We start from the raw sequence: 72,089 nt of genomic DNA, 5'->3' as shown, positions 1-72,089 counted from the left end.
AGAGATAACTCTATGAGGATATATAGCCGTTATGATTTTGAAATTTCTAGCGTTTAAAAGATGTCACGTGGAACAAATAAGACCGTTAAGATCTTGCTGGAGATTAATACACCCCCAAGTAAGTTAGTACTCCCATTAGAAGCCATGTTGTTAATGTTTCAAGTTTTTAGCACGAGCCCTAAAACAATTTGGCATTCGCATATGACTAGATCCAAAAGCAAAGCTAAAAATTGCGGTTCACAACATCATGGGTTCGGGTTTTCCCAGGTGGGGTGCAGCAGCGTTGTATATGAAACCTATTTCCTTCTGTGACTAGCTTATTTAGAAATCCGTTGTGGCAAATGAAATAGGGTCGCCTAAATTTTCTCAAGGTATGTTTATGCGCAAGAATTCTTATTTTAACTGATCAAGAATAGTATACTTTTTGTGCTTCCCTTGATGAATTCAATTGCATTTGCACGTCTCAGTGTGGCTTGTTATTTACAAATTGCTAGTCCTTTTTGGGGCATTTAAAGTTGAGGGAGGAGCACTTTTATTTTTTCACCATTTCACACGTTTGATACTAATTTGTTCATTTTTTATGGATATGTAGAGCCCTCTAAGACGAGCATATTCCCAATATGTTAGCTTTAAATATGTTATCATATACTCCCTCCATCCCAAATTAGTTGAGTCATTTATAATTTACACAATTATTAAGGCAAGAACAGAAGGGGGTAATTTTTTTACAAGTATGCCCTTATGGATAATAACTTGTAAAACTTCGAAATGATTTATTTTTTAAAGTATACAACAGTTTTTCGAAAACTTATACCGTTGAAAAGAATTTTAAAACACCCACGTAAAGAATATAAACATGACTATCAAATTATACATATTTCTTATAGTAACAATAATCAATTAAAAGGGTAGTTTTAGAAATATCCCGTTGATTAGTTAAATAGTTCTCTATTTGTGGGATAAAATTTAAAACCAATTGGCTCGAATAATTTAGGAGGAGGGAGTAAGTTTTATTAAGAGAAATGTCGTCAAAAGTGTGAGATAGTGTAAATTTAAGAGTATGAGGGAATCCTCCCTCCTTAAAGTTTGAACTGTTTATTGATGTTAATGTCATGGCGATTTTTTTCCACATTTATTATGTTTTATTTTTTTAATCATCAAAGATAAGAATTATCATTAAAACGGCTTACATGATAAGTAAGCAAAAGAAACAAGGGGAAACATCCAAGTTGGGACAGACCAGGAAAACCTTGAGCTAAAAGACTCCGCCAAAATAAACACAAGACAAACAAATAAAAGCGACACAATAAAAAAGCTTCCCAATTGATTTTAATATGATCTAAATGAAGCCCCTGCAAAGGTTCTGTATGCTTACCCCAAAAGAAAACATGGGTTTTAATTTGTTCGATTACATACTCTAAATCCCCCCTCCCTTCATTAAATATTATGTCGTTCCTACAATTCCAAGTTTCCCAACATAATGTTATCGGCAACAGTTTCCATAAAGGTTGACCCATCGAAGAGAAGTTCTTCATATGCCATCCATGATTAAGTCTATACATTTCGGCATAACACAATCTCTTTTTGTGAAGGATAAGAAGCACTGCCATATTCTCGAGGCAAAAGGGTAGTGAAGAAGGAGATGCGAAGTCGATTCTTCCTATTGATGACAAAACAAACAACCATTCACTAAAAGTTTTCTTCTTGTATAAGATATCCATAGTGGGTTGTTTCTTAAGAAAAACCTGTCAAAGGAAACATTTGATTTTTTGAGACCAAGATCTTGACCCAACACTAACGTTTTCAGATTCAAGTTGATGCTCCATCTCCACCCAAGAATAACCCTATTTAACTGAGAAAGTCCCATTTTTATGGACTGCCCAAGAGATCACATCATCACTGTCATCCATTTTGCATTACTCTATGATATCTGAGAGTGATACGGCTTCATAGATCCGAATTTGACTGAGTCTTTTGTCCAAGCCGAGGTTTCATGAGCCACCATTAATCAATATTTCTGTGCATTCTAAGGATTGTCCAATTTTTGCAGTGGATATAAGGTAAATTTTCAGAAAAGTGGTAGCGATGCTCCCCCATCCAATGGTCCCCAAAATCCAATTGGGTTTTCGTCCCCTACTTTTAAAACGTTGAAATGCTTCAAGGTGTTAAGGAGAGAGTAAATTCCTTTCCTTGCTTCAATTTTGAGTCATGAGACAGGTTTTGAATAATCGTTGGACTTCCTCACTCGGTCGTATGATTTTAGAAAAGATCAACCGTGACAAACAAAGTGAACGTAAAGAAATAAAAATTTAAAACATGCATTTTGGTCATGTATTCGAGTATCACCTTGAAATGAAAGGACTTTGGCAATGACAATTGAAAAATAGAAAATGTATTTTCATAGGATTTTTTTTTTTTACTTTAAAACTAAAAACATGACCCTCAAAAGTTAAAACAATTGTGACTCAAGAAAACACGAATATTATCAACCCAAACCAAAAAACCATTTAGAAATCATAAACAATACCAAAATTCTACTAATACTTTCTCTCTAATAGTAGTACAAGTGGGCTAGGGTCCAGAGGGTCGACTAACAAGAAAATGAACAGAAACAAACCAAAACATCAAAAGTGAACATCCTAGTCAATACCTCAGTCAAATTGTAGCACCACCTCTCTTCAAGTACCCAAAAATTTACAATTTCTTTTTACTAAAGAGAAGCAAACTCCCACGCCTAAAATTTTACTGATAAAAAAAATGAAGCAAACAACAAGTACTTTTGTTGACCAAATATAAACAACAACAAGTACTTTTGATTTATTATTTTCTTTTGTTGGTTTAACTAGCTTGTTACTAGCTTTATTCTCTTCTTTTGCTGTGATTCTTAGTATGGAAGTAAGTCCGCACTGGCTCCTAAGTCAAGTAAAGCTTTTTCTACCCTGTGTTTTTCCTATCGTGCAACCAATGGTAGGGGGACCTGGGTCATTATACTTAGTAGTTGTGGTGTTTTGAATGATTGAACTTACATGATTATCTAAAAAGGTTTTTTTAGGGACGCTAACCTTTCGATATCACGTACACATATCCTTGAGGAACTTGGCATATGTCGGCAGTTGCCTAATTTCTTCTAGTAATGGAAGGTTTATGGTAAATTTCTTAAAAACCTCCATTATGTCATTAAAGTTGGATTCAGTCCTTGTTGTACTAGTAGTTGTAAATATGGGGCTCTAGGCATAAAATAGGGCCTCTCAGGAACCGAATTGGAATCATCAGAAACTTTATCAGTCTCCTCAGTTATGGATGGTCCTGGGAGGTGAACCACAATATGCTCACTATCGGGCATGGCTATCTTGTTGTTTACAACTCTACCACTCCTAAAGATTCTAATACCATTCAATTGATGTGATGGTTTTTCACCTACTTCATAAACTCCTCTAGGGTTAGGTTGCGTTTGACTAGGGAACCTACCTTTTTCTCTCAAAGACTCATTTATCAAACCAAATGTAGCATCTAATTTAATACAAAATGAGGCCTTAGAGTCTTGACCAATCGGCATATGGATAAGCGATAAAGATGATCAGATGCCTACATGGAGAAAAGTTCGTGAGAATAATTAGAACTTATTCAGTTTCTAATAGTGTAAGTAAAATATTCATACCAGGTCTCGTCCTTTACAAGTATCAACCTTGATCTTGCTCTTATACAAGTGAATTGAAAATGTTTAGTTGGTCTACACCTAAAGATAAATATATGTTGCGTTCAACCGATTGTATTGGAACATGATCTTCGATCCTATCAGTAACTCATGTGAGTTATAAATCTTAATGTCTTAGTTGTCTCCCTTTAGGTGTCTTATATATAACATCACTCCAAGCTCGAAAGCTAATTATAGGTACATACAAAATTAAAATATCCAATTAATCAATATCTCTTACTTGATACTCCCTCCATCTCACTATTAATTGACCTAGTAGTACAATTTAGAAATGATTTATCTGTCAAACTATACCACGGATATTCGTAAATTTTATATCATTGAAAAGCATTTTAAAACACATGTGTAACGAATATAAACATGAGTATCAGATGATATAAAATCAACTATTAATGGGACAAAATCCAAAAATAAATAGGTCAATTAATAGTGTGACGGAGGGAGTATTCAGGAACACAAATGCATTGTAAATTTACTCGAGTTTCTAATGTGAACTTGGGGTGTTGATAAACTGATTCGTTAACTCTTTTTATTTTCAACTCTCTTTTAAATGAAGTTTCTAATTCGGTATGTTTTTTATGCAGTCACAGATTTATTCAAATGGTGTTGTTCATACACTTCAAAGTTATCTGAGAGGTGGGCGAGTATTTTTGTTGTATTGTAATTAGTTTTTGTCATTTAGAAGATCAGACACCTTAAATTTATTCCAAAACACTCCTTTACAGTGTTTCAAGCATCACCGCAGCCTCAAAACTATTTCATATTTCTCCACACCAAGCTAAAAGCCAAATTGAAATATCTCTTAGAGAAACTTTTCAACTTCTTGAGACACAGTTAAGACCCTCATTTTCACTAAAGTACTTAGAGTACAATATGGGTAGACATATGCTTTGTATTTGAACTCAATGTCCCACTTTTCCAATGTCCATTTTACACATTTAAATCTCATTTTTATGGGATTTTAACATAGCCCCACTTTTCCAATGTTTATTTTACTCGTTTAAAACCTATTGTCACCGACGGGTACACGAATACTTTGAGTTCTATTTCGAAGCTGGAATAAGAATCATATTCTAAACTCCTAAATTTAATTCGGGATACATCAAAGCTGGTTGAAGTTTCAGCCTTTGGCATTGATAATTTGTTGGCTGGTTTGTTGAGACAAATAGTGGTGATAATATTTTACTTTTTATTTTTTTTACACTAATTGGAAAAATTCATTAAGAAAATCAGTTCATCACCAAGGAAGTAATGGAACTGATCAAAACCAATACATAATACTCACATAAACGGAGTACTCCAAAAAACGAAGAAAAAAAACATCCAAATCTAAAACATTAGTACATGACAGCCTCCAAATTATTCAAAACCATATCTAGACTCACCCCATGAAAAATATCAGTACTTGTGCACCAATTGTAGATCAACACCTTAACACTGTTTATTATATCTTGCAGACTCTTGTACTTTCCGTTAAAACATCTTAAGTTTCTCTCCGCCCATATTGCAAAAGGAATTATATCCCAGATCTTCCTCCTTATATTAGTGTTTGATCCCTTCTTCCTATTTCACTCCCAGATGATTTTTCTTACTGTTTCTTGGAAAACCCATTGTAAATTGTAACACTTCATGAAAAACAGCCAAACATTTCTAGCAATTTTACAATGTAAGAATATATGGTGGTTAGATTCACTTGTCTTTTTGCACAGTAAGCACACATTAACCAAAATTGCATTTCTATATGAAACCATGGCGGTGATATTGGTGATGGGAATTTGTAGTTATGTATGGAATTAATTAAGATTTGCTTAACCTCTGATTCTTAAAAGCGTTTTATATGCATATCTTTGGTTATTAGCTGCCCATTTGTAGGTTATCTGGTAATCAGAAGTTAGAAAACTTGAAAATTTTGGATATTGATTTTTGTGTTAGAATGTTAAGGAGGGATTTTCAAATATGTTTACGAATCAGTAGGGATTTAGTTCGTTTTTTACAAGATCTGGTTTATGCTTCGGAGTTTCGAGCTATATGGAAAGGACTTGCTATCAAATCCACTTGAATTTAGAACTCTAGAGTTTTTAGATATCTCACAACTATATTGCTTAAGAACATCAAGCAAATATTTTCTTACTTAGGATTTAGCCATAGATGGAAGCACGGTTGAGGTTCTTACTCACCCATGTGAGATGGGGTCATCAGAAGCGTTATCAGAATAGTTTGCAAGGAAATTCTTTTGCGTAGATGAGAGTGTTATCTACTTATCTGTGATATTGTTAGGTTTATATGTTGTGCTCATCACCCACATAAGAAATCACCAGTATGATGTGATTCCGCGATGGGCAGTTATTGGGTGGTTACTAAAAAGTTGACCTTATTCTATGATTGGTTATTCTTTGACGAAAGAACTGATAATGTTCTGAACATTGAGCCTGGGATCTTGTTGATCATGAATCTGGTACCTAGATACATTGGTATGTCTTGGACCCTTGTGGAGTTCATTTTTTTTACTCATGGATAACTACAATGTTCAGCGGAAAAATCTCACAGTTTAGGGTCTCTCAACAACTTTCTGTGTACTTCTCAAGAAGGGAGTGGTTCAACCATTAGACGTTTTCTGTTAGTTAGGGTGTGCCAGACATATCTTCATTACGGACTCATAAGCTCCAAATAGCAATACCACCCAAATATGAACAATGGTGTATGGAGGTTGATGGTTCAAATCCATCTGAGTCCTACTTTAAGTTGCTACGCATTCATCTTATGACACCATGCTGATACGCATTCATCTTAGGACACCATGCTGAATTTGTTTTTCTTTATCTCTGCTTCTCTAGGTCAAGTACGGAAATATTATTGTTATAGAGTGTAGGATTTCTCTTGTTTGGTGATTACTTTGGCCCAAGTTTTATGATAACACTCGCTTAAGGCTTTTTTTTTTATCTATTCCAATATTTTTGATAAGGGCCTTATGTAGATGTACAATTTTCTCTTTTCTTATTTTATTGTGCTAGTATAACACTCAATGTTGCTAGGGTAGATATCAAATGTTACAATTTTAGTTTTATATTGTAGTATTAGTGCTAAGTTATTTAAAATTTTGGGGTCTAACAACCGCACCCAGCAATTCGTTTGGCAATCTGAGAGGACTTACTCAAATATACTTTCTTGAGAATTAACTAGACAGTCAGACTCAATCTAGAGAAAAGTATATGCAATAGTTTATATCTTTAACTCTTAATTCAATCAGCAAATAGAAATCTGCGAGCCCGATTGAATATAAGAGGAATAACTTTAACCGTACCAAAGACCAAGGTTCAAGGATCAATCAACAACCAAAGGTTGGATTTACTAATTGATCGATTCAACGCACAATCCGTGATATTTCAATTATTTAACAAAATATAATACGGAAAATAAATAACACAAACACCAGAATTTTGTTAACGAGGAAAACTGCAAATGCAGAAAAACCCCAGGACCTAGTCCAATTTGAACACCACACTGTATTAACCCGCTACAGATACTAGCCTACTACTAATTAACTTCGGACAGGACTGTAGTTGAACCCTAATCAATCTCACACTGATTCAAGGTACAGTTGCGCTCCTTATGTCTCTGATCCCAGCAGGATACTACGCACTTGATTCCCTTAGCTGATCTCACCCACAACTAAGAGGTGCTACGACCCAAAATCGAAGACTTGATAAACAAATCTGTCTCACACAGAAAAGTCCATTGGAATAGATAAATCTGTCTCCCACATAAATACTTATAAGTTTTTTGTTTCGTCTTTTGATAAATCACGGTGAACAGGAACCAATTGATAAACCAGACTTATATTCCCGAAGAACAGCCTAGTATTATCAATCACCTCATAATAATCTAAATTATATGATGGCGGAACTAGATATTGTGGAATCACAAACGATGAGACGAAGATGTTTGTGATTAGTTTTTATCTTGCCTATCGAAGATTAAATCTCGATCAAATCTTAGAGGAGATAGTACTCAAACGACTGAATCGGTCAAGATCAGAACACGCAACTACAAAGAAAATAGTTGGGTCTGGATTCACAATCCCAATGAAGTCTTTGAAGTCGTTAACTTACAGGGTCTCGATAGAAACCTAAGGTTAAAGGAGAATCGACACTAGTTGATGCAACTAGTAACACACAGGAGGTGTGGGGATTAGGTTTCCCAGTTGCTAGAGTTCTCCTTTATATAGTTTTCAAATCAGGGTTTGCTATCCAAGTTACCTTGGTAACAAAGAACTCAATTTTCACCGTTAGATGAAAAACCTGATTCAACCAAGCTAATATCTTTCAACCGTTAGATCGAACTTAGCTTGTTACACACAAACGAAATGTACCCTCATTTAGGTATATACAACCGTACCCAAACATGTACACCATGTTGGCTCATCAATAGTTAACCGAAGTTAGCCATATGATCACTCTCATATCAAACTTATTCATCTTAACCATAACTAGTTCAAATGACTCAAATGAAACTAGTTCAAGAGCCGTTCAATTGCTATATTCATGAACATTATAGCCACGGTTTGCAAAGATTACATTCCTTATTTTATAATGTTTAAGTTCATGTACACAACCTATTTTAGAGAGTACCCAACTCAAGTATGCAAACGGGTACGCATACTTAAGTAGCCGGACCAAGTTTGGTTACGCCAGTACGTTGTTGTATAGTTACAACAATTTTTCAAACATATGGGAATATTTTGGATAATTTGGTGATAAATCACCTCCTAAATCAAAACTCAGGACAATTTATGTGCTAAGAAGCGCAGCCAAATAAGTAAAACTTCATTAAATTTCAGATTGTATAAGGAAGGTAGTCTTATAGGACTCAAATACCAATCAATAACCCTAGCTAAGACTCAATGGATGCAACACACGTGTCGACATCCAATACCTCCACTTAACAATGATATCAGCACACACAGAGTTACTAACAGCAGACCTTAGAGTAACTAACTTAACTACCGAGCAGTAATACTCTAACTGTCACACTGTGACATTGCCTTCCCCTGAAAAAGATCATTGTCCTCAAGGATAAATTTAGGGTAGTCAGCTTTGACATTTGAAACGTCCTCCCAGGTAGCATTTTATGGAGATGAATTTTCCCACTGAATCAAAACTTGTTGAACCAAGTGCTTTCCCCTTAACATGGTGCGGCGGCGCAAGACTTGCTGAGGAACCATTATAATTGCACCTTCATGATCTACAATTGGTAAAGTGGTGGAGGGAGTGTGCTTGATTCCAATATGTTGCTTGAGCTGAGACACATGGAATACAAGGTGAATGCGCGCATGAGAAGGAAGATCCAATTTGTAAGTCACTAGTCCAATCCTCTGTAATACCTTAAATGGTCCATAGAACTTAGAGGAGAGTTTAAAGTTCTTGCGCGGGGAAAGAGAGGCATGTCTGTAAGGCTGAAGCTTCAAATACACCATATCTCCCACTGTAAAGGATCTATCCTTTCTGGATTGGTCAGCATACAGATTCATTCTCTCTTGAGCTTTGTGAAGAGATTCTTTGAGGACATCAAGGAGAGATGATCTTTCCTTAAGGTAAACTTCAACTGTTTCTACTGAAGTAGTGATCTGAGAAGGAAAATCTAAGTGAGGAGGTACATACCCACAGAGAGCTTGGAATGGAGAGATCTTCAAGCTGTTATAATAGCTGGTATTATACAACCATTCATCTAGGGCTAGCCACTCACTCCAATTGCTAGGCTTGTGACCTATGAGGCACCTCAAGTAAGTTTCTAAGCAAGCATCCACCCTCTCAATTTGGCCATCTGTCTGAGGACGATAGGCAGTGCTTAAGTTAAGACTTGTCCCTAGGGCTTTGAATAGATCTTGCCAAAAATGGTTAGTGACTTTTTACCTGTCAAACACAATGGAATAAGGCAGTCCATGTAATTTGAATATTTGGGTGAGAAAAGATTTGGCCATAGTAGCAGCTGTGTATGGATGTTGAAGAGGTATAAAATGTGCATATTTGGTTAACCTATCCACAATCACCAATATGACACTCTTTTTGTTGCTGATTGGGAGGCTCTCTATGAAGTCCATAGTTACATGCTGCCATGCTTGTTCAGGAAATGAAAGAGGTTGAAGCAATCCATCAGAATTAGTCATGTCACTTTTGTTCCTCTGACATACCTCATATTGAGAAATAAACATCACAATATCTCTATGCATGCCTCTCCAATAGAAATGACTTCTGGATCTAACAGAAGTTGCTTAGATACCTGATCGGACACCAATGGCAGATGCATGGAGTGAAGTAAGAAGTTTGTGTCTGATGTTGCTTCCCACTCCAATGTAGAGCTTATTCTTGTATCTCAAAACACCATCCTTATAAGTAAAATGTGGAACACTATTAGGATTGAGAAGAAGTTGGGAAATAAGTTGGTGTGCCTTATCATCATTGGCATAACTGGTGGTAAATTCTTGAACCCAAGTTGGTGTAGAGAGAATTAATGAATGGAAAGTAGCAGACTTAATAGGCCTTCTTGATAAAGCATCAACTACTACATTGTCGGATCCTTTTTTGTATTCAATACTGTAATCAAAACCCAAGAGCTTGATCAACCATCTTTGCTGCAATGGAGTAGTTATCTTTTTCTCAAGAAAATATTTCAGGCTCTCGTGATCTGTTCTGATGATGAACTTGTTACCTTGTAAGTATTGTCTCCATCTTTGCATAGCCAAGACAATAGCAAGAAATTCTTTCTCATAAGTATAAAGTGCTTGAGCTCTTGGACCCAAAGGTTTGCTGAAAAAAGCAATTGGTATTCCCTCTTGGATTAGTATTGCACCTAAACATGTGTCACTTGCATCACTTTCCACAATAAAAGGCTTAGTGAAGTCTGGTAAAGCCAAAACGGGAGTAGTGGTCATTGCATGTTTGAGTTTTTCAAATGCAGTGGTTGCAGCTGGGCTCCATATGAAAGAATTATTCTTGAGAAGAGATGTTAAAGGTTTACTGATCAAACCATACCCTTGGAAAAATTTCATGTAGTAACCAGAAAGTCCCAAAAAACCTCTTAACTCCTTGATGATCTTGGGTATTGGCCAATTCTGCATACATGCAATCTTAGATGGATCAACACAAGCACCATGAGCTGTAATTATGTGACCAAGATACTCCAAGGAAGGTTGTCCAAAGCAACACTTAGACATCTTAGCAAAGAGTTGATGTTGTCTAAGGAGAGAAAAAACAATCTTCAAATGCTCCAAATGCTCATCCATACTTGGGTTGTAAACAAGGATGTCATCAAAGAAAAAAAGAACAAACTTCCTCAAGTAAGGCTGAAAAATGTAATTCATTAATTCCTGGAAGGTAGCAGGTGCATTTTTCAGGCCAAATGGCATGACCTTGAACTCATAATGCCCTTGATGAGTCCTAAAAGCTGTTTTGAAGATGTCCAAATCATGAACTCTAATCTGATGATAACCATATCTAAGGTCAATCTTGGTGAAGATAATTGCACCTTTCAACTCATCTAATAATTCATCCACAATTGGAATGGGAAATTTATCTTTAATGGTGATGTTGTTGAGTTTTCTGTAATCAACACAGAATCTCCAAGAATTATCCTTCTTTTTTACCAATAGAATTGGAGAAGCAAAGGGACTGTGGATAGGTTGAATTATACCATAATTTAGCATGTCTTTCACAAGTTGTTCAACTGTAGATTTTTGAATGTATGGGCATTTATAAGCTCTTTGGTTAACTGGTGTTGAAAATGGTTGCAATGGGATTTTGTGATCCAAACTTCTTTGAGGTGGGAGTTTGGTGGGTTCCTGAAATATGTCATTGAACTCTTGTAACAAAGGTGAGATAGATGTAGGAGGGGTATGAGGTATAGGAGTGGCAGAGATAGAGAATAAATAACCTATAACTCTATGAGTAGTTTTTGAAATGAACTTTTTGACAGCTGAGCCACTCAAAGTGGTTGGAGGAGCACCTTGTAATGTAATTTTCTTATTATGGTGCTTGAAGGAAATACTCATCTTAGAGAAGTTAAATAGCACCTCACCCAATTTCCTGAGCCAGTCAGCTCCAAGCACAACATCACAGCCCCCTAAAGGTAAGATTCTCAAATCTTCAGTAAATTTATGGCCTTGCATACTCCATTGCAGTTTAGGACATACACCAGTACTCACAGTTTTGTCACCATTGGCCATAATCACCATCATAGGAGCAGTTTGATTGATAGTACAATGAATGTTAGCAGCTAAAGTATTATCTATAAAGCTAGTGGTACTACCTGAATCAATTAAGATGGACAGCTTGTGCTTATGGAGAATGCCAGGTATTATGATTGTGTCCCCTGTAACAGTGCCTGTAAGAGCATGTAATGAAATCTCCATGTCAGATTGCACTGGTGATTCTACAGCTTCCTCAAAAACACCATCCTCTTTCTCAGTCTCATGTGAGTCAGAAGGATCCATCTGTAACATGAATATCTTTTGTTTCCCTTTGCAAAGGTGGCCTGGTTTGTAAACAACATCACAATTATAGCAAGTCCTTGATCTCTTCTTTTTTGCATCTCTTCTGGAGTTAGTCTTTTAATTGTGGGGCTTGTAGTGTGAGGCTTACATTGAGGGGTGAAAAAAGTTTTTGGTGTTGGAGTGTGGATTTTGGTGAAGTTAAAACGGGTTTACGTGGGAAGAAGGGTGATGAGTATTTTCTATTAGAAGAATAAGAGGTATTGAAAGATCAAGTGAATTGCTTGTTATTTGTAGCTTCTAGATTGACATTCTGCTCTTGTAGTCTAGCCAGTGAAAAAGCCTCAGTAAGTGTTTCAGGCTGAAACATGGACACATACTTATTAATTTCCTCCTTGAGACCACTCAGAAAACTCATAACAAAATAACCCCCAGTAAGAGTAGGATTCATGTTCAACATTAATGCTTTTAAGGACTCAAATGCTTCATAATAATCATCCACAGTAGAGAGTTGAACCAATTTATTGAATCTACCTACAAAATTTTCCTCAATTGGATTTTCAAATCTACAATTAAATGAGTAGCTAGATCTGGCCATGTAATACGATTTCTATTAACTTGAAAATTTAAAAACCATTTTTCAGCTTTACCCTCTAAGTAAATAACAACAATATTTACCTTCAGATGGTCTTCAATTCCATCGAGCTTGAAATATCTTTCGATTTTTTGAATCCATCCCCTCGGATTATCACCATCAAATCGTGGAAAATCTAGTTTAGGAACTTTGTATTGAGGAGCAGTGTAAAATGGAGGTGTGAAGGATTGAGTCTCATTAGCTTCTGAGTGAGATCCATTATCTTTCTTAGGATTGTGTTGAGATTTCTCTATGAACTTGAGTAGAGTGTCGAACTGTTTGGATAGTTTATCAACTACACTATGAACATCAGACACTTCTGTAGTAAGTTTATCATAATACCCTTTGAGTTTATCAACCCCTGATTCAACATCCTTCAAAGTCATGATGGAAAAAAAAATATTTGTAGGTTGATTTGAGTGAAATGGAACGGCTCTGATGCCAAATGTTGTATAGTTACAACAATTTGTCAAACAGATGGAAAGATTTTGGATAATTTGGTGATAAATCACCTCCGTGAATCCAAACTCAGGCCAATTTATGTGCTAAGAAGCGCATCCAAAGAAGTAAAACTTCATTAAATTTCAGATTGGATAAGGAAGGTATTCTTACAGGACTCAAATACCAATCAATAACCCTAGCTAAGACTCAATGGATGCAACACACGTGTCGACATCCGATACCTCCACTCAACAATGATATCAGCACACACAGAGTTACTAACAGCAGACCTTAGAGTAACTAACTTAACTACCGAGCAGTAATACTCTAATTGTCACACTGTGACATACGCGTACGGGTGCGCATACCCATTCACACTTCCAAACTCCAGCAGAAATTCACGGACGTGAAACTTCCGCCAGTATGCGTACGGGTACGCATACTTGCCCAGACATCCAACAACAGCCAGTATGCATACAGGTACGCATACTTCAGGTTCCCAGTTTTGGACTTATACACAAATGTGAGAGCACACTATGTTTATATCCAAACGTGTTTACTTGATTTTAAACTCTTTATTTCAATCATTGAAACTTTCTTAGAGGATAACAATAGCCGTTTTCACACACTATTAGCATCATAGCAATTTTCAAGATATTGAAATAATCATAACGAAGCATTCCAAGTCTACACCAAATGATTGTATCACGCAAACCATCTAAGATTTTACTCGGAAATTTTCACATGATCATATTCTGATATTCGTCAAGAATATAAGATGAACTTGGTCGAAGTGAAAGCTTGCCAACACATATTTCGAGAAATATATAAGCGAGTTAAAGTCAGCTCGAAATCTCAAATGTGTATAGTAGAAAACTATATCGTAACACGACTTATGTCTCAATATAGTAGATAGAGTAGAAATAGACTTTCCAAGTGATAGATGAGTTTCAGTCTCCACATACCTTTTGTTGATGATGTTCCACAAGCTCCCCTTAGTAGTTCTTCGTCTTCAAATGATGAACGCCGTGAATTCTAATGCTCAACTACACAATATATGTCCTAGTCCGAGACATCTATAAATAGGCTAAAAATCAAGACTTATAGTTTTTATCACTAACATTAACAAACATGCTTGATATAGCAACGCATGCGAGTTCGAGTGAGCAGTGCTCTAACAATCTCCCCATTTGTAATTTAAGTGACAAAACTATCAATACATATGGATAACAAAGTAAATAAAAACTTTATAGATTCTCATCCGAATGCTTGATCTCCTTGGCATCTTCAACAAGACTTGAAATCTTCGTCACTTCCAAGTACTCCATGATTCTAAACATGTTCAGCTCAGCCATAGTTGTTGAATATCCGTAGCGATAACAATGAGAAAACAAGTGCTCTCAATCATTGTTATACAATATCATAGTATTATTACACAGCTTCAAAGTTCAATTGTATCACAACTTTGACAACAATACTATGGTGATATGTATCACTCCCCCTTAGTCAATACTTCATCTCGACATGAAAACCACTCACCCTTACATAATGATCCGTAAACCATATGTATCTGTAGTATGAAACTACACATTAATTCTCCTCATTTTTGTCAATATGAATTGGCAAAGGTACGAAAACTAGTGGGATCCCCATAAAATTTTCATAGAGATACTTCATGACCAAAAGAAAATAACATACCAACTTATTTAGATGCAATCATAAAGCCGAAGCTAAATGCATTCATCAAGGAGTTTATAAAGATACAAGATAACCCCTATAATATTCCACAGTTACATTCCCCACAAAGATTTGCCAATAAAGCACAAGTTCAAAAAAGAACTCTCCCCCATAAATGTCATTCCCGAAAGAACAACAAAGGCGACCATGCTTTTACAAGAAAAGAATGATTTCTTTGGATATAACCAAATCACATGAAAACATGAATTTGTATCCAAAAATCTCAATTGAATTAACCATAAAAATGATCAACTCAATTGGCCGTTCTCGACATAAGAGAACTTACGGAGCAACACAGTATATACACAAAGATGTGGATCGTGAATAGACCAATACTACGAAATAAACAAGGATTCATTCTATTTTTCATCACTATTTGCACAATGACATATAATAGACTTAATCCTTGTAAACATAAGTGCATCCTTTCTTCCATAAATATTTGCATAATTACATAAAAGGCTTAACTTTTGTTTGTCAAAAGTTCATTCTATCTTTTATCAACACTTTCATATCGACATATAATAGAGATAACTTTTGAACAAATACGGGACAGTCAAGGTTCATGGACATAAACAACATATCCCATAACAATTTGCAGTATAAAAATCATAAAGATTAAAATTGCAAAAATCATCTTCCAAATAACTTAGAATTTAAATAAATAAATATAAAAACATTGAAGATGAAAACGTTTGAAATAGCTATGTGTACTCACAATAATGGCTATTCCAAACCCTAGTAATCCTTCTAAAAACACAAGAAATAAATTCCCATAAGAAGTTTCCTAGACAAAATTACTGCTCTTTGATAACTTCATACCTTTCAATGAATCCATCATAGAAGGTGTCACTGATTTCCTTGATTTTCCTGACCGTGGAAACCCCATGTTCATGAGTTAGGACACTAACTTTATGATCAATTACACGAGAAAGTTGTATGGCCTTAACGCAGTCCACGATGAGTTTCTTGTGATTCCTTATCAATATTTGTTATTTAGCAAGGATTCTGGCCTGACCATCCAAGAGAAGATTTATTTGCATTTGAAGATTTGCAAACTCGACCTTTGAATCACCCTGAAAACGAGTTAAATCCTTGACAGATTCATCAATCCAGGAGTTGTGCTCTTTCCTTGCAAGCATCTTCTTCAGAACAAGGTCTTGAATAGAATCACGTCCATGAGTGTCCTCCTCCATGTCAAGACATACAATCTGTTGAGGTTTTGAAGAGTTCTCCATATAACTTTTGATAGGGATGGATCAACACAATATGTGTATATATATATATATGTAACTGAGAATAAGAGAAGAAACTTCTCATTAAGGAAACCATATGAACTCACACAGGAAGGACACGGACGTTCGCGGACCGGTTACACGGAAAACATGGATTAAAAGAAAATCCACAAAGAGGAAACACAAAAAATGTTAAAATAGCTCAATAATTTAGAGATAAAGCCTCAAATTAGAGCCTGAGACAGAATCGAAAACTCAAAAAAATTAACAAAAAATGCATAAACATATCTTGAGACTCCTACGATTATCATCCTTGCAACTCTCAAGAAAGATGCAAGAATGAGATTACCTGGAATCAGGTAATGGTGTGAGAAATGATCTCACTATGAATTATGGGAGAAGTTGGAGTGTTTAAAATGTGTATTACCTTCTTTCCATCGATTATAACTTATTCCAGAAGAATTCGTCATAAACCCTTTTAAAGATCCACCAGAAGGATTTTTCTGAGGATTAAGTCTAGGTCCTCTAGAAACAGGTTCCGGAGGAGAAGAGAGAAAATACTTCCATCTTCTTGACTTAGACTTGCCAGACATATTCTTATAAACACAGGGACTGTGTTCATTAGTGACATAAGATCTTATACCATAACGAGGAACATACATCATGTGACGATCTTTTGAGAAGGGATCTTCCTTATAAGAATTCTGGTTTTCTATAGGGAGGAAAATCACTGAAGATGATGATGGATGACTTACTCCATTGACAGTAGAAAGAAGCAGCTTACGAAGACGTGAGATTTGTTTCTTTCTAACAAAGCAATGAAGAGCATAGTGATTCTTTTTCCCGCATAAGGAACAACATCGTGGATTAGATACAGGATTCCTTGACCCATAATTTCTTCTGGCACATGCGAGTTTTGCAAGTGATTTACAGTATGTACTTCCTTGGAGGAAATATTATTTACACTAGGTAAAGCCTTGTGAGCATCAGAAGAAGGTGTAGAAGATGGCTTATTCATCAAAACAGAGTTTTCGTTTTTCAAGGTGTAATACTGTTTTTGAGCATATCAAATTGATGCAACAAGCTTTTATTTTCCAACATGAATACTGTCTATTTCAGATGAATGACTCTTGACCAAACGTTCTTCTCTAATTGAATCTTCTTTAACAGTCTTCAAGCATACTAATCTCTTCGCGCTGTAGAGTAGTTTCTTGAACCAGTTTTTCGATATTGTTAGAGAGAGATTCAATGAAGCTGTAGAGTTCATGTTCCTTTTCAAGAGATTTCTCAAATTCATCAACAAGCTGATCATTCTTTTCTTCAAGAGTCTTGATTTTAGAAGCTTGAAAATCAATGATTTCAACAGATTTTTTTTGACGATCTGGTGAACTCCATTTCAGATTCTGACATGATCTCACACATCTTGTTTTTCCCTCGAGATTCGGAAGAATCTGTTAAGGTGTTATCCTTCGAGGCAAAACCAAGATATTTGGCGTAATCAGAAACTTTTGAAGACATCTCTATATGCGTTATTTTGTGAGATACTTCTTAGGTCCTTAGATCTCAGATTGCTACAAACACAGACTTATAAGGTCTTTAACGTGTTTGCCTGCTCTGGCACCAATTGAAAATGCGGGGGTCTAACAACCACACCCAACAATTCGTTTGGAAATCTGAGAGGACTTACTCAAATATACTTTCTAGAGAATTAACTAGACAGTCAGACTCAATCTAGAGAAAAGTATATACAAAAGTTTATATCTCTAACTCTTAATTCAATGTGCAATCAGCAAATATAAATCTGCGAGACCGATTGAATATAATAGGAATAACTTTAAACGTACCAAAGACCAATTTTCAAGGATCAATCAAATTCAATCAACAACCAAAGGTTGGATTTCCCAATTGATCGATTCAATGCATAGCCTGTGATATTTCAATTATATAACAAAATATAATGCGGAAAGGAAATAACACAGACACCAGAATTTTTTAAGGACGAAAACTGCAAATGCAGAAAAACCCCGGGACCTAGTCCAGTTTGAACAACACATTGTATTAAGCCGCTACAAACACTATACTACTACCAATGAACTTCAGACTGGACTGTAGTTGAAACCTAATCAATATCACACTGATTCAAGGTACAGTTGCGCTCATTACGTCTCTGATCCCAGCAGGATACTACGCACTTGATTCCCTTAGTTGATCTCACCCACAAATAAGAGTTGCTACGACCCAAATTCGAAGACTTGATAAACAAATATGTCTCACACAGAAAAGTCTATTGAAATAGATAAATCTGTCTCCCATAAAATACCTATGAGTTTTTTGTTCCGTCTTTTGATAAATCAAGGTGAACATGAACCAATTGATAAACCGGACTTATATTCCAGAAGAACAACCTGGTATTATCAATCACCTCACAATAATCTAAATTGTATGATGGAGAAACTAGATATTGTGGAATCACAAACGATGAGACGAAGGTGCTTGTGATTACTTTTTATCTTGCCTATCGGCAATTTTCACACACTATTAGTATCAAACCAATTTTCAAGATATTGAAATAATCATAACGAAGCATTCCAAGTCTACACAAAATGATTGTATCACACAAACCATGTAAGATGTTACTCAGAAATTTTCACATGATCATATTCTGACACTCGTCAAGAATATAAAATGAACTTGGTCGAAGCGAAAGCTTGCCAACACATCTTTCGAGAAATATGTAAGCGAGTTAAAGTCAGCTCGAAATCTCAAATGTGTATAGTAGAAAACTATATCGTAACACGACTTATGTCTCAATATAGTAGATAGAGTATAAATAGACTTTCCAAGTGATAGATGAGTTTCAGTCTCCACATACCTTTTGTTGATGAAGTTCCACAAGCTCCCCTTAGTAGTTCTTCGTCTTCAAATGATGACGTCGTGAAGTCTAATGCTCAACTACACAATTTATGTCCTAGTCCGAGACATTTATAAATAGGCTAGAAATCAAGACTTATAGTTTTGATCATTAACATTGACAAACATGCTTGAGATAGCAACGCATCCGAGTTCGACCGAGCACTGCTCCGACAGTTACCTTTCTAAAGTCAAATGTTACAGAAAGGTGACTCTAAAATAACTTTATCTAAAAGGTTAGTTTTCAAAAAAAAATAAAATTATATATTCTGAAAAAGCAAATTTACTGCTTCCTTCCACCTTTCGATATATTCGTTGTTTTGTCGTCTGACCTGTATCCTTAAATATTTAGCTCTTATTTTGGTGATAAAAATTCGTTTAAGCACTAATGAGCATGTTATTCATGCCAACATTGACACGGATGTAATTATTTTTCAAGAACCTTCTCATTGTAAAAAGATATTGTTCATTTTGGATTTTGTTGCTGCCAATTTTGTTGATCTTCTGCTATTTGAATGTTTTTCCAATTTTGGAGTTTAGGAGGCTTGAGCTCTTTGATGAGGACTATAAAGTCGAGTAAGATTGGTTGGGGATGGATTGTTTGTTTCATGCATTCGTATACGAGGAATCTGAAGAGATGGCAAAGTTTGGGTATGGGAAGGAAGACGACGTAATTCATCACCAGATGCACCTTATCTTGTAGGATGGAGTCTGGTCGTTCAGAGAAGCATGTTCCTTATATAAAGATACAGATTTCTGCCTTTATATTTGATGAGGAGAGCAAACAATATAAGCAGTTTTTGAATGACCACGAAGGCTACATTTGATAGCGTGACTGATATCAAATGCAAGGTATCCCCAAGGTTCCTTTGTTAATATAACTATATATCTGTTAGTCTTGACATTCTTATTTACAAAAGTTGTTTAACATGAAACTAGAGTACTTGGAAGAATACACCGTTATTCCTGGAAGGTTACTTGGTCACATTCCTGAACAGTTATCAAAACCTAGATAATATCGATTAGAATCACTGTAGTATTACATAACAAAAAATGATTACATGATAAAAACTGAATTAAATCTAGATAAGCATGAAATCGTAATAAGAAACATGAAGCTTTTTTACCTCTGATCCCAGAATTCTTCTGAATTAGGATTACAATTAACTGAAAACAACCTACAAGAAAGAGGGACTTCTTCATTTTTCTGCACTCAAATGTCTACTGAGAAAAATATCCCTGAGTAGCATGTTGAATAGTTGGCAGTAATTGGATAGTCGACGAAGATGAAGATATAGATGAAGGGGTGGACCATAGCGAATATGTAATACATACAAAGTACTGAGAGAACCCTGTGGAAAATATACCCAAAAATACTATCAAACAGCGGAATAAATGACACTCCAAAGTTTTTTGGGGGGAGATTTCCTTGGAGTCTTTTGGTCTTAAGAGAAACGATTTGTTCCCAATCCCCTGCAGTCTTAGCCACCAAATGACGAGTAACATAATAGTAGCACCCCAAATCATGGCAATACGAAACAAAATCAGAATGGAGATCATTCTTCGGCTGTTGGGAGTAAGCAAGAAGAGAGTGGTACGCAACAAAAAAAAAAGGAATCCATTGTGATAATGCTTCTCTCAAGAGAAGTCTCTAGTATATCCTGTGTTTTTTTTTCTTCATCTTCGATCTACTTATGTCTCGCTTGGATCTCTGCTTCAGTCTCAGCAATCTGATTTCTTGCTTCTGAGTCTGACTCATTTGCTGAATTGTGGCTTGTTGAGACTTAACTATTTCCTCCAAAAATTTCTTTCCACCATGTCTGTGTTCATTTGATGAATCGTGGCATGTTGAGACTTGACAGTTTCCTCCAAAGAATGCTTAATCCCTAAAGCATCACTTATTCCCTTCATTGCAGCAACCATCTCCTTTAAATAACCAATGGCGCTAGAGAAACGATCAGCTTCTGACTGCGAACTTTCACCAGAATGATAGCTGCACCTACTGAGCAATATCCGAGTTATGGAGACATTCAATAAATTTTATATGATTTCAGTTCATATAGCTAACTTAAGCTTATACAATATCAATTCAGTATCATTAGGAGTATCAACAATATGCAGTATAAAAACTAAACTTCATTCCTTGTAAATACATGGGAAAACATCACGAGAATAAGCAATTGATCCATTTCTTCTGCAACCCTAAATTCAACAAAAAGATTCAATCTTTTTGCATATATTCATTCCCCGAATCATTATAAAACCTTAATTACACAAAATCAGTATTCAAGAATCGAAGTAGTTAGGAAAATCAGTACATGACATAAACACTAACTATCAAATATCCCATTTCCCAAAATCACAGTTAAACCCCTTTCAACAAAATCAAGATTGAAACTTTTAATCAAAAGAAACTCTAACACCCTAATTCAGGCGACCAAGATTTAGCAACTCATTTCTTCTGCAACCCTAATTTCAACAAAAAGATTCAATCTTTTTGCATATATTCATTCCCTGAATCATTATAAAACCCTAATCACATGACATAAGCTTTTTGCATATATTTATTTATTCCCCATGGATGATACTATCTATTTTACTAGCAAACCACCATTAATCCTCGATTAATACAATGAAAACATATTAACCACCAAAAATCAGGAATTAAGAAAATATTTACTTACATGGTAGGGAAAACGCTTTGAAAAGAAGTCATTGTATCTGATGCACTTTTATCGCTACTATGAGCTTCATTCTCGTCTACTTCTTCAATACCCCGTATTCCTTCGTCACCATAAATATTCAGGCCACTTTCTTTCTTTACTTCAAATATTTTACAATTACCTTTATCCGTTGGAGTAATACAATGATTTTCCTCAGAAACAAATAGAAAAAATACCCACAAATCAAATTTCCCTGTAAATTTTTATTGAACAATGATCATCTAAAGAAAGATGATTCTTGAAATGAAATTGAGAGTTTCTAAAGATATGGGTTTTATTTGTTGATCAAAATAGAATAAAATTTTAATGAAGATGAGTTGATTTTTGAGTTTTATTTTTAGGCTTAAATCTTCTCTGAAACAAAGGAAAAACGGAGGAAAATCTTGAAAAAGAGAGGGAGTTTGAGAGTCTTTTATAATAAAATAAGATATTTTTGGTGATAAAGTGCTAATAGGGTTATTGGAGTTATGTATTGTTTCTTATTTTGTATCCTTTGATTTCTATCTAAAATGATCGACCATTTAATCTAATAGGTGTAGGAGGTGTTTGGAAATCTCAGTAATCGATGGTGTAGTGTGAATAAATGAGTGATTTTAAGAAAAGTTGGAACTTAAAATATTTGTTCTTGCCAAATGTTCGCTAATTAAGCAAGCGACTGGGTGTTGCATCCGTATTCTCAACGTACCAAATGGGATATTCGGAGAATAACCATCATCATCGTCTTTCTACCCAAGTTCATTTTAACAACATTTAACATCAACTTCTACCTTATCTTGCATATACTACATATTGGCTTCTTCTTTTTGAAGTCAATGTGGAGCCATCTCCTCAAGGAGAAAATCAGACTTTTGACATCTTTCAAGTAACAATTTTAGACAGTGAAGTAGAAAAGAGAATTATTTGTGCAACAGTTTAGACTCAAGGGCATATTTACTTCTTTTGCTATTAATCAAAATACATCATATAATGTTTTTGTAACGGAACATTGCACGCATTCTGCAACTATATAAGGTTTCACAAATCACAGTTTAGGTATGGAAAAAATGAAGATTATCTATTCGATTTTTTTTTTTAACTTGTCAACTCTGAAATAATGGAATCTACCTCACATTGAAGGAATCACGACCGGTTCTTAATAACTTCAGTATGCCACGACCAATGAACATTACGTGTGACTATATGCTACTAGAAGTTGGTGTTAATGAACTTGAAATTTATATTAATTCTCTCCCATCATGATCAAATTAATAAAGGTTGTCATTATATGATTGGCGTGAAATGTCTTATTTTTTCTTTTAGATAAGCTTTTATTTCTTTAGGGGAAAAATCCAATCACAATCTAGCAAGCTTGCAGCATTTTAGAAGAGGCTACGGAAAGTGGCCTTATATAATCTATTATAACACGATTCACATTCTCTAAATTATTTTCTCCTCATTTAAAGGTGAGTAGATTATAATGATTCATTGAATTTTTCAAAATATGCATGCAATAGAGAATTATGTCGGATCGTAGTAAGCTAATGATTAGTTAGTATACAATCCAAATTAGATTGGATTTAATTTCTCGATTGACGCATTTTAGAATCCAAGACTTAAAACCTTGAAATTACCAAGCATGAAAATTACAGGTTGGTTTTAGTTACAAAGCCCAATTAAAAAAATATGATTCAAAAACGATTTGAGGGTTTTGTGTAGAAATTTATGTGATAATATTTTGTTATACATGTATGATGCATTTGGTGTAGTAGTCTTTGAAGAATTCGTATTGTATTTACACGAGAATTATTATCGGGGAACATATTCATTTGTATTCTTTAAAGGATTGAAATTATATTCGGGCAGCCACCTGACTCGATTATATCAAGTTTAACAATCCTTTATCTATTCTTCAAAATACCAAAATCCTCATTAGTTGATGAGATTGATTTTATCGGCCTCTTGAATCGTCCTCAAAAACACTGAAACTCGCGTTTAAGGTTTAAGCAGCATTTTGTTTTTCCTAGTTGTAGTTTCAAATTATTGCACATAACTAGTCTATTAAATAAACTACACATTCTTTTTGATGCTTGTTTTCTATAATACTCGTATAGTTGAGTTAGAATCCATAAATAGGTCAAAATTTGTACAATTTTTCCTCTGTTTCAGGTTTTGTCCCTTGTGATTTTATTGACAAGGTTTGAATAAGGCAACATCTTGCTGACATTAAATTTTCATTCAAAATGTTGATATTGTGATCTTTTTCCTTTATCCAACTTTTTCTCATTAGGTTTTATTAGCAAGGTTTTAGTGGCGCAATTTGTTCATCCTGGGTGGTCATCTCTAAGAGGTAGGTGTATGATACAATAAATGCCTACATTTGATTAGACCAAGCCAACATAACAATCTTCTAGGAATTTGGATCTCCTTCTAAAGCACTAAGGTTTAATCACAAATACGGTTGCAAATAGTTTTGTATTCATATCTTGGTACTTTGTTGAAGAAACTACAAAAACAACTTTTGCGAATCATCTTTCAGAAGTTAGAAATCCATGAGAGAAAACGATTATTCAAAGACAATACCGCTTGTGAAAAACTAAAGAAGACTACATCAACCGGCATAATTTTTCACTAAAACATTATTATCTCCATCATTCAAGAAATTTCATTGAAATTGGAAAGTCTCGATTCAATGATTTGCAAACCAAGATTTGGTTGAAGTGCAAATACTCATCAACGGGAGTGTCATCATCAGAAGTGCACTCACTGGACTTCTCGTGTTGCATTTTTTTTTCCTTCGTCAAGGGGTTTTTCCTTATCAAGGTAATTAACAAGGCAACATTTACGTGATCTAATGTTATTTTACGATTTTACATGCTTATGTAATTTCAGGTTTTTCTCTTTTGAGTTTTCCAGGTACATCAAAATCATTTATAGGCTGTTTAGATACCATTCAAAAGTTGTTTTTTTACTTTTGAAAGTAAAAAAGTCAGAAGGTTATTTGGGTATACAATTTCAGAATGACTTCTAAAAGCAAAAAATTTAACTTTTTGTGAAGCAAAAAACATTTTGCTTCTGACTTCCACTTCTAACTTATGCTTCTGGTATCCAAATATGCTATTAGTCATCGGGGGAAATGTTATAAACCTAATTTTGCTGACGAAGATGTCCTTGTGGCTAAAATTAAGGTTTTAATATTCTTGGATACTAAGTCTTCTATCCCTATAAATAAATACTTAAAACTATGTGATTATAGATGAACAAAATTCTCTCTTCTTCTTTCCTTTTATTTTTGTCTCCTCTTTGTTTCATAACAAAATAAATAATATTTACCAATTTACTTTACTAGTTTACTTTACAGTAGGACGAAGATTGAAGAGGCTTCTACTTCGTAACAACGTGAATTAACTGAATTGAATAGATACACAAAACTTTATTTTATTTGGGGAAAATATCATTTGATCTATTTCAAATATATTATTTCTAGGACCTACTGGTATTTCCTACATTTTAAAAGGACATTATATTTGCTTTTTGTCTTGGGCTTAGTGATATGGTTTAGCCAGCATTTAGTCAATCATAACTACATAACAAATTTAGGCTTTTGAGATAGTAAAAAAAAAAAATCTGGGCTAGAGCGCAGGTTGCCAGGCTTCATAGCCAGACCAGGCCTGGCCTGTTATTTAGTTTCTAATCTACGTGTCTGGATTAACTCTCATTCTTAATATTATCAAAATTGCCTAACATGTTCAGGCTTAACCATGCATCCAAAACCTAAATGAATATCAGAAACTTCTTACCGACTAGGCGAGAATCCATCCAAATAATCAGATTACCACGAGAGAGTTGATCTCTAGCTAGCTCACTATGAATATGAAGTGGATAATTACTACCAATTTTCATTGGCTGTGCACAGATCCACTGGGATATCTATGTATTCCATATAACTAATACAAGAACATGTCAAGGTACCAAATAAAAATGCTGATAACAACAAAATTATCAAAACTGGAACTTTAAAAGTTTTGTACGTCAATGTGATGATACCATCACATTGTAGAGGTCCATGTTTCCTGGATTGAAATGCAACAACAATGTACATTATAGAGCGCCTGTTTTCAGAGAATCGGATGTAAATTAGAAAACAAACATGACTTTAAATAGAAGTGACAGTAGGAGTGAAACTACAAGCTTTGAACATTTCACAACTACGTGAAACAATGAAATTTCTGATTAAAGTGGGCATGAAGTTAAAACATATCATATGATGTAACATGGTGGGGTTAGAAGCAAATTACAGGCATGGTATTGGTATGGGTGCAGGCAAATGGATTCTGCGGACCTGTAATATAAATCTCATAGTGAAGCTTCCACCAACCAAAATTTGTATGGGTTCAATCTGCATCATTTACAACAAAATGTAATTGAGATGAAGAAGCACCTAAACTTCATCGCCTATTCACTGTTTTGTGAAAATCTCCATGGGGCAGATGGCAAATTCTTACACCCTCACCAATGGTCACTTGCAAGCATTGCTCAAGGCCTCAAAAACAGTTTGCAAGGAAATCTCCTCCACAAGCACCACCTTGTCCCTAGATTTGGACCCAGAACCTAAAGAAGCCTGCCGTCTCTTCACTCCTATGACCTGGAAAGAAACAAAATGTAAAAGAAATTTTTTAAGAAAAAAGGTCAAAGAAGACGAGGTGAAATGAAAGACACGAAAAATAAATAGTTGAAGCGATATGGTTCGACTTCAAACTATTGTGCAATCGCATTTGTATGCTTGGTCTAGCTTTAATTATCTACGAATTTGGTTCTTTACTCTCAACTCTCAAGGGGTGGCAAAGCTATCCACTTTCATTTAGTCTATCAAATCTTATAAATTGCATGGGTATTGCTGCATTTGAGACAATCGTATTGATCAAATGGTGTTGCTATCAAGCTCATGGAAAACCCGAAAGTAAGCTTATAGTTCTTGTACACCGTACAATTGAATGAGACTGAGCAAAATGTTTACAAAGTATAAGGGGTTACTGGAGTGCACTAATGATCAAGGAAATGTAAGGGCATGCTTATAAAGGAGCATTGATTGCATACCTTGAAAAGCTATTTGGGTACCAGAAACAACCAATAAAAATTGAATTTCAGAAGTAATTTGAAACAAAAGAAACAAGTACCAAATTGTAACTACATAGATGAGATGTGATTCTAAACACAATTAACATTAGGATGACTTCTGGTACAATTTGCTATCTATTTCTTTCGTATTAGCAAAATTCAGATTAAAGTATGATTACAGTAAAAACAACCTGAAATTCTTGAAACCCTAAATAATAGAAAGGACTAACCTGGCTAATATAATCAAGCAAAGCAGCATTAGCTTCACCATCTCTTGCTGGGGCATCAATTTGTACTCCCAATGCGTCGTCATCAAAATCTGATTTCATATTCAATAACTTCAACTATAAGTGTTTCTGAGAAATCAAAAAATAAAAAGAGACAAAAAGAGTAGACAGACCTGTAATTGTGGCAATTTTGGAACCAGGTTTAGCGTGTATAGTTATACCAACTGAAGAAGGAGGAACAGCACGAATACAAGCTGGGTATTTCGTATCCACAACACTCGACTTATTAGCAGCAGCAGCTGCAGAAGAAGAATTGGTTTCTTTTGATTTTGATTTTCCCTTTTTCGCTGGAGCCCATTTTTTTTACTCTCCAGTTTTCTTCTTCGTCCCCTAGTTAATCCAAGCGAACCAAGGGGTTCGATTTCGGGGTGGGACGCAGTTGTCGCTGAAATTTCAGATTTACCCTTCTATCTTCCTACAAAGGAAAAGAAAGACACGTACACCGTCGTAGCATTGCGTATTCTAGCTGGAGCGGCAACATAGAACTGTGCAGCGGATAGTCCAGTCACTCGGTGTCGCATCCGTATTCTCAACGTACCAAATGGGAATAACCATCGTCGTCTTTCTGGCCTAGATCATTTTAATCAACAGCGTCTTGGAGTCAATGGGGAGCCATCTCCGGAAGGAGAAAACCAGACTTCGACATCTTTGAAGTAACAATTTTAGACTGAAAAGTAGAAAAGAGAATTGTTTGTGCCACAGTTTAGACACAAGGGTATATTTACTTCTTTTGCTATTATAATCAAAATACATTTCCACACATTGTTTTTTGTAATGGAACATTGCACGCATTCTGCAACTATATTAGGTTTCACACATCACAGTTTGGGTGTGGGAAAAAATGAAGATTACATCTATTTGATTTTTTTTAACTTGTCAAATGTGAAATAATGGGATCTACCTCACATTGAAGGAATCATGACCAGTTTTTGAAGTTCGGTATACCACGACCAATGAACATTACGTGTGACTTGTGCAACCACAGTCAAGATTTCTGCAACATCAATTACCCTATCAATGAGACCAGCACCTCCTATCCGTCGAAGTGCCATCTCTGCAAGTTCTTTTCCTTGAGATCCACTTCCTCTAAGCATAATCGCCCTGGCTGCCAAATAAACAGCACCAGATACTTTCGTGTATATGGCGTTCCCTTCTTGCAAGCTCTTAGTTAGCATGTTCGCCATCACTTTCTTCTTCTCTTGAAGTTCCAAATCACCGTCTTCCGAAAGCTCATTGATTGTTTCAACGATCTCTGTAACACCGACGTCCTCGACATGGTCCAAGAGCTCAGAGAGTTTCTTAACAGAAGTGGTTATTTTAGTTTCCATATCTGTGGGGCTTGCGGTTAAGTTCTCGCTGAGTAGGATTTGCCGATAAACCAACATACTGTTCACAAACATATAAAGTAAGTCAATACTAGTACACAGATCCATGAGAATCACAAGATAATGTATAGACAGATTCATGGCTCCTCTTGTGGCTTAAATCCGCACCTATAGTAATTATAATCCTAAAATTCATCACTGGTCATGATAGTTACCAACTGACATTTGAACTGTTATGAGTCATGATTATCCAGAGATTTAATCATTCAAACAAGCTCACAATATCAAATGTTTAATCTTAATTATTTTGCAAGGTTTCGGCATTTTTCTGTTGTCACTTGCACAAATGGTTACCTGTCACAGGTTGTATCGAATTATGCATGAGAGCAATTAGAAAGTCTTGGTATTTCAACCAACAGAGACATTAGGTTTAGACAAGATCAACAACATAAAATAACAATGACATGTATTAAGCTGTCAACATAGGCCGAAGTTTTGCAATTATCTTCACTAGGGTCATGCAAAAAAATATTAAAAAAAATTACATACCTAGTAGAAATAACAATAATCTTTTGAAGTTGGGTCTGAACCATCCTTAGTCTTGAGAGGTTGAGTTTAAGGGTTTCAGGTAGAATCTGTTCTGTTAACCCTTCAATCTCGCTAACTAACTTCAACACACCAAGCCTAACCAAGAGATCAATAGTTTCTCCTTTGCATTCTGGTTGTTGAATACCTGATAAAATGCAAAGAAAGCATAACTGGTGTCAGGGTAAGTTAGACAGTATGAAGAATCGGAAGTTGCACCAAAGCTATATGCCAAACCTGCAGCTTTTAGTATATTGGGAGATGAAGTTATCTGCTGGCTTTGTGATGAGAGAGAAACACTACCACCAGTCCGAAGGGTGACCATGGGAAAAAGGTTCTGAGAAGAGCTATCGCCTCTCGCAGTTAAACTGGATAAGGAATCATTATGTTCTTTCCACTCCTGATGGGCACTAACTTGAAGAGATGAAAACCACCGCAGCGTAAGCGGTAGAGCATTTGAGGCATCATCTGGAAGTCCATGACGACTGGTAAAAGCCTTTCTTAGGTATTCCAAACCAGCAGGTCCTTTTATGAGTGGTTCCATGATTCTTATACGTGCTTTGCTAATTTCTCTCTTTAACGCCTACCACAACATTTCACGTTTACAGCTCAATTTTTGACTTTACACAATCAATAGTTGAACATTTCAAATATGAACTCAAACATAATACTCCTAGGGAAATGTTCTGCATAAAAGTGTCTATTTGTTTAGCTGCATTTAGCTGAGGTCAGATGATGGACATCAACTTAGAGATATGTATGGCCCTCAAAAGAAGGATAGGGACCTATAAGGATGTAACCGAAGTTCCAGCATAACAACTATTGCACGAATTTACATTTTTTAAATTCTTATCATGCAAAGTTACTTCTTAAAAGATTGAGAATAAGACAAGTGGAACCAAATAACGAGTAGGAAACACATAAAATCAAACCTGAATCTGCTCCAAAACAAAGCGCAAACCCTTGACTGTTGCATTAACAAAAGAAACATTTGAGTTATCTCCAGCTTGAAAAATCTCTCCTAGCTCATTCATCAACTTTTTGTGAGTAACCATCATATCATCCTCGTTAGCAGGAGCTGAAAGCTTTTGCAGGGTGACTAATGCAAACTCCAGAATTTTCCCAAGATAAACCATGTCATGCGTTTCTGAGGCCAACACCTAAAAGGAAAGAGAAAAGGATAGTTTATGAGCCCCAAAAAATAAACAAAAATGATCTCATTAACATTACTTGCTATACATTAACTCATTAAGGCTAATTACCTCAGCGAGAATCTCAAGATCAATAGCGTCAAGAATATCTTGCCTCCATTTCTGAGGAGCAATCTCACACAGTTCATCCCTTACCTCGTTCATGAGATCAACTACACGGCCATAGTTGGGCTCTTCTTGCCTCATAGATTCTGTGATACCATCCCAAAATGCCTTCTCCATTATATCTTTTATGTTTGCCTGCTTAACAAATAAGGCAACAGAATGAAAACAAGGCTCGTCACTGGTAGACTTGCATACCATTGTTATCTAGTACTTGAGATTTAGACCTCTCAAAAATTATATCTAATACACATCAAGTACAGATATGTGCTAACCTTGATACTCTCATGGTCACGGTTACTGGAATTTAAGTTGTCAGCAATAGAACCCTGATGCCCATGGACAATCTCATTTACAAGAATCTCATTATCTGTAACCAACCTGTCACTCGGAGAACCTGAATGACTAGCATCACTACTCTTGGACGAAGTGGAGGAGCCAACTTCCTTTATAGCGAAAGAAGCATCTGTCTTAAACAAGGAGCAAACTACACTACTCGGTCTCTCACCAACATCAACTGGTATTCTTCCTTCATTTGAAGTAGAAACTGAAGAAGGGGCAGCAGAAGATCTGGATGGAGTTGCAGATGAGCTACGAGCAACTTGGGAAATAATTGCACCCTTACTGGCTTTAGGAAATCTGGATCTCGCATCAGATAGAGCACGTTCCATACGTTGAATTCCAGCAAAACCACTAAGACTGTTCACTTTTTCCCTTAGAAGTCTCTGATCTTCTGCGACCTAGCAACAACAGAAGACGTCAGGGTAACCATTATCCTTGTAATTGTAAATGCATGTCTAGAACAGCTATATAAGATCCATGTAAATAGTAACTACCTAAGGAAAATACCAAGGATGTAAAAACATAGCAGAGTACCTCAATTTTTGCCTAATACTGAGACTGAACCAAATGTAAGAAGACACAATCTAATTAACTTTCCAGAATCAATTAAGTATAATAGGTATAGGTCAGAAATTGTAAGCTCAAAGTCTTAATTTAGGCGATCCTACTCTAAACACAAGACATAACCAGCAGTATCATGGACAGACTGGGAGTACTATCCTAATTGAGTAATGACAAATGGAGAATATTTGTACACAATATGCATGCATGTAGATTCAATGACACTGAGTTAAGTGTCAAATATTACCTGTTTTTTGACAGCTGTCATATCAGGAGTAAGAACACCATTATCCCCTTCCATACTTATTTTGCACTTCTCCGTCATTGATAGCTCTAGTTGGCAAGCGGCTTTAACGAGATCCTCCTCTAAAGAACTAGCATCTTTAGCTTTCCAGGCTACAAAATGAGAAAGATAGGAGCACCATGCGGCATCAAAAGCTTCCAACTGCTCTCTGAAGGTCCATTTACTTGACAATGTGGACCCTGACTCCTGGTAGGTACACTGAGTGGGAGGGTCTAATATAATTCTCATTAACACCTCAAACTCCTTAATGAATTTTCCAGCGGACTCGGCAAGACCGATTTCAAGCTCTCCACGCTCACTGAAAACTGCACCTGGATGCCCCAATATCATAAAAGCAGAGAGCACTACTCTGACAGGATACCTTGATAACTTAGGTGGACATGGATCTCCTTTGGGTCCTTTCCTTGCCGGTCTGCTATAGATTGCATTAGAAAGTGGACCTCTTTGCTTTGGAGGAGCAACTTGTTGGAGTAGGTGATCAATGTTGCCTGAACTAGAAGTACGATTGGTAACAGTAGAAGCTTGCGACAGTGTAAAGCGGCTATCAAGACGATCAAATAACACTTTAACAGTCTGAACTGTCGCTGAAGATTCAATCTGAAGAGCAAGCTGCTCAAATGGCATCAGTCTAACATGTTTCTCACTTATTCCCAACGCCTCATAATCTTTAGCTAAAGCAAAGGTAGTTTTCCTCAACCTCAGGAACCGCCTCCAGCACCTGACATGAAATAGTTTTAGGCAGAATATAGATTGAAAAAGAATATGAAAAGTACTAGTAAAAACCTTCACAAGAAATTAAACAGCTCAGAATAAGTTAAAATTTCAGATACCTGAACACTTGAGACTTTCAACATGGAATATCATGATTACATTTTCACGCTTAGACTTACATTAGTAAATAATTTAAGTAATAGCTACAAATAACTGTGTTTATCAACAGGAAATAAACCATTTTCCATGCTTAAAGAACACAGCTTGACTAAGGTATGGAAAACACTCTATATAATATACCATATAGAAGTCAAATATGCAAGATCAGCATACATACCATGCTAATTTTCTTGAAAGAAAATCGCCCTGCCTGTGCATCTTATGCGCATTAACATGAACAAAACTTTGAAGACTTCCTCTTTGCCTTAAATACTCTGCTCTTCGCTTCTTAGCCTGTTCATGTGACATAAGAAGTTAATAGAAAAAACTAAGAGAAATCTTGGCGATTTAAACCGACAAAAACAACAGATAACAATAAACTACTTATGTCACGAATCACAAAAATGATTGGGAAGAATAAGATTTGCATGTACCCGCTGAAGCCGATCTTCCAAGCGGTCCTTCATTGTACTTCTCTCAATCTCTCGCTGGTGTCGAACAGACCTAGCCACCCGCCGCACTTTCATTACCCTACTGCATGCTCTTCTCTTCTCAGAATCCAACAATCCCAACCTCTTCTTCTCGGCGGCTGCACGTTTTTCATTGACGGCAGTATGTACAAAATCCTTGTACCTCCTCTCACGAACCATCCTCTGCAACAACGAGTGAGCCTTCCTCTCCTTTGTGGCACTCTTTTGCTGCCTGTAAGCCCTCAGGAGGAGCATTCGGTTTGTTTCTGCCCGTTGCACTCTCAGTTCAACTTTTTCACTAAGTTCCTCACGTTGCCTCTCAGAACGCGTTTCCACTCCACTTTTAGCTGCTTGCCTCCTCTCATCTAATTTTGCTAAGCGCATCTGAGCATTTGACAGAATGCTCAACCTGTTGGATAGAACTAAAGGTTGTTAAATCCTATGAACACAGCAAAAGATCCACAAGGCTCAAATGCTTCCCCCATCGTACAGAAAATTAAGTGGTCCCTCCTCACTACTTTCACCTCATTTGCATGTGTATCTGAGTGTATGTGCATGATAGAGAAAAAGAGAACCTAACCCGAAAACCTAATTTCAGTCCAAAATCAAAAGTATTAAGGCATAAGTACTACGTAACAATTTCGACGAGATAAGATGGCTTGATCAGGTTGGTAGGTCTTACTAAGCTAATATCACATTATGAAGCTACTGAACTATTATTTAGTTGTGCCAGAAGAACATCTTGTACTTTATACTTAAGCACACAACTACATATCAAACTATCAATTTGCACAGTTCTTAAGTAGAGAAACATGTTTGCAAATAGAAGACCCAAAAGGAAGAAGAAAAAATCTGAGGAACAGAATAACAACAAGAGTTATTACCTTTTCTGTTCAGCAGCATGAAGCTTCGCTTCAAGGCGTCGACCAGGCTCTTCATTACATGGTGAAGATTGTGAAGAAATTTTCTGTGTTGTCCTAGCCTTGTTGGACAACCAGGCATGAAATTGCTACAGATATACCACATTCACGCAAATCATATTCAAAAATCAGTCACATGAAGAAAATAAAATTGCTCCAATAGACAACAACAACGAGGGCAAGATTTATTAACAACATTTCTTAAAAGGTAACCATCAATCTCAAAAAGATCATATCTCTTCAAAATTCAGAAATTGAGATCATTATGGCATCCGAAATAGACATACAACAAACCTAAGAGTTGAACTAAATAATCAAAATCACTGACTAAATCAATCTTTGAAGTTCATAACTTGTGTGAATCTAATCAAATGACAATCAACGATATTTGAACTAACAAGTACATTTCAAAATAAATTGTCCTTCGAAAACTCACTTGTCTACGGAGATCGGCTTCTTTGAGCTTTGATTCAATTTCTTCAACAGTTGTGGCAGAACTATTCTTACACTCCATGAGTCTCTTCTGAAGCCTGCGAGGAACTTTTGGTGGTGCTGATTTAGAGAATAACAGAGAAGAATCGGCTTCAGAGAGATCTGTGGAGATTCCGTCAACTCCGCCGGTATCTGTTTGATCTATTCCGACACTCTCAACCATGTTTTATTGGATCTGTGATAACTTTGATCGATCGATTTCAAATTTTGTTGGTTGTTTTTTTTTTTTTTTTGAAGTAGGAGAAAATATCTGTTTGAGAGAGAGAATGGAGTTAACAGAATGAATTCATTTTATACGTTTTCAAACGAGGAGGTTGTTAGTTGTCACATGCGCCGGTCACACGCATTGTGTCAATGTGTTCAAATTAGTACCTTCTAGAATGTGACCAAGGTGGACTATCACAGTTTGTCTCATTTGTCCCATGTAAGGTTTTACTCCTTTTATTTCAAAAAAAGTGATACTTTCGGGTAAAAGTGAAGAAAAAAAGAAGAAGTATCATTTTTACTGAAACGGGGTGATATAAGTTTTTCTCTTTCGCGCGTTTGGATATCAAAAATCAGAAACAAAACTATTTCGCTTCACAAAAAACTGACTTTTCTGTTGTATATCCAAAAACCCTGTTATCTTTGTTCAGGAATGTCTGTCGCTACAGTATTTTTATACATCGTCAAATAAACTTTAACAAGTTACATAGAAGACAGGACAAATAATTTATACAGCTTTAAACCATGAAACATAGGCAAGATCATAAAGTGTCTTACAGTAATGAAGAATTTTTTCAGTTTCAGTTTTACGTACTTCGCAAGGTGATGGTACTAAAAAACTGCGGCTATTTTCATATTCTTTTTTATCCCATATCACCAATAACCCCCACAAGAACATGATCCTGCTTTAAAGTGATGGAAACGGTTTCGATCTCTTACTATTATCTCTCTGCCTTCAAGTTTTGATACAAACTCCATGGCTGTATGACAATCTCCACAAATTCTCAGGTTTTTCACAATCTTGATAGCTGGTTTATGTTGTGAATGTTCCGTACTTATGAGCGCGAATGTCAAAGCCAATTTTTCACTGTGACGGTTCAACCCTTCTTCTTTATCTTCTTCATCCAGATTCTTTAGCGAGAATCCTGTGTCAGGCTCATAACCCATTGGCTTGATTCTCTTTACGATTTCATCCCAAGCTTTATATACTTCTTCGAATCTAGGGTGTGTTTTATCCCCTGCTGTAAACTCATGCAAAACACTATCCAGTTCAACTGCACTACAACCTGGAGCTTTTTGCACGTTTTGTGCCTTCATTTGATCCCTCACTTTCTTCACGTCTCTCCACTTTCCTACAGAAGCGTAAACATTCGAAAGAAGCACATAGGTACCATCATGGTTTGGGTCCAACTCAGTGAGCTTACGAGCAACTTCTTCAGCCAATTCAACATTCTGGTGGGATCGACATGAGCTAAGAAGTGCACCCCAAATAACCTTGTCAGGCTTGATGGGCATCTTTTTTACAAAATCATAAGCATCGTTAAGGCGTCCAGCTCGACAGAGGAGATCAACAACACAACCGTAGTGTTCTATCCGTGGAACAATCTGATATTGGCTCTGCATTTAACTGAATAACTCCAGGCCCTTTTCAGCAAAACCTCCATGACTACATGCATTAAGCAATCCTATAAATGTAATATCGTTTGGTGTCACGGAGTTCTTTTCCATCTGACTGAAAATTTCTAATGATTCTTTTCCTTCCCCATGAATTGCCAGCGCTTTGATCATTGAATTCCACAGGGCTACATCCTTTCTTGGCATCTCCTGAAAAATCCGCCTAGATCGATCTAAATCTCCACATTTCGCGTACATGTCAACAAGTGCAGCTGCCAAGTATTCATCGAACTCGATACCAAATTTCTCAATGTAAGTGTGAACCCATTCACCAAGAGCTAATGCCCCCATCTGTGAGCAGGAAGAGATCAAGCTAACCATGGTCAACTTGTCAGCTTTTATTTTAACTCTGCACTCTGATTGCATATCTCGAAATAACTGTATTGCTTCTGCCGGCTTTTGGTTTTGTGAATACCCTGAAATCATAGCATTCCATGAAACAAGATCTTTTTCTGAAATTTCATCAAAAATTGCTCGTGCATCATCAATTCTCCCAAGCTTAGCATACATATCTATAACTGCTGTTAATACAGAAACCGAACCTATTGCTCTAGCAAAACCAACTACTTGTTTAACAACATCATCTTCAGGAGAACTAATCGCGCTTACAGCTGAAACAACAGATAATATTGTAGTTTTATCAGGTCTAATTCCAGCCTTCAACATCTCTGAAAACGTGGATAAAGCCTCATCAAACCGCTCATTCTGAGAAAACCCAGCAATCAAAGCATTCCAGGAAACTAAATTCCTCACAGGCATCTCATAAAACAATCTTTTGGCATTCTCTAACTCCCCACATTTGGCATAAGCACTTAACATTGTATTCCAAGAAGATACGTCTCTATAAGGCATTACATAAAACAACTTCTGTGCAGACATTAAATCACCAGAACTTAAAAACCCACAAATCATTATATTCCAAGAAGTTGAACTTGGTTCAGAAATTCCCTGAAACACCTTCATTGCAAATTCACTCTGCCCACACTTACAGTACATATCAAGTAAAGAATTGAACAAGAAAACATCCAACACGCTTCCATTCTTAATCAAAGAAGCATGAATTTGTTGTCCCAATCTACATATCGTCATCGCAGCACATGTTTTAAGTATATACGGGAATGTATAATTATCAGGAGAAAACCCATTTTGTAAAAACTGGAGATAAAAGAATAGAGCTTTTCGGAACATATGGTTTTGAGTGTAACCTTTTAGCATTGAATTACAAAGAATGAGATCAGGTTCGAGAAAATAATTAAATACCCGAGTTGCGTAGTCCATTGTACCTGAATCAGAACAAGCTGTGATTACTTTTGTGATTAAAATATTGTCTTGCTCAAGTGATTTATGGAATATTTGAGCGTGAATTTGTTTGAGTTGGTGTAATTTCAGAGTTGGGTTTTGTTGTAATATGAGTGATAACTTTTGTTGTTCTTTAGTTCTTGGAATGAATTGAGGAGGTTTCCTAGTTGGTTCTAGAATCAAACTAAACTACCCATCGTTGAGATGTCTTTCTTCTGTTTTGAAGTTGTGTATTTTTGGAGGGAAATTTGAGCTGCTTTTGTTCACTCGAACTAGATAACAAGCGAAGTAACATGGCAAGAAAGGATGCTACAGGGGGTGTTATTAATTCCATAGGGGGTTACCAATCCATATAAAACAATACGAACCTCACCACTGGATCCACTAGATTGGTAACCCCCCATGAAATGTTTTTGAATCCCTATAGCACATGTAAAGCAAGCAGCGGCTGCAGCGCAGATAAGGATAGTGTTGTCATTTGGGAGATGGTGGGAAGTGGTTCAGTAAAAAAGAGCCAACTGGAATTGGTTGCTTGCTCCGGTAAATCTACAGGCGACTCTCGCCAACTATTCACGCCGGGACACCAAACATTAACTTCTAATCCCATTCTAACATACCCAATTATGGACTGTAAATCATGCAACCCAACATTTTGGTGAAACATTGGAAATCAGCTCTACAGTTTCTCAATACGAACTTAGAGAGAGACTACTTTATCTCAGTCTCAGTTCAAATGCAAACAACTCGGCAAAATATGAAGCCTGATCGATCCATTTTTGCATGATAACAATTTTGGAAAGGATCAAGAACATTGGGATTAGGGAACTTTAAACTTCTGCACATTTGCCAACCCAATAATCATAGAAGGTTTAGGTAAAACCTAAGTAAATTAAACTAGGTCTGATTTACTACCTGATGAAATATTTTTTGATAAAGCATAAAAGTAAAAATTTGCATGACAAAGTTAGTTCCCAGATGATGTATTGCGTATGACATATTCTAAGATATCATATAGAAAGCATTCCCGGTATCTAAGACCTCAACTCGAGATGTACACGTTTATTTTATCAAAACCCACAAAAAGGCTGCAGAATTCCTATAAGAAACCAGGAACGTATCTCAACTTATCAATCTGAGAAAGTAACCCCAGTTTATCATTGCTGGGAGAAGTGAAACATCAACAGACTCAACTTACAAAAAAGCCAATAATTTTTTGAAATTCCCATTGTTTTTGAGATCTAACCGAACTCCAGTCCTTTAGTTCTGCTCACCCTGGGAAGAAGAAAAAAATACAGTAAACTCAGTGCATATTTTGAGTAAATATCATGTCTGAAATCATGTTTATAATAAATGGGAAAAAAAAAATACAAGAATACATCGAACTAGAGTTGTTGCATTAACACAATCGTATATGGCAGTACAGCTAATATATATGTACCTAATCCTAAGATTATCTGGTCTTAAATATCTAACAGCATCTAATAATAGACCTGCACTCCGAGCTATACAAACTGAAATTTCATTTTCAGATACATTTACACTAATTAAAAGGGATAGCCATACAGCAAACAAAGATGACCAGAAATGATGTATTTCATAACTTGGAAAGTCCACTTTAAGAGAAGAATCATATATAGATGGAAGAATGGAATATTAAGGTAGTGTCATGAAAACAAATATTTGAAAAAATAGATCATTTCATTTGTGTATAATATGTTTGTCTAGTGGAAGAAGGATCACGGGCGGCGATATACTCTATCCTGCCTACAGAAAGATAAAGGAGACCATATTTCAAAAGATTTCAGGATAGAAAAAAAATCACATCAGATTGTTTTACTATGTCATAATATGTGAAGCAAAAAACCTGATGAAGATATTCATAAACATAACAGACGGACTTGAGTTCTGTAGGCCAACGCCGAGTTGATATTGAGGATATGATGGTACTGAACTGTCACAGACACATGCATGAGTTCTCATATACTATTATAACTAGATCCTTTTCTTTCTAGTCCTCTAAACTCCTCTCCTAAGATTGCCACATGTTACAAAACAGGAAAGAGGGAATATTCCCCAATCCACCAATAATGATAATCTAATGAATGTAAGAGTCGATTTAAAAACGCTGGAAGTGCAATAAATGCAGTATACATGGAATTCTCACGCTTGCATGTCAATAGGATCTGCTAGCATGTCAATAGGATCTGCTAGCATGATATAAACTACAACTGTGATGCTAATTTCACAAACAGTTCTATAGTTCTGTCTATATCAACACTTGTATCATAAATCGCTAGTGCACTTGTCCATTCAATCATGAGTTCTACTATGTTTCTGATGCTTGGTCATCCTAAATTCATGCTAGGTTAACAGGGTTTATTTCTGAGCTACGGAAAAGAAAGAAAGCTTCCATAATAACTCTTTTGATTGTCCACATAACTCATTCAGAAGAAGATTGTCACTGGCATTAATGATGTAAGTGTGAGTCTGATAAAAACAAATCTTTCTTCGTGTTGCGTTGAAGTTCAGCTATAATACCACAAGCAGGAGTACACAAAATGCAAAATTTAGACAACTCAAACAGAAACGATAGTTACCTCAGCCTCAACAACAATTGTCTTTTGAGGAACTTCAGAAGGAGATGGCAACCTCGTCGTAGACCCTTCAAACTTGTGAGAACACTCTGTGTATGCGGATCCAATACCTATACCAGCACCAAGAGCTATGGATGCCCATCGAGTCACAGGACTCCCTGTATCAAATAATCAACACATCTACGATTAATACAACCAAAAAATTACTATATGGCAGAGCAAATACAATCTTGATGAGTAAACAAGGTCCGTGAAGAAAACTGTACTCAAAGTGCACCACCATGAGTGGATCCGATCAAATACAAAGACTAACAAATAATAACCAAAGCAAGGAGAATACAACGGGTAACGAAATTGGCCAACATTACTCCGGTCCATTAACATGTAACTCCATCTACTTAGATTATCACCGCTAAAAGTCTAACAGTAACGATACCATAATCCCAGCAAACATTTTCATTTCAAGTTTCCTCTTCTCTAAGAAAACAATAGTACCCTTCACCATACCTCCCAAATTTTGTATTTCCCCAAATACAAACAATTAATCGTTCACATTCCACCCCTAATTTCGTCAAATCACAATCAAATTTGTCTAATCTAGGGCACATTTAATAGCTTGAATGAAAAGAAACCCCCAAATAATGTCAAATCGGAGGCGTCCAAAGAGGTTTTCATACAAATAATCTCAACTCGGCCACAAATTACATACTAAAAACAATGATGACAAAACAAATAATCCCAATTAAAGTTTCTTCTAAGCTTGTGTAATCCCCAATATCTATGACTACCAAAACCAAAACCCTAGAAAACAGTAATGTTTTGAAGAGGGAGATAATAAATAAACTCACTGAATAAAAGGAGACCACCAAAAGCACCAGCGAGAGAAGAGTAAACAGTTCGACGTACGGTTAGATCAAGGCAAGCATCCCATTTTGCATCTAAATCATATTTTGGTGGAGGGATTTGTTTGTTTTCCGCCATTGAAACACACAAAATCTCAGTAACTTTATTCGTAATATTCTTCTCCTACTTTTAGGTTTTCTTTCGATAGCTCGCTTCGTCTTTGTTTTATTGCAATGAGAGAAAAGGAAGAGAAGAAGAAAACCAGAGAAAAGTTAATAAGGTATTGTTAGTAGTATAGTGCTTATGATACAACCATATTTAAAACGCTTGATGTGTATGACTAAAGATACCCCAGTTATCAAAGCCAGATGAGAATCAAGATGCGGTTGGTTTTGGACCGTTTGAATAAAATGCTACGACAAAATCACTTAGTATGTGCACACTACCGGTGAGGATAAATGTTTAAATCCACGTAGGATATACGTTAATTTTATTTAAAATTCCTTTTCTAATCCTAGCTCTTTTTAAGTCGGTGTATAGATAATGTGCCTCACTTGTGAGTTGATATCCTTTAAGTAAATGTTTAGTTTTGAACATTCACTTACAGGATATGAGCCCATCCTAGTCGGCTTTTACTATGACGACCTACAACCGCCAAAAACCAATTTTCTTATATGTAGTTTGGTTTTTAGTCGTCGTGTTTTTGAAATTATAACCATGATGACCGTGTCCATAAGATAGTTAGCCTTTATTATAGTGGATTTTCGACCTTGACGACTAAACGCAATGCATTGTCATTGTTCCCGAATTTGTAGTTTGTAGATTCTATTCTAATTGATTCCTCGTGTATTGTGTTATTCTTTTGGCTCCAAAGGTCAGGCAAGAAAAGAAGCATATTAATCATCCTTTGGAACCTTCTTGACTGCAGTACTAGAGGGGAATTTTTGAAATCAGGAGTGCTTAAAATCCGTGAACGAGATGATACTCAGCCATCGTCACCGAAAGAACTAAGTGATTCTGGTAAAACTAATGAAGACCAATCAATTCCAATTGCTAGAGGAGATGATGATGAGGAGGATAATGATGGAATTCATGATGGTACATATATAGATAAAGTGAAGTTCGAGAAGAAGGTAATGATGCTGAAAAAGGTAATGTTGAAGAAAAAGGTGATGATGTTGAACCGGTAACAGAAGGTGCAAAGGCAAAAAATGATAAGAAACAAAATAAACTTATTGATTGCAACATGCCGCTCCCTCATGATGAACATATTTATGCGTCTTATTTGATCTCAGATTGATAAATTGTTAGTCTTTGTACTTATTATTAGTATTTTACGTGTATAGGTGTTGAATTGGCTCGAAAAGCTGTTAAAGGCACTCAAAAAGGTGTTAAAGGCACCTAAAGTTTGGATTGGTGGTATGTTTTTCTGATTGGTGGTATTTGATATTTGGTTTACAATTATTTTTTTCTAAGCGGAAATAGTATGTGAAAGTGCATGTTTGTAGAATGGTGTCTGATTTTGTAAATGCTCTTTATGTTGTCTAATATTTTGTTGGTCCAACTCTTTTAGCAATGGTGGGCAATCGCTCTGCTGACTTGAACCTTCATAAAAGTCCTCAACTCACCCAGCACTGTAAAACACTACCTGAAATGTGTAAGTGGTTTATCACCATGTACTAATTATTTTTCTTCTACTACCATACTACTTTGTAAATGGAAAATGTACTGAAAAAACAACTTTTTCCAGCCATGGAGGGTGGTCTGCCACCTCCTATAACACTCCAGAGTAGCGTTGCACTATTTGAACCAGATCAAGAACGAGTACATACACAAAATGCAATACGTAAGATCTGTTTTCATAATCACAAGCGGTTGGACTTATGATTTTGTTGCGTTTATTTGTTTTAGTTTTGACATTTCCTTGGTTTTGATTACAATATCATGATTTTGTAGGGATGGAGAGTGATAAGGTCCCAGTTTTGAATCCCAAAACTCAAGCTTATAGGGAGATTAATTCAACTGTTAAATCTATATTTTCAACTCTAAGGTCCGCCTTTTCTCAGATTACAACAGTCGTATTTCGAATCCAGAGTGGTCTTATATATTTCTTTGTAAGTCAACTTTAACTATACTAACTCAAATTTATACTATAATGTAAAAGTCACTATTAAGTGATACCTCTTTGTTTTATTAAATGATGCCTTTAATATTCAGGTTGGACTTATTCAAGTCGTTGATGGAACTGAGAAAGAAATAGCAACACAAATTACAACTAACATAGAGACCAGTAAGGCATTTTATACAGATTCCAGTAGACGAGATTTGGCAGAAAAGGTATGTATCTTATATTGCATATACATCTCACATCTGCAAACACACCCTTAGTGAGTTTTATTTTAACACGTGGTGTTAAAACTACATCTTGAATCTATTGATGAAGTATAGTGACTGTAAATGAAAAACATGGGATCCTTGAACCGCACCGTAAATCAACTGAAATGGGAATAACAAGGGTAAATAATGCTAACATAATCACTAAGTGTCGCAGTCCCGGACTTATTAAACAAGTTCAGCGGCAAGATGAGGACGTCGCAGAGGCATCCGGAAAAATAAATGGAAAGGCGATTTCTCCATACCAGGTATGTGTATATATCTGTTACATCATTTAGATATATTTAGAAAAAACATCCTAGACATAAGTTGTCTTCATCAAAGCAGAGGCATTCATGTGATCTAAGCATTCTTTCTTGCCTTCATCACCATTAGTTATGTGGAAAGATCCATAGGGATATGATTTTCTATTGTTAACCATTCAAAACAATTATTGGTGGTAACTAATAGCAATAGATGTAGTTCAGTTTTAATGAGAAGTTTGTAGTGTATTACATGTTTATGTACAAATTCCTCTTTTGAGATACCAAAATAGGCTTTCTTTCTCTTTCAATTTTAGGATTAAGTAAAAGAGACAGGAGGCATAGTTATTGGTTCTGGAGAGAAAACCAATCATGACTCAGCAGATGATAGTAGCTCCGATGATGGGGAAACTGCTGCAGAAATTGCCCCACATGAAGTTAGTGTACCACATCGCGGAGAAAGCAGTCATGCTACCCAATTACCCTTGCGCAGAAGTCCAAGGTTCAGTCAACATCCTCAACATAGAGAACCACCACATACACAGGATGCAATCGGTATAGTCGTATCTTTCTTACATTGCTATCTACATATATTTCGGCTTAGAATATATTCGTCGATGTTTATAGTTTTTTCATGACGACCTAATGGTTATTTTCACTGGCTCAATTTATGCAGCAACAGATGAAAATCTTGCATTAAACCTTCGTAGAAGCCCTCGACTTATGGCGCAGACTCAATCTCAAGAATCTCGACATACGCAAAATGCAGCATGTAAGCTTTTTTTACTTTTCTGAAATGGAATAGTTAAATCATTTGTAAGGTTTTTGGGTTGCTTTGGAAACTAAATATGTATAGATATTGAGCTCTCTCGGTTTTACAACAAATCCATGATGGTTTTTCAAATAGTAATTGTAGTAGTGGTAAAAACAGGGTCTTTTCAGACTTGTGAAGAAAAAAATTTTTCTAGATTTAAATTAAACAGGCAAATAAATAAAATAGTTCAAACCTTTAGAGAAAATACCAAGACTAGGATTCCACCATTAACCAATTAAATAGTAAATTCTAAATAATATTCATGCAATTCTATCTTTAAAAATAATTCTAATATTTGCCTCAAATATATTTTTGAAGTAATAATTGTAATCACAAAGTATAAAACATCAAAAGTTTTTAAAACCCAGCATGCTTCATCAAAATAATTCACAACTATTCAATAAAAACTAATATTTTAAATTCAATTCCATGCAAATAATCAAATAATAATATTGCAAATAAATAATAAAATTAGAATTATACCAATCAATATGGACCAATGGCTTCCTCCGTCGTCTCGGCTAATGGGTTTAGCTCCTCATCCCAAAGACACACTCACAAGATGAATTCATGGCTAAAATAGGTGTTTTTATTGATGAATATAAGATGAAACAGAAATTTGCAACGCTGTAATGGTGTTACAGAGCCACTGTTACAAAGGGGTATGGTAATTTAAGACTGCTGTAAACGATAACTATCTACTGCTGTGAAACAACAACAGTGGTAGGAAAATAAGTCTGCTGAAGAACGACTGACTCTGCGGGTCTGTTCTTCGTGTTCTTCATAAGCTTTAATGGCAGCAGCAGCAGCAGCGTTGTCTCCTCTATAATTGCTTCTCCTAGGCTCTCATCGACTCTAAACTCTCTCCTAAAGGTTTCTAACCTTTCTTTGATGTAAACCAACACTTATATAGCCTTCAGATTCCCTAGAAACTCGATCAAATTCGAGAATAAATCTCTTATTCTTCACGTGCAGTTTGAACAATAATTCCATCTGTCGATCTTTGTATGCGTCTGTGAGCTATTCTATTGCTCCCAAAATCTTCTCTGACTTGAACTCAACTGTTTTGAAGTATATCCCACGCAAGAATCTCTCCCAAATCTTTCAAACCAATTCAAAACCCTAAACAGGGACCGTGTGCACTGTCTTGACTTTGTGTGGATTTTCTGACTTATTCAGCCCAATTAGATGGGTCTAATCGCTTCTAACAGGTCCCTTATGTCTTGTTGAGTCCGTGGGTACCAAATTTGCCCATTGAATCGCCTGCTAGGTCGCTCAAATCCTTGATCCAAAACTGTTGACGCTGCTGCCTTTTTTCCCGCCAAAATTTTCTTTTGAATTTGAGAAGTTGACCTCCCCTTATCTGTGGCTGGTCTCCCTTTAGCAGATGCCTGGAAATGGGTCACCCTTAGTAATTAGGTTACCCCTTATCCAAAATCAAGGGTCCGTATAGCAAGTGTCCTCTGGGGCATTTTCCGCATTTTTTTTCGGGGTTCCTCCGGGGTATTTCTGGGATACTTCCGGTACACTTCTGAGGCGCTTCCGGTACGTTATCAACGGAGGTCCAAATGCCACATTTTTACCAAATTCGCCGCAAGAGATTATTTTCCAAAAACACCTACAAATACATAAAATAACCAAATAAGTACAATATCGAGTACTAACAATATATACAAATGAGCTATATTAGACACATAAATGCGTCTATCAAATACCCCCAAACTTATTATTTGCTAGTCCCGAGCAAATCAAAACTACAAAATAAAATCCTAACTCACTGTCGCAGGCATCGTCGATTGCATTTAGCGTATGCAATAAGCCTTTAAACCCCTAGGTGGCCCTAGTGGCCGAGCTATAGTCTCGGGAGGGCTTACCAGAGATATACCCACAAAACCTGTACTCCAGACCTTAGCTATCTACGCAGAACCTTGGAAGGCACTAAAGAATCTCCTTGGTTGGCATACTTATTGACTACAGGAAGAAGTACCCTGATGCGAAATTCCAATTGTTGTACACGAGTTTGCACTCAAGCATACTAAAATTCATATAAAGTGACAGAGCTCTACTCAGATAGTTGCACTATGGACATCATATTCGGAGTCAAACTAATCACATGGAAAGATTAAGAGATGGATATAGAAAAACATAGATGGTTTTGATGTTTACTAAGTGAACGGCGTTTCCCATATCTGTCTGAAGGCCTCCGCCAAAATGAACCTATCCTAATGGATTGAGATACTAGTCTGACTAATATCAATACACTGGCATATACAAGGGTACCAGTGGTCGATAACCTAACTCTAGGTCAACACAACTGGCATATACAAGGGTACCAGTGGTCGACTTTATTGAATTTATTCCTTTTGGTCAAATGGTCTGGTCTCAATTTCTTTCTTTTTTTTTTTTTTTATTTTTTTTTCATCTTTTTTTTTTCAACTTTTTTTTTTTTTTTTTTTTTTTTTTCATGGTATCTCAATCACTCTAATTCACCCTAGCATTGGTAACAACTTGAATCGTGGGCCCCACCTATCACTTAGAGAAACATAGTTTAAAAACAAAATAAAATAAAAATAGAAGTGAAAAGGACTCAACGAGATATGGTGAAACTATCATGTTATTTCTAACATCTGAGCTCTGTGCTTTTATGAATAGACTCTTTAGATGTTTCCATCTAATCAGATTGGTTCCTCAAACTCCTACAATCAAAATGCTTCCATCCACTTAGATTAGTTAGTGCAATCCTCAATAGGCATAAATTTCTAGGCTCTGGAGTTTATTTATTGCAACTAAAAGCTAACAAAAAGTGTTTCTTCCCCACCCCCAAAAACTTAAATCTTACATTGTCCTCAATGTTCTAAGGATGAAAATAAAAGCATGAACAAGGAGAAACTATTACCACTGGAGGGAAAAGAAATAAGGAAGGATATTACCGTATCACATGAACGCGGGAGCCTCCCAGTAAATGCTAAATTTATAGTCATTAGCTAGACATCAAATACCTCAAAAAGAATTTTCACCTTCCAAAGTCGTATACCAATAGTCGAAATAATTGTGGGTCCATAAGACCAAATAGAACTGCCACAAATAGGAGACAAATGCTCAAGATCAGAAAAATGAGCAGATAGAGCACAACCTGATCTAAAGTTTCTCGCAAGACAACTGGATTTATCTGAGGTGCCCACTTGGGCTTCATATGAGTGTCTCGGCAAACAGATTCATCCGAAAAACGGGTCTCTAACATTTGGATTTTCTCCTGGACATTATCAGGCGGATCAGGTTGTGGAGTCTGAATACACTCAAGCGATACCTCAGATGCACTAGGCTTGAGTCCCAAGTTAGGGACTTCTATTGGGGATAATTGACAATCTCTACCCCCAAACTTAGAATTTTGGGTGCCTCTACAATGACTAGTCACAATGTTCCTAATTTCTAGACCATCGGGTTCTTGAAAAAGGTCAATTGCTTTCTCTAAGTCATAATCAGGTGGTTCATCCTCAGCTTGCTTCATATCTTCTATGGTCCACTCTAAGGCTTCCTTATTTTCTTGAAGCACGGTCTCTGGACTACTTTCCTGATCACTATCCAAATCGGAGGCTATAATCACAGGGAAAGACTCGGGTGGGCCTAAAAATGTATAATTAGACTCCAACTCAGGAGGCTCTTTTAAATAAGGTATTAAGATAGACTCAGAAGCTAGTAATGGTTCGAACCTATCTTTCCATATATCAATATCTAACATAGGAACAGAATCCAACAGAGCATTTACTTGTTCAATGTTACTATCATCGTCGAAATCCAGGCTAAAATGGGATAAACAACTCTCCAATGTATTTTCCGGTACGATGTTTGGTAATGACTCCTGAACTAAGGTTCCTATCATGTTCACCTCTTCAATACATGTGCTATCTAGCTCAGAATGTAGCTTGTTTACATTAAAAATATTCAGCTCAATAGTCATATTACCAAAAGATAGATTCATAATACCATTTCGACAGTTTATGATCGCATTAGACGTAGCTAAGAATGGGCGACCTAAAATCACAGGTATTTGGTTCTCTGGGTCGGGGACAGGTTGGGTATCTAGGACCACGAAATCCACTGGATAAATAAACTTGTCGACCTCAATAAGAACATCCTCGATCACACCACGAGGGATTTTAACGGACCTATCAGCTAACTGGAGTGTTATCTGGGTAGGTTTCATCTCACCAAGTCCTAGCTTAAGGTACACATGGTATGGCAGTAAGTTCACACTGGCTCCTAAGTCAAGCAACGCTTTCTCAACACGGTACTTACCTATTGTACAAGAAATGGTAGGGGACCCTGGGTCTTTATACTTAGGAGTAGTGGTATTCTGAATAATAGAACTCACATGACTAGCTATGAAGGCTTTCTTCTGGACACTGAGCTTACGCTTTCGCGTACACAAGTCCTTAAGGAACTTGGCATAAGAGGGAATCTGCCTAATTGCATCTAATAATGGAAGGTTGATATTAACCTGCTTAAAAACCTCCAATATATCATTAAAGTTGGACTCCCTCTTAGTCGGAACTAGCAGCTGGGGAAACGGGGCTCTGGGAACAAAGTGAGGCTCAACAGGACCCTCATTGGTCTCTTTGGAGACTCTATCAGTCTCCTCATTTTCTGGCTCAGCAGGGTGAACTACAGCATGTTCACTATCAGGCATGGCGACCTTGTTGTCAACTTTCTTTCCACTTCTTAGGGTTGTGACAGCATTCACATGATTGTACGATTTCTCTCCTCTAGGGTTAGGATCAGTATGACTAGGGAACCTTCCATCCTCTCTCTCACTTATAAACTTAGCTATTTGTCCTACTTGAAGTTCTAACTTGGCAAGACTCTGGGAATATTCTTCAATTCTGCCTAGTTTCTTGTTGAAAGCTCATGTGGTTCTTTGATAGCATGTCATGGTTACTTACTAACATAGTGATAGCTTCCTCTAAGGTAGAGATCTTTTTCTCGGAAGTGTTCTGAAACTGGGTTTGACCTGAAGAGTTCTTAAAACCAAAACCTGGGGGAGGCTGAGAATTGCTAGACTGGCCTTGATTCTGGCCCTTAGACCAAGAGAAATTAGGATGGTTTCTCCAACCAGGGTTGTAGGTTTCTGAGTATGGGTCAAACTTCTGACGGTTCTCAAACCTAGAGTTGTTATAGACAGCATGGGCTTGTTCTTCACTAACTTGACCTTCCCAAAATGAATTATCGGGCTCTATTCCACAACTAGAGACTTGAGAGGCTCTATTAGGTTCAACAAGGGGCCTATTTTTAGACTGACCCATTTCTAAAGCTTCTAACCTTCTGGACAAAGCAGCAAACTTAGCATCTGACGCAAAACTCGTATCTACCATATTGGTGCTACTTCTATTGACCAAGAGTCTTTTAGGGGGTTCAACACAAGATTCCCACTGTTGGGATTTTTCAGCGATAGCTCCTAAGAAGGTAAAAGCATCATCAGCATTTTTACTAGTGAACTCACCAGCGCACATAGACTCAACCATGGCTTTGGTCGAATAGTCTAAACCATCATAAATAATCTGTACAAGTTTCATATTATCAAATCCATGGTGAGGACACTGAGATAGGAGATCATTGAATCGCTCTAAAAACCTATAAAGAGACTCTCCCTCTTGTTGCACACTAGCACACTAATTTTCTGCCTAACAGCTGCAGTTTTATGCTTAGGGTAGAATTTCATATAGAAGGCAGCATAAGTTCCTGCCATGTTTCAATTCAGACGGTAGGTTGTTAGCCAGGTCTTGGCTTTATCTCTCAAGGAAAAGGGAAACATCTTAAGTTTCAAGACTTCATCAGTAAGGTCTTTTATTCTAATTGTCCCACAGATTTCCTCAAAGTCCCTAATATGAAAATAAGGGTTCTCATCATCTTTTCCTAAGAATATAGGGATCATTTGAAGAATACTAGGTTTTATCTCAAATTAGCCGTAGTGGCTGGCAATTTAATGCATGAAGCTCGGTTGGTCCTAGTTGGGAACATGTAATCTTTCAAAGTTGCCATCGCTGGCACAACAGAAGTACTAGGGGTACTTTCCTCACAAAGAGACAGATTCTCAAAACAGAAGTTTCCAAAAACAGGGCTCTCAAAAGAAGAATCTTCGAGCTCCCTGCTTAAATCAGAAGAACTACTAGGTTTTTCGCTAATCAATCGACCTAGAGTATCTCTTTTCCAAGCCCTATTAACAAAATCGGGCATACACTAAAAAGAATTCAAAAAGAAATAAAAAAAAATCCTAACAGGAAGGTTCTAGCAATCACACAGCAGGCTGACTCGAATTTACCACACAGCAAACCTAAAGATTTCTAGCAAACAACAAGCATGATGGCTCCACTTAGATTGTTTCTAGACCAGCTTCTAATCCTTCGAAAGGGAATTCGTTACAATTTGAGCAAACCCCTCTGGAATCAATCCGAGTTAAGCAAGTTGAATCGAGGCGAGGGAAGCTCAGTGGAGCTTTGATACCCAAAACCTCACCGATCCAATGCGGCGCAGTCACGCATTCAACTCGCAGAAACCGTCAAGAACTTCGAGGTGTGCTTAAAAGAGTAACCAATATTTTTCGAATGATTGTCCTGTTAAGCTCGATACCCTATAGGTCTCTTTCTAGTCCAAATTTTAGGCTTAGGTTCGCTTTAGGTTTCGTTTTCCTAAGGCGGGCAAGAAGGGAGCGGTGATGAAATCCGAACCCTTATCTTATATGGTCCAGTCCTTGCCCTTTACTAGGAATTTAAAAACAGTCCATATTCAAGTCCTCAGCATATATTCACCTTAAGGAGTCCAGTAACCCGCTTGCAGGAGATTCGCGGGTGTTTAGAATTTTACCTCCCGTACCAGACGGGCGAAGAACCGCTGAAGTCGACTCGGGCCACGACTCCTATGCCGTGTGCGAACCCGAGGGGCCGAGACGATATTGTAATCGTCGTCCTTCCCTGCAAACAGTTTATATTTAAGGGTACCCTTCCGTAGGGTTTAAAAATAAAAATAAAAATGTCCCAAAATTAATGTCCAAAGTCCATAAAAAAAAAAAAAGAAAGAAAGTCTAAAAAAAAAAAAATTACAAAAATAAAAATGTCTCTCTTTTTTTTTCTCTTTTTACAAAATAAAGAAAATCTTCTTCTTCGCTCCTTTAGCTTTGCTTTTCGCTCCCAAACTTTAAGTAAATCACCACAAGCTTTGGCAAATTTATCTCTCGCTCCAACTTCAAAAATCTGCAAGGAAACAAAAAAAAAACCAAAAACGTAAAGAAGAACAAAATAATAAAAAAAAATCTAAAAAAAATGCTACTAAACACAAGGCCCCGGCGGCGCCAAAAATTTGATGGTTTTCAAATAGTAATTGTAGTAGTGGTAAAAACAGGGTCTTTTCAGACTTGTGAAGAAAACAATTTTTCTAGATTTAAATTAAACAGGCAAATAAATAAAATAGTTCAAACCTTTAGAGAAAATACCAAGACTAGGATTCCACCATTAACCAATTAAATAGTAAATTCTAAATAATATTCATGCAATTCTATCTTTAAAAATAATTCTAATATTTGCCTCAAATATATTTTTGAAGTAATAATTGTAATCACAAAATAAAAACATCAAAAGTTTTTAAAACCCAGCATGCTTCATCAAAAATTCACAACTATTCAATAAAAACTAATATTTTAAATTCAATTCCATGCAAATAATCAAATAATAATATTGCAAATAAATAATAAAATTAGAATTATACCAATCAATATGGACCAATGGCTTCCTCCGTCGTCTCGGCTAATGGGTTTAGCTCCTCATCCCAAAGACACACTCACAAGATGAATTCATGGCTAAAATAGGTGTTTTTATTGATGAATATAAGATGAAACAGAAATTTGCAACGCTGTAATGGTGTTACAGCGCCACTGTTACAAAGGGGTATGGTAATTTAAGACTGCTGTAAACGATAACTATCTACTGCTGTGAAACAACAACAGTGGTAGAAAATAAGTCTGCTGAAGAACGACTGACTCTGCGAGTCTGTTCTTCGTGTTCTTCAGAAGCTTTAATGGCAGCAGCAGCAGCAGCGTTGTCTCCTCTATAATTGCTTCTCCTAGGCTCTCATCGACTCTAAACTCTCTCCTAAAGGTTTCTAACCTTTCTTTGATGTAAACCAACACTTATATAGCCTTCAGATTCCCTAGAAACTCGATCAAATTCGAGAATAAATCTCTTATTCTTCACGTGCAGTTTGAACAATAATTCCATCTGTCGATCTTTGTATGCGTCTGTGAGCTATTCTATTGCTCCCAAAATCTTCTCTGACTTGAACTCAACTGTTTTGAAGTATATCCCACGCAAGAATCTCTCCCAAATCTTTCAAACCAATTCAAAACCCTAAACAGGGACCGTGTGCACTGTCTTGACTTTGTGTGGATTTTCTGACTTATCCAGCCCAATTAGATGGGTCTAATCGCTTCTAACAGGTCCCTAATGTCTTGTAGAGTCCGTGGGTACCAAATTTGCCCATTGAATCGCCTGCTAGGTCGCTCAAATCCTTGATCCAAAACTGTTGACGCTGCTGCCTTTTTTCCCGCCAAAATTTTCTTTTGAATTTGAGAAGTTGACCTCCCCTTATCTGTGGCTGGTCTCCCTTTAGCAGATGCCTGGAAATGGGTCACCCTTAGTAATTAGGTTACCCCTTATCCAAAATCAAGGGTCCGTATAGCAAGTGTCCTCTGGGGCATTTTCCGCATTTTTTTTCGGGGTTCCTCCGGGGTATTTCTGGGATACTTCCGGTACACTTCTGAGGCGCTTCCGGTACGTTATCAACGGAGGTCCAAATGCCACATTTTTACCAAATTCGCCGCAAGAGATTATTTTCCAAAAACACCTACAAATACATAAAATAACCAAATAAGTACAATATCGAGTACTAACAATATATACAAATGAGCTATATTAGACACATAAATGCGTCTATCAATCCACAAGAAAGTCGGATTGGAAGACAGGTGGGTCGCCTATGTCGAAGTGTTGCATGAAGATCTTCAATCTATAATTGTGCAATAGGACTTACTTATCAAGTTGGATTTGTAAAATACCATTCTCCACCATCGGAAATATGTCCAAAATTTCATGCGAAGCTTTTCTATCGTGAATCAGAGAATTTTTGTTATGGTCAGGGAAAAATATCTTTACCATTTGTGGAGCCACCTATAGAACTTTTGGAGTTGTTTGATGATCAGGGACCAAGAGGGAAAGAGTTTAGGATCAACATTAGATCTTATAATCGTTGTTTTTCGCTTATTTCGATGGGGGTTTACTTTGATAAGGACCTCGCCGACGGTATTGAAGGAGTTTATACTTTCCGCATTCAAGGTCAACTTTACCATAAGATAGGTAGCCTTTTACCTTCGGATAAAGCACCTCGACCGCAATATATACAAATCTATATTATAAGGGACAATGGTGTTTATACCAATGGACGGTTATCTACAATTTAGTTATATAAAGGACAGTCTGGATTCAACGATTAATACAGATTGACACTCTCCTCTTCGGTTGGATATCTACAGTTTGGGCGTATAAAGAACGGTTGAGATCGCACCTTATATATATAATCACATTTACACCGTCCTAATCTATCAGTTCTCGCTGGAATACTTATACTGGACTACATTATTTTCGAATTTAATGTTCGGAGCATTTCAGAATTTAATGTATGGAGCGTTTCAATTTTTTGTTTATCAACCCTGTCTATCTTCCTTGTTCCCTGCATCGTCTGTTCATTTTCTTCGTTTTATAATCTTGGAGACTCTTCTTAATCCTTCCTGATAAATAAAAGACTCCTCTTAATCCAATTTCCAGGGTTTCGTCATTCCTTATGGCGATAACGTGATTTGTACGGTTAGGTCTTTAATCCCTTTACATGCAGAATTCGGAGCTACATTTAGTGTCAAAAGGAAGTTTAGATTTGGGGATTATCAAAACAATGGTGAGATTAAGTTCGGATCATGTGGGCTTAATTTTATTCTTGCTGAGATAAATTTTTCATAGTTGTATATCATGTGGAATTACATTGGCTATATGATCAATGGTTGATTTTGTTCATGATTTCAAAGTTCTGACCATTTAGTTTTTTTTGTAGTGGTTGTTGGTGTGCTGAATTTATGTATGGTACTGATTTGGAAATTTTTTCCTCTCAGGATTTTGGGTGTACCTTATTTAAGATCCAACTAGTGTAATCTTAATCGTGTGGACAAAGTTAGAGATTTCAATTGAAAAGAGTTCATGAAGAGAAGATGATCATTTGCATTTCTAATAAAGAAAAGGTAAACTTTTGCTCATCCTTTGTTCTGCTCGAGCTTTGTTTCAAGAGAGTTGAATCTTAAGTAAAGTAAGTTAAAAATTTGCTTAGATGAATTTAACTGCGGCTAAGAACAATTGATAAGTTAGGTATAGGAATGTACAGCAAATATGAAAATGCAAGTGACCATCTTCAATTCATGAGAAGAAATTGGGATAAAATTTATCCTCTGTATGATATTATAAGTTGATTTTTTTTTCTTTGTTATTCCCTTTAATTTTTTTTTTTGAAATACGTTATTCAAATGTTTGTTCGTATGTATAAGTAATTCATGAGAATAAATTGGGTCCTCTCTATGATATTGTAAGTTGATTTTTTTCTTTGTTCTTCCCTTTAATATTTTTTTTTTTGAAATACGTTATTCAATTGTTTGTTCGTATGTATAAGTAATTCTCATTTTTTCTAAGACAACTGGGAACCATCTAGAAATCACTTGGAAAGTGGTAATCAAATTTACATCTTGATTTCAAAAGTTAGGCAAGAGTTCAAAGCCACATGGTTTTTCAGTGGAAATTTGAAAATAACCCATAGATAGTTGAGAAACTACTAATTCATCAATTTTAACTATACTAATCTCAATTCGTTATTCTTTAGATTGGCAATATAAATATGTCGGAAGTGGCTTGAAATTACAGGAAGTTTTTAAATGCATTGTTGGTGATTGTCCTGCTTCAGGAAGGAGTGTAATCTATGATGCACTTATGACTAATCTTATGCAGGTTCATGCTTCATTTTGAAGTCTCAGCACCATATCGGGTCAACTATATTTTGCTGCACTGGATAGTAAGACGAAACGGATTGCGTGGTTAGGATAGTAAGACATTTGATGCACTAGATAAAGTGGTAATCAAATTTTCTGTTAGTTTAATTTCAAGATGATATATCGTATTTCAGTTGTGATGCATTATTACTATCATCTTCCCTAAATTCTCAATTTAGTTTGGGAAAAAATTCATCATAATTAGAAATAGAGAATTAGAATTAACTGTTCACAGAAAATGTGTGGCGCTTATCTGTGTTTTTTTCATAATCCATTTGATAACGTGTGGTGCAGAGATCTGGCTTCATTTTTTATGGAAAGATTATCCTGCTCTGCCTTTCCAGGCTAGCATAAATAGATCTTTTGGCAAGGTAATTTACTTAAAGGTAACTTTGATTTTTTCCAGTAGTGTATGTCAGGGTCTTAGTTGTTCTCCTTTTGTAAAATTTTATGGTTTAACTTGGAATTGTATTTTGGCTCTTTTCTTCTTTTACATGTGATTTTTCTTTGTTTTTATGTTTAGTAATTTAGGATTTTGTAGCTTTTCTCAACTAATTTTCTTTGTTGTCCCAATGATTTCGCAATGGCATCTCAACTCAGATATACCTCTGACAAGAAAAATCAAGTTGCCGCTCAAGCCTACACCATTTGTATAAGTACTTGATACTATATAAGGTATGAGCCTTGAGTAGGACACTGTTTTAGTTACACTTAAAGTGAAGTATGTTTACCATAGGGTTGCACAAAATAAAATCTAAGTATAGGACAGTAATCATTTTGTTGTCACTTCGAATGTAAATATAATAAAGCATTTGTGTATTTGGCGTTTGTCAAGCGTTATTGACAACTTGCACATGAACATGAACATAATCCAATTATAGGGACGTCACTAACAATTGATCGGTAAGCGGGAAACTGGGATTTATATCTATCACCTATTCCATAACCGCTTGACTAATGCGTAACCTCCCAGTTTGGACGCTTAAGCATGCTAAAATGCTTCTAACCTGATGGCAATGTTACTTTATGCATCGTATGCTTTGTGTAATCGATGACTATGTAGGGATTTTTATTTTCTTAATGCGGACGTGAAGGCAACCTGGAAAGCTTTAGATGGATCGACAATCTTCTGTTGAGGTCACAAATCTTTTGTGTCTTCGTGTGATTCGCAGTTTTGCAGTAGATAACATGCACAATGATGCCTTATTTGTTTAATCATGCCAAAAAAAAATTATTCCACATTGACTTGGTTCTTCTATTTTTTGAATGATTATCCTGCCACCCTTAAACCCCTTACACCAGGTATGACAATTGATGTTGTTGAAGCTTCGGGCACTTCATGACCTGGAGAAATTGTTCCAGCATCTAATAGGGGTACTATGAACATGAAACACGTAGTAAGATAATAATAAATAGGTTACACATATTGACTCATTTGAACTGTTATAGCATCCACCACTCAACTGTTTCGGCTGCAACCATATCTTCGTGTATGTGGATTAAGGCTGATGATGCAAATTTCATGCTCTCTATCTTTGTTAGTCATTTTTTGTTTTTTTTACTTTCTTTGTTCTTTTTGACGAGGTAATCGTCACTTTGAAAAATGAGAAACTCAACCCCGTTCAGTCACGATGCGGGTTATATCCTAGTATATTTCTATGACACAGATCAGGAGATTAAGTGGAGGACGAACGAAGGTAACGATGTGTTGGATAGAGATGTGTTGAAGCTGTTAAGGGAAATCTTGAATAGACATAATAGCTTTGTCCATGTTTTTCGTCAAGGTTCAGAACGAGAAGATCTTTTGGATTGCCAGTTGATTATTAAAGAGCAACATAAAGATAGTTCCAGTACACTCTTCCAAGTGTTTCTCAGGTTGCGGCTATTGTGCCAATAGGTGATGAAAGTTACAAATATATCGAACGTGAATTAGTAGTGCAGACAAGGGGTGAGAATCTCTTACAGGTCTTTGAGACAGGTGGTAATTACGATCCTATGCAATATCCATTTTTACTCCCTTATGGAAGCTACGAATGGGACATAAATAGCAAAGATGCCAATGGAAGAAAAATGTCATGTCGTGGATATTATTCGTACATTCTGCAGGTATTAATACAGTTTTTGATTAAGTAATCTTTTGAATTCATGTTTTTCCTGAAATATGACACATCATTCGCTATATCTTGCATCATATCTTCTCTAGTGTGTTTCTGAATATTACTTTTGTAGCTATTAAATAATACATCCTATAAATCCATAGTCCTGAACTCACATTTTTGATCAATTTTTGGGTGTTTGTATGTCTTTAAATTGTTGGACAGATCCGAAACACTCATGATTCACTTTTTCTTTGAGGTGGACGATTGTTGCAACACTACGTTGTGGATAATTGGGTTAAAATTGACTCTGCCAGACTCAGATGGATTACAGGTCATCAGAAGGAAATAAGGGCTGAAATATACGAAGGACTACAAGATGCACAAAGAGCTGGCGAAACCAGTGTAGGTAAGTTACAAATTGAATACATATGCGCATTTTTTTCTTCCTAAAATCAAATTCAAACTGAAAGCTTCATAATACACTTTAGTTTTAAAAGAAAGCAATACACTTGGTATGTTTTTAATTTTATATCCTAAGTACATCAAACATGCATGAATTCTTGATACGTTTTTTTGTCTCAATAGACAAACTAGGCAAAAAGATAGTACTACATTCTTCATACATTGGTGAGCCACGTGATATGTACCAGCGATTCCAAGATGTGATGGCATTGGTACAGAAATATAGGAAGCCTGATAAATTTCTTACAATGAATTTCAACCCACTATGGCCCGAGATTGTAACTAATTTACGTCCCGGTCAATCTGCATCGGATAGACCTGATTTAGGAACTAGAGTATTCCGTGCTAAATTTGAAGAGTTGAAATAAGATATATTTAAAAAGAATGTACTGGGAAGAGTAGCTGCTCATGTTCACGTGATTGAGTTTCAGAAAAGGGGTCTACCTCATGTCCATATGTTGATCATTTTGGAAAAAGAAGACAAGTTACAAGGTCCTGATGATTATGATTGCATAGTTAGAGAATAAATTCTTGATAAGAAGAAAGAGCCCGAGTTGTATAAGTGTGTGAAAAAATGGATGATTCGTGGTCCGTGTGGCAGCAAGTGCATGAGGGAAGGAAAGTGCAAGAGAGGGTTTCCGAAACAGTTTTTTGAATGTACCGTGCAAGGTAAGGATGCTTACCTAGTCTACCAGAGGAGAGATGATGGAAATACTATACCGATGAGTAAAAACTTCATAGCGGATAACATATTTATGGTACCTTAAAATCCTTGGCTTCTTCAGAAATATGATTGCCACATCAATGTAAAAGTTTGTTTCACTGTCCAAAATGTGAAGTATCTTTACAAGTACATCTATAAGGTCCCATATTGTATTTCCTTTCGAGTGCAACATGTGAAGCCAGAAACCGATAATAACGAGGTAACACGTTATATCAATGCAAGATGGTTGTGTGCTCAAGAGGTAATGTGGAGAATATACATGTTTGCAATGAATAAGATGTGTCCATCAGTTCAACGATTGCAGTTGCATCTTCCCAAACAAAATAGTGTCATGTTATACGAGCATCAAACAGTCGATGAGGTCTTGGAAAATGAAAGGAATTCTAAAACGATGTTGACTGAGTATTTTGTTACAAATGCAAGTGATCATATGGATAGGCGATGGTTGTATCGAGAGTTTCCAGAACACTACAAATGGGATAAAGCAATTATGAAATTGCAGAGAAGAAGAACAAAACAGAGGGTCAGTGGTATGGTATATTCTGTACCCCCTATTGCAGCTGAAAGGTTTTTTCTGAGGCTCATACTTATGCATGTTAGGGGTGCTACTTCATATGAAAATTTGTTGACAGTTGAAGGCAGAATATGTCAGACATTTAAAAATGCAGTCGAGGCACGAGGATTGTTGGAAAATGATAACAGTTTGAGGGCATGTATGGCCGAAGCAGCAACAAACAAAATGCCATCTGCTATGAGAACTCTTTCTGGTAGCATATTGGTTTTTTGCAACATAGTGGACACCAGAAAGCTCTGGGACGAGTTCTTCAACGTCATGGTTGAATATTATGCAAGTTCAAGTGATACAAGCTCCGCATACTTATCATACCGTCTTCTTAGAGAGCTGAATCATATGCTTCATCAACATGGCAAGCGCCTAAAAGATTATGATCTTCCAGCAACTGTCGGCATATTAGACGACAATTTACAGGTGTCTGATTTGATCGAAGAGGAGGTATCCATTCTGGTTTCCGAATAAGATATGATGAATGTGGAAAAGTTTAAAGAATATCGGTCCAAGTCTTATGATGCAATTATGGTTGTCGTCCGAAGAAAAGAAAGTATAGTCTTCTTTGTTGATGGTCCAGGAGGTACCAGGAAGACTTTTCTCTACCGTGCTATTTTGTCGACAACTACGTCTGGAGTAGCAGCTACTATGTTACCTGGTGGAAGAACTGCACATTCAAGATTCAAGCTTCCATTTATCCCGACAACAACTTCTACATGTGACATCGTTAAAAATGACAAGTTGGCTAATCTTCTCCGTCAAGCTACTGTGTTACGTGGGATGAAGCTACCATGGCACATCGATATTCTATCGAGGCATTCGATACGACTATGACAGATATAACGGGTAACAAGAAGTCGTTTGGTGGTAAGATTGTTATTATGGTAGGTGATTTCCGATGGGTTCTTCCAGTTGTACCTAAAACTATAAGGGGGCAAACGGTTCATTCTTGTCTTACCATGTCGCCTCTGTGGAGACATGTATAGGTTCTTCGTCTGAAGAATAATATGCGTGCAGTGGGAGATACGTCTTGTTCTGATTTCTTGATGCGAGTTGGTGATGGAAATGAACTTTCTGTGGAAAATGACATGATAAAGATGCCAGATGATATTGTGATACCCTGGACTGGTGAAGATTCAATTTCCCAACCGATACGTGCTACCTTTCCCGACTTGGCAGATAATTCTGAGGATCAGGATTACTTGCTTAACCGGGCACTTATCACACCACTGAATGAGCATGTTGATAAGTTAAATGATCGAGTGATTAGCATTTTTCTCGGACAAGAGCATAAGTATTATTCATTTGATTCCGTGGAAGATTATTTCCAAAACCTCTATCTTCAAGAACAGTTAAATGGAATATCTCCTGGTGGTTTACCTCCTCACGAGTTGAAACTGATGCTAGGAGCACCCTATGTTACTGAGGAATGTTAGTGCCAGGAGCGACTTATGCAATGGTACTAGGATTATCATAAAGAAGTTCTTTCCAAATTGTATCGATGCAGTGATCCTTAGTGGAAATTCAGCGGGTAAAAGAGTATTCCTCCATAGGATGTCAATGAGCCCGTCAGAGAATCTTGAGATACCGTTCAAGATAATTCCCAAGCAATTCCCAGTAAGTATGTGATTTGCATTCACCATCAACAAAGCACAAGGACAAATAATTCAAAACACCGGTATTTATCTTCTTGAGCATGTCTTCAGCCATGGAAAGTGGTATGTTGGGCTTTCAAGGGGTGTTTCCAGCAACAACAATAAGGTGTTAATCAAAAAAGAGCGCATTGCTGATGAAGTTGGAACGTTCACCAGGAATGTTGTGTACAAGGAAGTTCTCACGTCATCTTAGCTTAGTTAAACAAAAATCAATATTGTAATGTCTTGCGAATTGATGTTGTCCGCAAAGCCCTTAGTCGTTGCATTTGTTTTTTACTTTATGGTTTTTTCTTTTCCTATATTATTTTAGTTATGCTTTCATCCTACATTTTGGTGTCTATTGTCTATGAATTTTTCACTCGCTGAAATGTAAGTTGATAGACGCATTTATGTATCTAATTTGTCCTAAATGTTTCGTATCGTTGGTACTCGTTTTCGTCCTTATTATGGTGTTTTGTGTATTTTTAGGTATTTTTGGAAAATAAATATTGTTGGAAAAATCGGCTCGAAAAATCACTCGGAACACCCCCGGAGGACACTTGCTAGTCGGAGCCCAGATTTGGTTAAGGGGCACCCCAGGTCACCCCCAAAACAGGAAGCTGCTATTCGCACCCCACATCTGGTTAGGTGGACACCACCTTCTTCGTTTGAACTTAAAAAATTGGCGGGAAAAAAGAGCAGCTCTTTGGTGAATTTTTCGATCGAAATTTGAAGGATATCTGGGTAGACTAAAGGGCTGAAACTTAATGGGTAGTTGTGATATGTCCTAACAAAGCTGGTATGGGTGTTTGTTTCGATCAAAATTGGCTGGAAAATCCGTGAAAAGAAAACAGGGAAGCCCGTGCATGAGAAGAATAATTCACGAGTTTTTGAAGATTTATGCGTGTTCTGCTCGTGTATGATGACTCTAGCAACACTCTGGACCGTGTAGAAGGAAAATAAAGAAGGTTGGACAGCTGCAGATGCTCGGATGAAGAAAAAATATCCGGAAAATATTTTCTTTAACTGCCGAGTTTAATGAAGAATATTGAGAATTTTGGCGTAATTAAATGGGGCTAAGGAGTATAAATATGTTGATGGGATCATAGAGAATTGGAGGGGAGAGATTGGGAGAATTTTAGAGCACCAAAGAGTCAAAAAAATCGAATTTGCAGAGAGACCACCTGCTGCTGCTGCTGCTGTCATTGAAGAACACTGAAGAACACGAAGAACGGACCTGCACCAGCTGTCGTTTTCCTACAATAATAACGACTCACACCTGTGGGTCATACATCAGGCAGACTTATTTCCTACAGCGTTTGCGACACAACTGCACCAGTCTTATTTTGTCACTGAGGGTCGTAGTTCTCTGGTTTGTAACAAATATAATTGTTACAAACCCGGTTTTATTGTATTTCTCATATTCTCATCATCTGTAAACCATTTCTGAGCATCAATGAAATTCTTTGAGAGGTTTTCCAACATGATGAGCGGCTAATTCTCTCGTAACCAAGGCAATGGATGAAGCTATTCACACATGAAGAATGGGAAACTATTTCATTTTCTCTAATATTTAATTATAATTCACTCAATCACTGCTTTTGCAGAGTTCTTAGAAGTCTACATAATTTTCTTCATTAGTTGTGATTCAATTAGATAGGTTATGCTTTGGTTAGATAATCTATGCTTAAGGGATACAATTAATTTTTGAGAATATGTTTGATTATTTGTGGATTAAGAAATAAAGGATTAAAAGGTTAATTAGAGTTATGAAATATTTGACATCATTCATGTGTAATAGTGTATTCTAGTGTCTTGGTTACCTCTCGCCCACTTTGTTAATATTTTTGTATATAATTTTATTAAATCTTTAAATTTAATCTTCACAAGTCCGAGAGTTTGCACCTCATTACTACAACATCATTGAAAATACCATCAATCATAAGTCACATATATTCTAATTGATTACAAGAGATAAAATAGTGAAACAATAATTTTTATTTTGAAGGAAGATTTTCCGCCTTAGTATTATAGTTTGTTATCCCATAAGTTTTGTAATGGAACGACAAGTCGGCAGGTACATTGCATGTGCATATTTACTAGTACAAATAATCTCAACTCCAAAACAAATTAGATACTAAAAACAATGATAACAAAACAAATAATCCCAATTAAAGTTTCTTCTAACCTTGTGCAATCCCCAATATATTTATACTACCAAAACCAAAACCCTAGAAAACAGTAATGTTTTGAAGAGGGGGGTAATTAAATAAACTCACTTAATAAAAGGAGACCACCAAAAACACCAGCGAGAGAAAAGTGAACAGTTCGACGTACGATTAGATCAAGACAAGCATCCCATTTTGCATCCAAATTATATTTTGGTGGAGGGATTTGTTTGTTTTCTCCCATTGAAACACACAAAATCTCAGTAACTTTCTTCGTAGTATTCTTACTTACTTTTAGGTTTTCTTTCGATAGCTCGCTTCATATTTGTTTTGTTTCAATGAGAGAAAATGAATAGAAAAAGAAAACCAGAAAAAAGTTAATAAGTATAAGGTATTGTTAGTAGTATAGTGCTTATAATACAACCCTATTTAAGACGCCTGATGTGTATGACTAAAGATACCCACAGATATCAAAGCCATATGAGAATCAAGATGCGGTTGGTTTTCCATGGTTTGAATAAAATGCTACAACAAAATCACTCAGTATGTGTGCAGATGTGCACACTACCGGAGAGGGTAAATGTTTAAATCCACATAGGATATACGTCAATTTTACCTAAAATCCCTTTTCTATTCCTAGCTCTTTTTAAGCCAGTGTATAGATGATGTGGTTCACTTGTGAGTTGATATCCTTTAAGTAAATGTTTAGTTTTGAACATTCACTTACAAGATGTGAGCCCATCCTAGTCAGCTTTTACATGACGACATACTGATCGATGTCGTACGCGTCAAAAATAAATTATTTTCTCACTACTCAAAATATATTATATAGCAAGGGTAAGAAAAGATCATTCCCACAGAGAGGTATTGGTTGTCAATGTGTTTCGGCTTCTTATGTAAAGCAAGGAGGGATTTTTCTGATTTTTATGTAAAGTAAATTATACTAAAAACAAAAAAGGCAAAGGAAACACGCAAATCAAGATGTAAAGATATTGGTTAAGGATTTCGTTCTCATTCACAGACATGTTCTTGTCTTCATAACTAGAATTGATATTTAATCTCCCATTATCAAAATTCCTAGAATACCTTGTCGAAAGGATATCCCGCTAATTTTCCAACATGATGAGCGGCTAAATCTCTCGTAACCAAGGCAATGGATGAAGCTATTCACACATGAACAATGGGTAACTATTTCATTTTCTCTAATATTTAATTATAATTCACTCAATCACTGCTTTTGCAGAGTTCTTAAAAGTTTACATAATTTTCTTCATAGTTGTGATTCAATTAGATAGGTTATGCTTTGGTTAGATAATCTATGCTTAAGGGATACAATTAATTTTTGAGAATATGTTTGATTATTTGTGGATTAAGAAATAAAGGATTAAAAGGATAATTAGAGTTATGAAATATTTGACATCATTCATGTGTAATAGTGGATTCTAGTGTCTTGGTTACCTCTCTCCCACTTTGTTAATATTTTTGTATATAATTTTATTAAATCTTTAAATTTAATCTTCACAAGTCCGAGAGTTTGAACCTCATTACAACAACAACAATCAAAATTAATATCATTTTGGCGTCGCCGACGATGATTTGTGCTTAGGTAGAATTTTTAGGTTTTTTTTTTTATTTCATTTGTTCTTTTTACGTTTCTTTGGGTGTGTCTTTGTATTACAGGTTTGAAGTTGGATACTAAAGACTTGGAATCAAAGCTTAAAGCTAAAAGAGAAGGAAAAAGACAAAGCAAAAAAAAAAGCGAAAGAAAAAAAATTAAAAAAAAAAAGAGAGAATTTATTTATTTTTTTTTTTAGAGACCTTCCATTTTTTGTAATTATTATTATTTTTTTTTTTATTTCTTTTCTTTTGCACTTTATTTGGACTTTGGACTTGGACAATTATTTTATTTTTTTTAAACCCTAAGGAAGGGTACATTAAATATAAAACTGTTTGCAGGGAAGGACGACGATTACAATATCGTCTCGGCCCCTCGGGTTCGCACATGACATAGGAGTCGTGGCCCGAGTCGACTTCAGCGGTTCTGCGCCCGTCTGGTACGGGAGGTAAGCTTTCGAAACACCCGCGAATCCCCTGTCAGCGGGTTTATTGTATGCCTTAAGGTGAATATATGCTGAGGATTTGAATACGGTTGTTTTAATTTCCTAGTAAAGGGCAAGGCCTGGCCAAATTAAGATAAGGACTCGGATTTCATCACCGTTTCCTTCTTGCCCGCTTTAGGAAAACGAAACCAAACGCGAACCTAAGCTTAAAATTTTGACTAGAACGAGACCTATAGGGTAACGAGCTTAGTAGGAAAGTCGTTCGAAAAATATTGGTTACTCTTTTAGCATACTTCGAAGTTCATGATGGTTTCTGTGAGTTGAATGCGTGACTGCGCCGCCTTGTGATAGCGGTGAGGCCTTGGGTATCAAAGCTCCACTGAGCTTCCCTCGCCTCAATTCAACTTACTTTGACTCGGATTGATTCCAGGGGTTTGCTTAAATTGTAACGAATTCCCTTTCGAAGGATTAGAAGCTGGTCTAGAAACAATCTAAGTGGAGCCATCATGCTTGTTGTTTGCTAGATTTTATAGGTTTGATTTGGTCGAGTCAGCCTTGTTTGTGATTGTGTAGAATTCCCTTGCAATTAAGAATGTCGAACTGGTATGATAGAAGCCAATACAATGATTATCGACCTGAATTTGAATATGGACATCATCCTTTTATGACCATGTTGGGAATAGTGGTTGGGAACGCCATCCTTTGGAAGGATATGGGTCATACCCTGGTGAGCCCAATTACTATCCACACATGCATCAGTCTTACGAGCAAGAAGATTATAGTACTAGTTCTTCGTCTCTAGAGGATACAATCAAACTATTGAAAAGTAGTCCTTTTTATGATCCCTCTGTTCCTATTCCTCCTTTAGAAGAGTCCCTCAGGAGTTAGCTGAGTCGACGCGTAAGTTAGCTGAGATGAATAGTGTAATTATAGACGAAAGAACTACAATAATGAGTGAACTTTTATAGAGGATCCCTCAAGCTGATGGCTGAGACGAACGAAAGACTTGCTCGAAATAACTTACTTTCCAATATAGTGTTCCAATAATACCCTTAAATGAGATAGTTATTTACATAATCAAGATAACAAGGTTAGAATTGGTACACTACTTGTTTTGATGAGGTTCGATCTTTTTCATGTTATTGATGATTATGATGAGGATAGTGGATGGAGAATCATACTTATGTAGGAATAGTGATCAGGAAATGGTTACTCCAATTGAGCTTTACAATGATAATATTATTTCTAGTTCAAATCCAAATAATTTTAATAATTATTCACCTATTCAAAAGGACGAGGATTTGACTAGAGATACCCTCGTTTTAGACGATGTAGTATTTCCTGTTTACAAAGCCGATAATGATTTAGAGGAACGAGTTTATTCTGAGAATAATGTTTTAGAGTCTAGCGATTTAGAAACAATAGTCTTAGACGAAGAAGATGAACTCGTAGAGATGAGTGAGGATGAACCTGACTTAGAAGAATCAATTGACCATTTCCAGGAATCTGATGACCTAGAAATTAGGGAAGTTGTGACTAGTCTTTCTAGAGACACATAAAACTCTAAGTTTGGGGGTGATTATCATTCTCCATGTGCTTTAACTCTTAGAAAGTTCCCTCGTGTAGGACTTGACATTTATGCCTCAACCATATTACAAGATTATCTTCATACATGTTTTCTCGAACCTAATGATGTCCATAGAGAAGCTCAGTTGTTAGAAACCCATCCTCTGGTTGATGTGGTTAACCCAGGCTATGATACCAAGATTGACTTTGTTTTCCCACCAAAAGATTTTCTTCCAATTGTGGGAACATATGATTTTCAGATATGTCGGATATTAAGTTTTGAGACTAAACCTAATTACTTTAGGATATTAGGGTCGACACATTTTCTTAAGAATGACCATTAATATGGTGAACTTTGTGAGTCAAATCTAATTGACTTAGAGGATCCCCAATGATTCAGGTTGTTGTTATGTGCTTCTAAGTTCTTAGTTGAGTTTTTCCAGACTATAATACCTGAATCGGATCTTAGCTTTGAGGAAATCCAACCGATGAAAACCTTTTATTTAGACCCTTTTATAGAGCCTGAACCTGAACCACAACTAGATGTAGTTGTCTTAAGCAAGGGTATGTTCGGTATCTTCTTGGTCTGTTGCAGTTTTCTCTTCTTGTGGGTAACACTTTTTGATCCAGATGACCCACAGTTATTCCGGCTACTACTATATGATTCTACGTGGTGACTAATCCTTGCTTAGTCTGGCTGAAGACTTTAAACTTAGCACTTCTTGGGAGGTAACCCAATATTCATGCGACACGGTAATATATTTCCTTATCTCTTTTGCTTCATTGGTAACAGTTTCTCCTTGTTCATGCTTTTAATTTCATCTTTAGAACATTGAGGACAATGTTAGATTTAAGTTTGGGGGTATGGGAAAAAGTTCTTAGTTGCAATAAATAAGCTCCAGAGACTAGAAATTTATGCTTATTAAGGTTGGCACTAACTAATCTAAGTGGATGGAAGCATTTTGGTTGTAGGATTTGAGGAACCAATCTGATTAGATGGAAACATCTAAAGAGTCTATTCATAAAAGCATAGAGCTCAGGTGTTAGAAAAAGAAAACATGGTAGTTTCGCCATATCCTCGTGATGGAAACATCGAAAGAATCCTGATCACTTCTTTTTTCTTTTCTTTTTACCATTACTAGGGTGAAATAGAGTGACTGAGATGAAAAAAAAAAATTGAGACCAGACCACCAGACCAACCGGAATAAATACAATAAAGTCGACCACTGGTACCCTTGTATATGCTAGTTGAGTTGACCTAGAGTTAGGATTATCGGCCACTGGTTCCCTTATATTTGCCAGTGTGTTGATATTAGTCCAGACCAGTATCTCAGTCCATTAGGATAGGTTCACCTTAGTCAACATCATCCACATTTTTCTCTACATCCATCTTCTTAATCTATCCATGTGATTGGTTGACTCCGGTTTATGATGTCCAGAAACTATTTGAGTAGAGCTCTGTCACTTTATATGAATTTTAGTATGCTTGAGTGCAAACTCGTGCACAAAAATTGGAATTTCGCATCAGGGTACTTCCTCCTGTAGTCAATAAGTATGCCAACCAATGAGATTCTTCAGTGCCTTCCAAGGTTCTGCATAGATAGTTAGGGTCTGGAGTAATGGTTTTGTGGGCACACCTCTGGTAAACCCTAACGAGATTAACTCGGTTTTATTTATTTTTTATTAGTTTTGCTCGAGGACTAGCAAATAATAAGTTTGGGGGTATTTGATAGACGCATTTATGTGTCTAATTTGTCCTTAATCTTTCGTATTGTTGGTACTCGTTTTCGTCCTTATTATGGTGTTTTGTGTATTTTGAGGTATTTTTGGAAAATAAATATTGTTGGAAAAATCGGCTCGTAAAATCACTCGGAACACCCCCGGAGGAAACTTGCTAGACGGAGTCCATATTTGGTTAAGGGGCGCCCCAGGTCACCCCCAAAACAGGCAGCTGCTATTCGCACCCCACATCTGGTTAGGGGGACACCACCTTCTTCGTTTGAATTAAAAAATTGGCGGGAAAAAAGAGCAGCTCTCTGGTGAATTTTTCGATCGAAATTTGAAGGATTTCTGGGTAGACTAAAGGGCTGAAACTTAATGGGTAGTTGTGATATGTCCTAAAAAAGCTGGTATGGGTGTTTGTTTCGATCAAAATTGGCTGTAAAATCCGTGACAAGAAAACAGGGCAGCCCGTGCATGAGAAGAATAATTCACGAGTTTTTGAAGATTTATGCGTGTTCTGCTCGTGTATGATGACTCTAGCAACACTCTGGACCGTGTAGAAGTAAAATAAGGAAGGTTGGACAGCTGCAGATGCTCGGATGAAGAAAAAATATCCGGAAAATATTTTCTTTAACTGCCGAGTTTAACGAAGAATATTGAGAATTTTGGCGTAATTAAATGGGGCTAAGGAGTATAAATATGTTGAGGGGATCATAGAGAATTGGAGGGGAGAGATTGGGAGAAGTTTAGAGCACCAAAGAGTCAAAAAAATCGAATTTGCAGAGAGACCACCTGTTGCTGCTGCTGCCATTGAAGAACGCTGAAGAACACGAAGAACGGACTTGCACCAGCTGTCGTTTTCCTACAGTAATAACGACTCACACCTGTGGGTCGTACATCAAGAAGAATTATTTCCTACAGCGTTTGCGACACATCTACAACAGTCTTATTTTGTCACTGAGGGTCGTAGTTCTCTGGTTTGTAACAAATATAATTGTTACAAACCCGGTTTTATTGTATTTCTCATATTCTCATCATCTGTAAACCATTTTTGAGCATCAATGAAATTCTTTGAGAGGTTTTCCAACATGATGAGCGGCTAATTCTCTCGTAACCAAGGCAATGGATGAAGCTATTCACACAAGAACAATTGGTAACTATTTTATTTTATCTAATATTTAATTATAATTCACTCAATCACTGCTTTTGCAGAGTTCTTAAAAGTCTACATAATTTTCTTCATTAGTTGTGATTCAATTAGATAGGTTATGCTTTGGTTAGATAATCTATGCTTAAGGGATACAATTAATTTTTGAGAATATGTTTGATTATTTGTGGATTAAGAAATAAAGGATTAAAAGGTTAACTAGAGTTATGAAATATTTGACATCATTCATGTGTAATAGTGGATTCTAGTGTCTTGGTTACCTCTCGCCCACTTTGTTAATATTTTTGTATATAATTTTATTAAATCTTTAAATTTAATCTTCACAAGTCCGAGAATTTGAACCTCATTACTACAACATCATTGAAAATACCATCAATCATAAGTCACATATATTCTAATTGATTACAAGAGATAAAATAGTGAAACAATAATTTTTATTTTGAAGGAAGATTTTCCGCCTTAGTATTATAGTTTGTTATCCCATAAGTTTTGTAATGGAACGACAAGTCGGCAGGTACATTGCATGTGCATATTTACTAGTACAAATAATCTCAACTCCAAAAAAAATTAGATACTAAAAACAATGATAACAAAACAAATAATCCCAATTAAAGTTTCTTCTAACCTTGTGCAATCCCCAATATATTTATACTACCAAAACCAAAACCCTAGAAAACAGTAATGTTTTGAAGAGGGGGGTAATTAAATAAACTCACTTAATAAAAGGAGACCACCAAAAACACCAGCGAGAGAAGAGTAAACAGTTCGACGTACAGTTAGATCAAGACAAGCATCCCATTTTGCATCCAAATTATATTTTGGTGGAGGGATTTTTTTTGTTTTCCCCCATTGAAACACACAAAATCTCAGTAAATTTCTTCGTAGTATTCTTACTTACTTTTAGGTTTTCTTTCGATAGCTCGCTTAATCTTTGTTTTGTTTCAATGAGAGAAAATGAATAGAAAAAGAAAACCAGAAAAAAGTTAATAAGTATAAGGTATTGTTAGTAGTATAGTGCTTATAATACAACCCTATTTAAGACGCCTGATGTGTATGACTAAAGATACCCACAGATATCAAAGCCATATGAGAATCAAGATGCGGTTGGTTTTCCACGGTTTGAATAAAATGCTACAACAAAATCACTCAGTATGTGTGCAAATGTGCACACTACCGGAGAGGGTAAATGTTTAAATCCACATAGGATATACGTCAATTTTACCTAAAATCCCTTTTCTATTCCTAGCTCTTTTTAAGCCAGTGTATAGATGATGTGGTTCACTTGTGAGTTGATATCCTTTAAGTAAATGTTTAGTTTTGAACATTCACTTACAAGATGTGAGCCCATCCTAGTCAGCTTTTACATGACGACATACTGATCGATGTCGTATGCGTCAAAAATAAATTATTTTCTCACTACTCAAAATATATTATATAGCAAGGGTAAGAAAAGATCATTCCCACAGAGAGGTATCGGTTGTCAATGTGTTTCGGCTTCTTATGTAAAGCAAGGAGGGATTTTTATGATTTTTATGTAAAGTAAATTATACTAAAAACAAATAAGGCAAAGGAAACACGCAAATCAAGATGTAAAGATATTGGTTAAGGATTTCGTTCTCATTCACACACATGTTCTTGTCTTCATAACTAGAATTGATATTTAATCTCTCATTATCAAAATCCCTAGAATACCTTGTCGAAATGATATCGCGCTAATTTCCTGATTTCATCAACAAACACATTAAAAGATGTGAATATGAATTCTACCAAAAGAATAACCTAACGCCTTGCGCTAATCAAGTTCAATTCCCATGGAGCATTAAGATTCATGAAATTAGGCTAATCAATGCAATCGAAATACATTGCGCAAACAATTTAACAAAGGTCATGGTTCACATATGATTACAAAGATGTATCAGTACAAGTTATAACCATATTTATGCTACTTGTGTTCAAGGATTATCGCTCGATGAAAAATCCTAAACTAGCTTTAAATGTGATTACAAGTTCTACCAATTTGCAACTTGACAAAACACACAATCAATCATGTTGTAATACGTCAATCATAACAACTATATTTTCGGAGAATCATGAACGATAAATATGAGACAAAACTAATGTATTGAATCAAAGAATCATGTTATGTGAAATCCAACTCAAACCTTAAACCAATAATAAAATTCTAGCTCATGTTCATGGAGTTCATAACAAGAAGAAAAAGAAAAGCTTTCATGTTTCTAAACCTTAAAACAAAAGTAAAGGAATAGATAAAGATAGAGTGAGATAACTTTTCTCTTTTATAGGTGCCCAAGTAGTAAAATTCCCGTGCATAGAATCCCCTGCTAATCTGTTACCAAAACTAGTCAAGTATAGCCGTGAAGTTGAGCCCAATAATTATAACAAGCCCAATAATTAGAACAAGCCATCAGGTCCATTACTGCCATGCATGTCAGTTTTGTGGAACTGACAGTGCAAACTCCAGCTGCAACTTTTGCTCAAACTCAGGCATCA

General features: G+C 36.3%; 4 protein-coding genes and 1 pseudogene across 4 annotated transcripts; 1 reads left to right on the top strand and 4 right to left on the bottom strand.

Annotated features, from left to right (window-relative positions):
• Positions 1–26,062: 26,062 nt before the first annotated feature.
• LOC113279942 (UPF0235 protein C15orf40 homolog) lies at positions 26,063–27,779 on the bottom strand. The gene is made up of 4 exons (XM_026528578.1): positions 27,700–27,779; positions 27,372–27,556; positions 27,202–27,290; positions 26,063–26,498 (listed from the first exon to the last, which is right to left on the bottom strand). Exons 1-4 carry the CDS (start codon positions 27,777–27,779, stop codon positions 26,373–26,375), a joined length of 480 nt encoding a protein of 159 aa, XP_026384363.1. The 3' UTR covers positions 26,063–26,372.
• Positions 27,780–27,960: 181 nt separating this feature from the next.
• LOC113283376 lies at positions 27,961–34,700 on the bottom strand. The gene is made up of 11 exons (XM_026532609.1): positions 34,385–34,700; positions 33,913–34,037; positions 32,993–33,437; positions 32,737–32,852; positions 31,632–32,406; positions 30,757–31,221; positions 30,431–30,619; positions 30,101–30,328; positions 29,406–29,751; positions 29,133–29,316; positions 27,961–28,644 (listed from the first exon to the last, which is right to left on the bottom strand). Exons 1-11 carry the CDS (start codon positions 34,601–34,603, stop codon positions 28,161–28,163), a joined length of 3,576 nt encoding a protein of 1,191 aa, XP_026388394.1. The 5' UTR covers positions 34,604–34,700; the 3' UTR covers positions 27,961–28,160.
• A 375-nt stretch (positions 34,701–35,075) lies between these two features.
• LOC113279940 lies at positions 35,076–37,802 on the bottom strand (annotated as a pseudogene).
• Positions 37,803–38,320: 518 nt separating this feature from the next.
• LOC113283375 (MICOS complex subunit Mic10-like) lies at positions 38,321–41,129 on the bottom strand. Its single transcript, XM_026532608.1, has 3 exons — positions 40,841–41,129; positions 39,996–40,150; positions 38,321–38,670 (listed from the first exon to the last, which is right to left on the bottom strand). Exons 1-3 carry the CDS (start codon positions 40,971–40,973, stop codon positions 38,656–38,658), a joined length of 303 nt encoding a protein of 100 aa, XP_026388393.1. The 5' UTR covers positions 40,974–41,129; the 3' UTR covers positions 38,321–38,655.
• Positions 41,130–58,972: 17,843 nt separating this feature from the next.
• On the top strand, positions 58,973–59,731 carry LOC113279939. The gene has a single exon (XM_026528577.1). The coding sequence runs from the start codon at positions 58,973–58,975 to the stop codon at positions 59,729–59,731; it is 759 nt and encodes a 252-aa protein (XP_026384362.1).
• The last annotated feature ends 12,358 nt before the right edge of the window (positions 59,732–72,089 follow it).

Source organism: Papaver somniferum, chromosome 5 (genome assembly GCF_003573695.1).
Source record: "Papaver somniferum cultivar HN1 chromosome 5, ASM357369v1, whole genome shotgun sequence".
NCBI lineage: Eukaryota > Viridiplantae > Streptophyta > Magnoliopsida > Ranunculales > Papaveraceae > Papaver > Papaver somniferum.
The sequence above is the reverse complement of the archived record's forward strand: the minus strand, read 5'-3'. Positions and strand labels throughout refer to the sequence as shown.

Coding starts and splice junctions, on each gene's coding strand:
- LOC113279942 (XM_026528578.1), bottom strand. CDS start 27,779: ATGCGACACCGAGTGACTGGACTATCCGCTGCACAGTTCTATGTTGCC. Junction 27,557..27,699: donor ATACGCAATGCTACGACGGT/GTACGTGTCTTT, acceptor AGAGTAAAAAAA/ATGGGCTCCAGCGAAAAAGG. Junction 26,499..27,201: donor TGCTTGATTATATTAGCCAG/GTTAGTCCTTTC, acceptor GTTTCTTTCCAG/GTCATAGGAGTGAAGAGACG.
- LOC113283376 (XM_026532609.1), bottom strand. CDS start 34,603: ATGGTTGAGAGTGTCGGAATAGATCAAACAGATACCGGCGGAGTTGAC. Junction 31,222..31,631: donor TGACAGCTGTCAAAAAACAG/GTAATATTTGAC, acceptor TGTTGTTGCTAG/GTCGCAGAAGATCAGAGACT. Junction 30,329..30,430: donor ATCTTGAGATTCTCGCTGAG/GTAATTAGCCTT, acceptor CTTTCCTTTTAG/GTGTTGGCCTCAGAAACGCA.
- LOC113283375 (XM_026532608.1), bottom strand. CDS start 40,973: ATGGCGGAAAACAAACAAATCCCTCCACCAAAATATGATTTAGATGCA. Junction 40,151..40,840: donor TGGTGGTCTCCTTTTATTCA/GTGAGTTTATTT, acceptor TATTTGATACAG/GGAGTCCTGTGACTCGATGG.
- LOC113279939 (XM_026528577.1), top strand. CDS start 58,973: ATGTGTCCATCAGTTCAACGATTGCAGTTGCATCTTCCCAAACAAAAT.